The sequence below is a fragment of the Triticum urartu genome, chromosome 3A (genome assembly GCF_056163025.1).
Source record: "Triticum urartu cultivar PI428250 chromosome 3A, HENAU_Tu73, whole genome shotgun sequence".
Lineage (NCBI taxonomy): Eukaryota > Viridiplantae > Streptophyta > Magnoliopsida > Poales > Poaceae > Triticum > Triticum urartu.
The window spans coordinates 339,221,589-339,293,677 of record NC_141875.1 but is presented as its reverse complement, the minus strand read 5'-3'; the positions used below and the strand labels follow the sequence as shown (position 1 = coordinate 339,293,677).

Genomic DNA, 72,089 nt, shown 5'->3' with positions numbered 1-72,089 from the left:
GCTTTTATCTCTAAGTATTTTCCTCCCGCTAAGATCATCTCTCTTAGAAACGATATTATGAATTTTAAGCAACTTGATCATGAGCATGTTGCACAAGCTTGGGAGAGGATGAAATTAATGATACGTAATTGCCCTACACATGGTTTGAATTTATGGATGATTATTAAAAAAATTATGCCGGATTGAATTTTGCTTCTAGAAATCTTTGAGATTCGGCCACGGGAGGCACTTTTATGGAAATCACTTTAGGAGAAGCTACTAAACTTGTAGATAATATTATGGTTAATTATTCTCAATGGCACACCGAAAGATCCACTAGTAAAAAGGTTCATGCGATTGAAGAGATTAATGTTTTGAGTGGAAAGATAGATGAACTTATGATTTTTTTTGCTAATAAGAGTGTTTCTTCTGATCCTAATGTTATGCCTTTTTCCACTTTGATTGAGAATAATAATGAATCTATGGATGTGAATTTTGTTGGTAGGAACAATTTTGGTAACAATGCGTATGGAGGAAATTTTAATTCTAGGCCATTTCCAAATAATTGCTCTAGTAATTATGGTAATTCCAACAACAACTCCTATGGAAATTCTAATAAGATGCCCTCTGATTTTGAGACTAGTGTTAAAGAATTTATGATTTCGCAAAAGAATTTCAATGCTTTGGTTGAAGAAAAATTGCTTAGATTGATGAGTTGGCTAGGAACGTGGATAGAATTTCTCTTGATGTTGATTCTTTGAAACTTAGATCTATTCCACCTAAGCATGATATCAATGAGTCTCTCAAAGCCATGAGAATTTCCATTGATGAGTGCAAAGAAAGAACAGCTAGGATGCGTGCTAAAAAAGATTGCTTTGTGAAAGCGTGTTCTTCTAGTTTTCATGATAATAATGATGAAGATCTAAAAGTGATTGATGTGTCTCCTATTAAATCTTTGCTTTCCAATATGAATCTTGATAAATATGGGACTGGAGATGAGTCAACTTTAGTTAAAAGGCATCCCAATGATTCGGAGTTTTTAGATCTTGATAATAAAAGTGGGAGTGGAGAGGTCAAAACATTACATAGCAATGAACCCACTATTTTGGATTTCAAGGAATTTAATTATGATAATTTATCTTTGATAGATTGTATTTCCTTGTTGCAATCCGTGTTCAATTCTCCTCATGCTTATAATCAAAATAAAGCTTTTACTAAACATATCGTTGATGCTTTAATGCAATCCTATGAAGAAAAGCTTGAACTAGAAGTTTCTATCCCTAGAAAATTTTATGATGAGTGGGAACCTACTATTAAAATTAAGATTAAAGATTATGAATGCTATGCTTTGTGTGATTTGGGTGCTAGTGTTTCCATGATTCCAAAAACTCTGTGTGATGTGTTAGGTTTTCGTGAATTTGATGATTGTTCTTTAAATTTGCACATTGCGGATTCCACCATTAAGAAACCTATGGGAAGGATTAATGATGTTCTTATTGTTGCAAATAGGAGTTATGTGCCCGTATATTTCATTTTTCTTGATATAGATTGCAATCCTACATGTCCTATTATTCTTGGTAGACCTTTCCTTAGAACGATTGGTGCAATTATTGACATGAAAGAAGGAAACATTAGATTTCAATTTCCGTTAAGGAAAGGCATGGAACACTTTCATAGAAAGAAAATTAAATTACCTTATGAATCAATTATGAGAGCCACTTATGGATTGCATACCAAAGATGACAATACCTAGATCTATTCTTGCTTTTATGCCTAGCTAGGGGCATTAAACGATAGTGATTGTTGGGAGGCAACCCAATTTTATTTTATTTTTCTTTACTTTTTGTTACTGTTTAGTAATAAATAATTTATCTAGCCTCTATTATGATTGTGTTTTTTATGTTTTAATTAGTGTTTGTGCCAAGTAAATCATTTAGGATCTTCTTGGGTGATTGTTGTTTGATCTTGTTGATAAAAACAGAAAGTATGCACTCACTAGAATAATTTTCATTTTTTACCAGAGAGCAATAAAATACCAATTCCAACTGCAGTAGATCAATATACAAATTATTTAGGTCGTCCTATTTTTTTAGAATTGTTGGAGTTACAGTAGTATTCAAAACCTCCAGATTGCTACGGACTATTCTGTTTTGACAGATTCTGTTTTTCGTGTGTTGTTTGCTTATTTTGATGAAACTATGGCTAGTATCGCGGGGTATGAACCATAGAGAAGTTGGAATAAAGTAGGTTTAACACCAATATAAATAAAGAATGAGTTAATTACAGTACATTAAAGTGGTGGTTTGTTTTCTTATACTAACGGAGCTCGTGAGATTTTCTGTTGTGTTTTGTGTTGTGAAGTTTTGAAGTTTTTTGGTAAAGATTTGATGGATTTTGGAACAAGGAGTGGAAAGAGCCTAAGCTTGGGGATTCCGAAGGCACCTCAAGGTAAAATTCAAGGACAACCAAAAGTTTATGCTTGGGGATGCCCCGGAAGGCATCCCCTCTTTCGTCTTCGTCTATCGGTAACATTACTTGAGGCTATATTTTTATTCACCACATGATATGTGTTTTGCTTGGAGCGTCTTGTATGATTTGAGTCTTTGATTTTTAGTTTACCACAATAATCCTTTCTATACACACCTTTTGAGAGAGACACACATGAATCGGAATTTATTAGAATACTCTATGTGCTTCACTTATATCTTTTGAGCTAGATAATTTTGCTCAGTGCTTCACTTATATCTTTTTAGAGCACAGTGGTGGTTTTATTTTATAGAAATTATTGATCTCTCATGCTTCACTTATATTATTTTGAGAGTCTTTTAGAACAGCATGGTAAGTTGCTTTAGTTATGAAATTAGTCCTAATATGATGGGCATCCAAGATGGGTATAATAAAAACTTTCATATAGAGTGCATTCAATAGTTTAATACTCGATAATTGTTTTGAGATATAAAGATGCTGATATTAGAGTTTTTCTAGTTGAGTAATTGTGAAATTGAGAAATACTTGTGTTGAGTTTGGCAAGTCCCGTAGCATGCACGTATGGTAACCGTTGTGTGACAAATTTGAAGCATGAGGTGTTCTTTGAGTGCCTTCGTTATGAGTGGCGGGTCGGGGACGAGCGATGGTCTTTTCCTACCAATCTATCCCTCTAGGATCATGCTCGTAGTGCTTGGTTTGGATGACTTGTGGATTTTTGCAATAAGTATGTGAGTCCTTTATGACTAATGTTGAGTCCATGGATTATACGCACTCTCACCCTTCCACCATTGCAAGCCTCTCTTGTGCCGCGCAACTTTCGCCAGTACCATAAATCCATCATTTACCTTCCTCAAAACAGCCACCATACCTACCTATTATGGCATCTCCATAGCCATTCCGAGATATATTGCCATGCAACTTTCCACTGTTCTATTTATTATGACACGCTTCATCATAGTCATATTGCTTTGCATGATCATGTAGTTGACATCGTATTTGTGGCATGGCCACCTTTCATAATTTTTTATACATTTCACTCTTGATTCATTGCACATCCCGGTACACTACCGAAGGCATTCCCATAGAGTCATATTTTGTTCTAAGTATTGAGTTGTAATTCTTGAGTTGTAAGTAAATAAAAGTGTGATGATTTTCATTATTAGAGCATTGTCCCATGTGAGGAAAGAATGATGGAGACTATGATTCCCCCACAAGTCGGGATGAGACTACGGACGAAAAAAAGAGGCCATAAAAAGGACAAAAAATGAGAAAAAAGAGAGAAGGGGCAATGTTACTATCCTTTTTCCACACTTGTGCTTCAAAGTAGCACCATGTCTTCATGATAGAGAGTCTCTTATGTTGTCACTTTCATATACTAGTGGGAATTTTACATTATAGAACTTGTCTTGTATATTCCAATGATGGGCTTCCTCAAATTGCCTTAGGTGTTTGTGAGCAAGCAAGTTGGATGCACACCCACTTAGTTACTTTTGTTGATCTTTCATACACTTATAGCTCTAGTGCATCCGTTGCATGGCAATCCCTACTCACTCACATTGATATCTATCGATGGACATCTCCATAGCCCATTGATACGCCTAGTTGATGTGAGACTATGTTCCTCCCCTTTGTCTTCTCCACAACCACCATTCTATTCCACCCATAGTGCTATGTCCATTGCTCGCGCTCATATATTGCGTAAAAGTTGAAAAAGTTTGAAAAGGCTAAGTATGAAACAATTGCTTGCCTTGTCATCAGGGTTATGCATGATGGGAGCATTTTGTGTGACGGAGATGAAGCATGGCCAAACTATATGATTTTGTAGGGATGAACTTTCTTTGGCTATGTTATTTTGAGAAGACATAATTGCTTGGTTAGTATGCTTGAAGTATTATTATTTTTATGTCAATACTAAACTTTTGTCTTGAATCTTTTGGATCTGAACATTCATGCCACAATAAAGAAAATTACATTGAAAAATATGCTAGGTTGCATTCCACATCAAAAATTCTGTTTTATCATTTACCTACTCGAGGACGAGCAGGAATTAAGCTTGGGGATGCTTGATACGTCTCCAACGTATCTATAATTTTTGATTGTTCCATGCTCTTATATTATCTATTTTGGATGTTTAATGGGCTTTAATATGCACTTTTATATTATTTTTGGGACTAACCTATTAACTGGAGGCCTAGTGCGAGTTTCTATTTTTTTGCCTATTTTAGTGTTTCGCAGAAAAGGAATATCAAATGGAATCCAAACAGAACGAAACCTTCGCGAGGATCTTTCTTGGAACAAACGCAAACCAGCAGACTTGGAGTGGACGTCTGGAACTCCGCGAAGCTTCCACAAGGCAGGAGGGCACACCCAGGGGGGTAGGTGCGCCCCCACCCTCGTGGGCCCCACGGAGCTCCACCAATGAACTTCTTTCACCTATATATACTCTTATACCCTAAAAACATCAAGGGTAGCCACGAAACCACTTTTCCACCGCCTCAACCTTCTGTACCCGTGAGATCCCATCTAGGGCCTTTTCCGGTGATCTGCTGGAGGGGGATTCGATCATGGAGGGCTTCTACATCAACACCATAGCCTCTACGATGATGTGTGAGTAGTTTACCACAGGACTTCGGGTAGTTATTAGCTAGATGGCTTCTTCTCTCTCTTTGGTTCTCAATACAAAGTTCTCCTCGATATTCTTGGAGATCTATTCGATGTAATACTTTTTGGGGTGTGTTTGCCGAGATCCGATGAATTGTGGATTTATGATCAAGTTTATCTATGAACAATATTTGGTTCTTCTCTGAATTCTTATATGCATGATTTGATATCTTTGCAAGTCTCTTCGAATTATCGGTTTGGTTTGGCCTACTAGATTGATCTTTCTTGCAATGGGAGAAGTGCTTAGCTTTGGGTTCAATCTTGCGGTGTCATTTCCCAGTGAAAGTAGGGGCAGTAAGGCACATATTGTATTGTTGCCATCGAGGATAAAAAGATGGGGTTTATATCATATAGCTTGAGTTTATCCCTCTACATCATGTCATCTTGCCTAAAGTATTACTCTGTTCTTATGAACTTAATACTCTAGATGCATGCCGGATAGCGGTTGACGTGTGGAGTAATAGTAGTAGATGCAGAATCATTTCGGTCTACTTAACCCAGACGTGATGCCTATATTTCATAATCATTTCCTAGATATTCTCATAACATGCGCTCTTCTATCAATTGATTGGCAGTAATTTGTTCACCCACCGTAACACTTGCTATCTTGAGAGAAGCCAGTAGTGAAACCTATGGCCCCCGGGTCTCTTCCTTATTATATTGCATCTCTTTTTATTATCGCATTTCGTTTACTATTTTGCAATCTATACAACAAAAATACCAAAAATATTTATCTTATTATCTTTATCAGATCTCACTTTCGTAAGTGACCGTGAAGGGATTGACAACCCCTTTATCGCATTGGTTGCGAGGTTCTTGATTGTTTGTGCAGGTACTAGGTGACTTGCGTGTTATATCCTACTGGATTGATACCTTGGTTCTCAAAAATTGAGGGAAGTACTTACGCTACTTTGCTGCATCACCCTTTCCTCTTCATGGGAAAACAATCACATGCTCGAGAGGTAGCACAACCCTACCTAGACCCAATACCTTGGTTTTGCCTTTGTCAGCGTAGGTGATATGCTTCAGATGCGATGGAGATAAAGTAGTATCCATCAATAAGTTCTTGTCACCAGTCATGTGATTCGTACATCCACTGTCGAGGACCCACTCAGTAGCTTTAGGTTGATCATCCCGTAGATGAATTAGTGCATCTTATGAACTCATATACTTCATCAATGGAGAATCTGACATCAAATTCATCAGATCAATTTCATCAAGCAATAGAACAGATATAGCAGTATGAGGACGTGAGAAATGAAAATTCATTTCTTCATGATTAGCTTGCTTCCTTTCAAGCGAATTCAGGTCTCCAGCAAATTCTTCACACATTTAAGTTCGTCTGGAGACCTGACCCCGCATAAGATATTAGTTCTTTTTCTTCACCACCCACATCTGGAGGGGTGGCAAAGAGTTCATCATTCTGCGAGCTCTATATGAGAAAGGTGGTATAGAAGCCAGTTCACTTCGTTTCACAGAAGAAGGGTTAGAGTAAGCATATGAATAAGCAGAGAAATTCTTAGAGGACTTATGAACATAATGATTTGAAGAATAATGCACATATTCGCAACCCTTAGATCTTCCCTGCGAAACAGAAGTGTTAGCACGATGATGTTCATATGAGGATTTTGATCCACATGACGACTTTGGTCCGTATGAAGAATTTGATCTGGGGTTCCTATTCTTCACAGGTGGTGTCATGATGACATTCACATGAAGACTTTCAAGACACCTTTTGGGAACCCAGATTTTCTTCGTAGAGTGACCATTCCTGCAGTTAGTGCCAACATATCTAGCAAATACTTCACCATTCTGATTTTTGAACAGCTTATAGTTGGAGTCAAATGACTCATCAGAAGAATATGAAGATTCACATGTAAAGCCAGATAAAGTGGATGGATCTATGGGAGGTCCCTTTGCAGCAACCCATGAGGTTTTGAGATACTGCTTAGGTTTCCAGTAGGTCCCATCAGCATTGAGTTTCCTCTCAAAGGCAATACCCTCTTTCCTAGGGTTCCTGTTGAGGATCTGCTTTTTAAGCACATCACAAAGATCCTGATGCCCTTTGAGGCTTTTGTACATGCCTGTCACATACAATTCCTCCAGCCCTGCATTGTCAGTGATACTAGTAGCATCCTCAGATGACGAATTTATGATAGCAGAGACAGTTGAAGAATTTGCAGCAATATAAGCATTTGAACTTTTAGGTGAGGAATTAGCTGATTCACATTCAATGCATTTCAAACATGGTGGAATGAATTCATCCTGAGCAGCACTGATCTGTTGAGAAAGCAATGAATCATGCTCCTTTTGAAGATCTTCATAACTCACCCTTAGATTTTCAAGATCTTGCTTTCTTTGAAGAAATTCATAAGAAAGCTTTTCATGATTAGATAAGAGAGTGTTATGATGATTTTGAAGGTTGTCAAACTTAGACTGAAGTCTCTGAAGATTATCAGTCAGAGTTTGAGTTCGATCCATTTCTTCACCCAACATATCATCGCTTTCATCTAGCATGTTTTGAACTATTTCCAAAGCTCTTTGTTGTTTAGTGGCAAGGGAAGCAAGTTTGGTATAGCTGGGTCTAAATTCATCACCAGATTCATCATCACTAGACTCAGATAGGTAGAATTCAGTTACCTTGGCACCTTTTTCCATAAGGCATGGTGCAGAGGATGATGATTCAGGATCGAAAGTCATCGTTTTGAGCAATTCCTTGAATTCCTCAAACCAAGGTTCATGACAAGTTCAATGACCTTCATAGACATCAGAGAGTTGGTCCCAGATAAGCTTTGCATGGCAGAGATGCTTAATGTTGCTGAACTGGTTTCGGGATAAGCAGGAGCAGATGACATCCTTCGCTACGATGTCAAGTCGAGTGTACTTGCGAATATCATCAGCTTCGTGCATCTTACAAAGATCAGTAAAACCAATATATCTCAGTGACGGTCCACAACTCGATGTCCATCGCCATGAGACGCTTCTTCATCATGGCCTTTCACTTGGGATAATCATGACCGTCAAAGATGGGGCATGTCACTTTCTTCATTCCTGCGGTCGACATAACTAAAACTCCAGGTGGTTAAACCAAAATCACACAGAACAAGGGAGTACCTTGCTCTGGTACCAATAGAAAGTGTGTTATATCGACTAGAGGGGGGTGAATAGGCGATTTTTACAAATTCTTCACTGAGGATCAAGGTGAGGAAATTCCTAATCAACAAACTACTTAGCAGCGTAACAAGTACTAAGATGCAAGCATAACAGACCAGTAGCACAGTCATCATGATGAAATGAAAACATGCACAGAGTACAGGTAGCGTGTAAACAGGATAAGCAGGCTAAAGACAAACTGACTGAAGAAATAGGAATGAGGAAATTGTGAAAGTCTTCAGTCAAAGTCTTCAAATAGTAACGATCAAGTACTTCAACACAGAAATGAGGAAATGAAACGGTTGAGGAAATAAAACCAGTAGCTTGGTGAAGATGATGATTTGGTAGACCAGTTCCAACTACAGTGACAGTCGTATGTCTGGTTGGAGTGGCTAGGTATTTAAACCTGATGAAACACATTCCTCACTATATTCTCCTTGAGCTAAGGTCACACAGACCTCGCCCAATCACTCATGGTATGTCTTCAGGTGACTTCCAAACCTTCACAGACTAGGTCACTCGGCGATCCACAATTTCCTCTTGGATGCTCTAGACCATGACGCCTAACCGTCCGGAGGATGCACAGTCCTCAAAGGTAACAAGCGTCGATTCCACACAGGAACAATCTCTTCAGTGATGCTCAATCACTTTGGGTTTGTTGGTGTTTGGGTTTGGGTTTTCCTCACTTGATGATTTTCGCTCAAAGTCCTCAGAGGGTGGGATGATCTCAATTGACAAGTGTCAGTTTCTCTCGGAGCAACCAACCAGCTAGTGGTTGTAGGGGGGCAGCTATTTATAGCCTAGGGACAAGCCCGGCATGATAAGACATAAATGCCCTTCAATGATATGATAGTTAGGTGGGAAGATATTTTGGGACAGCTGACGCATAGCACAACAACGGTCAGATATTTGAGTATCAAATTCCTCAGGTCTATCATGTTCCTCACTTGTAGGCAATCTGCACTGGTAAATTCCTAACTCCTCAGTCAGAACAAATTCCTCAAACACCAGAATATCTTCGTCTCTGCCACTCAAGGATTTGACTGAACTGTATGAGATTTCCAAGGGCTTCACTCGAAAGAATTGGGTAGGTGTAGGATTTTGAGATGAGCATCACTTGGAAACTTTTCCTTAGTTTTACCTCGAGCCCCTTTAACAGTATGGAGTTTTCTATGACTCAAGAAAGAGAAAAATGAAACTACAAAAACAAAAGTCTTCATGCTTCATATTCCTCGTATGAATACCAAGTCTTCAAGGTCACACCAATTTCTTCAATTTCAAAGTCTTTAGAAAGCCAAATTCTTCAGTTGAAGACATTCATTTTTAGGGTTCGACTTTCATGGTAAATATCGAACTCCTCATAGACTTATAGACCTGTGTACACTCACAAACACATTAGTCCCTTAACCTATAAGTCTTCAATACACCAAAATCACTAAGGGGCACTAGATGCACTTACAAAAAGGACAAAGGATATGTTTCTCGTTTATGGAGGTGACGAAGAGCTCGTCGTAAATGGTTACGTTGATGCTAGCTTTGACACTGATCTGGGTGACTCTAGTCACAAACCGGATACGTATTTATATTGAATGGTGGAGCTGTCAGTTGGTGCAGTTCCAAGCAGAGCATCGTGGCGGGATCTACGTGTGAAGCAGGGTACATAGCTGCTTCGAAAGCAGCACATGAAGGAGTATGGATGAAGGATTTCATATTCGATCTGGGTGTAATACCCAGTGCATCGGGTCCAATCAAAATCTTTTGTGACAACATTGGAGCACTTGCCTTAGCGAAGGAATCCAGGTTTCACAAGAGAACCAAACACATCAAGAGACGCTTCAACTCCATTGATGAAAAGGTCAAGGATGGAGGCATAGAGATTTGCAAAATACATACGGATCTGAATGCAGCAGACCCATTGACTAAGCATCTTCCACGAGCAAAACATGATCAACACCAAGACTCGATGGGTGTTAGATTGGTTACAATGTAATCTGGATTATTGACTCTAGTGCAAGTGGGAGACTAATGGAAATATGCCCTAGACGCAATAATAAAGTTGTCATTATATTTGCTTATTCATGGTAAAGGTTTATTACTCATTCTAGACTGTATTGATTGGAAACTTAGATACTTGTGTGGATACATAAACAAATATCGTGTCCCTATTAAAGCCTCTACTGGACTAGCTCATTGATCAACGATGGTTAAGGTTTCCTAACCTTAGACATGTGCTGTCACTTGATAACAGGATCACATCATTAGGAGAATGATGTGATGGACAAGACCCATACGTTAGCTTAGCATTCGATCGTTCAGTTTATTGCTTTTGCTTTCTTAATGTCAAATACATATTCCTTCGACTATGAGATCATGCAACTCCCCGATACCGCTGGAATACCTTGTGTGCTATAAAATATCACAACGTAACTTGGTGATCATAAAGATGCTCTATAGGTATCTCCAAAGGTGTCTGTTGAGTTGGCATGGATCGAGATTAAGATTTTTCACTCTGTGTACCGGAGAGGTATCTCTGGGCCCTCTCGGTAATACACATCACAAGAAGCTTGCAAGCAAAGTGACTGTCGTGGAATTGTCATGGCAGATGTCCTAGTGTGAGGACTTAGTCATGGAGCCATCACAACTAGGTTAGCTTAAAGGGGTTAAATGGGACAAAGGACAGAAGGAGTTTATACTGGTTCGGCCCCTTGCGGTGAAGGTAAATGCCTAATACAGTTTGAGGTGGTATTGCTTATGTTTCGATTACCAGGGAGCGAATACGCTTGACCTGGCTTTCGATCTATGGTTTCTTTCCCTAAATCGTCGTCGGGTCGTCCCTTTATATACACAGGTTGATGCCCGGTGCCTCACCGAGTCCCGGTCGGCTCATAAACAATGTGTCCAGCTCGGTGACTAACTGTACATGCCTTATAATACAAGTTATACTTATATGGCGGTTTACACTTGTTGGGCCTTAAGTCACCCTTGGGCTTTGGGCCCTCAATGAGTCTGCGTAGTGAACCACCATCTTCAGCATCTTCATGGGCTTTGTCTTGATAAACCGCCATGAGTTTAACCCGGCCCCTCCTGGGCGGGTTAAACTCAATAGTTATATCCGCAACATTAGGCCCAGGTTGATTTGAACTTGTTCACATCAATCTTCAACACTTCGAAAAATATTCCTTCTTCATTACCCTTGTGAAACCTTGTAACTCGTCGTGACGTCATCTTCTAGGATCGTGGTAACCCGCCGTGACATCACCAGACATTTATATTATACAAAACCAGAATCTTTAATGTATCTCCTCTCTTTTAATGCATCTCCGAAAATTAAGGCGTCTGCGTTGTCACATATCCATTTTTGACCTCCTCGATTCCCGTGCACGTCACTTATCCTTTCGTCTTATAAATAGGGCCAGGGGTCCCTTTCACTTCCACCCTTGCCTCTTCGTCTGTCTTCCACCTCGCGACGCCCCAGCACTCGAGCTCTGCCGCCGCCGTCGACCTTCGCCTCTGCCTCAACAACGGCCGCTGCATCAGCCTGTTTTGACCAGATTCCGTCCGTGCGCCTCCGCTGTCCAACAGCCTTGGTACGCTTTCCTTCTTCCTCTTCCTATAGATCCATTAGGGTTTCCGTGAGCTCGTCAGACTTCATCTTCGCTTTCCACTGCAGTTTGCGATTTTTTGATTCAAACTTGGTACTCCTCCTATGCCGTTGTAGCCGTAGCACTCCTTTTTACTATTTAGAACACCTCCTCTGCATAAGAAAACCGATCTGGACCCATGAACTGCTCGAGTACTGATATTTAGGTCTGAATATTTTTCCATTAACTGAAGTGTCGTAGATCTGAAATCATAGCATCAATCTATGAAACTTGTTTTTCTCAATACTGAGCAACTTGTTCATCCTCAGATCTGTAATTTCAATATCTGTATGGGCGGCTTAACTCAGAAATAGTAACCTGACAGGTATCATTAGTCCCCTCTTAAGCCGCCAATGGTTCTTTATAACTTTTTAATACCAATCTCCGACTGAACACCTATGCATGCTTCATTATTGTTTGTCTTTTAATAGTAAGCCGGCTTAGCCATGTAATCTTGAACCGGCATAATCATTTTTTCGTATCATTGAGAAAATGGCTAAGACATATACTTCTTGCAACTGGGTCCAATCCCGGGTTACCGAAGAAGAACTGAACAACTTTGTCGCCACTGGCGCCTTAGCAAAGAAAGAGGACATCCACTAGAGGGCCCCTGGTGAAGAAATCCCTCCTCAACCAAAAGATGGAGAAGTGATTGTTTTTGCTGATCATTTGAATCGGGGGTTCAGCCCACCCGGCTCAAAGTTTTTTTGCGATGTGCTTCATTTCTTCCAACTGCACCCTCAAGACATCGGACCCAACTCTGTGTCCAACATCTGCAATTTCCAAGTATTTTGTGAAGCTTATCTTCAAGAGGAACCCACGGTTGATCTATTCAGGGAGTTCTATTACTTAAACCGCCAAACAGAGTTTGTCGACGGGCCATGCCAAGAGCTCGGTGGAGTCTCAATTCAGAAAAGGAAAGAGGTCAGCTTTCCCAATGCCAAGCTGCACAGTCACCCCAAAGACTGGAACCAAACTTGGTTCTATTGCCAAGATACATCTCCAGCCGGTGAGAATCCTCTTCCGGGTTACCGTGACCGCCGACTTAGCAACATCCACTGCCCCAACGGCTTAATTCCAAGGAGCAGGCCCAATACTCGCCAGCCTTTTCAAAGCTCAGAGCCTTTATGGCCAATGGCTTAACCGGTGTCGACTTTTTCCGGTGCTGGCTATCTTGGAGTATCTTGCCATTAAGCCGTCGCCCCGGCTTAACATGCGAATACACTGGTGACGTAAAGGATCCTCAGCGCCATTGTGACATTCAACTGTATGATGCTGAAATCACTGAAGCCACCAAAAAATTGCTGAATGAATCTTTAAAGGAATGCAACAAAACCAGACTTCGCCTTTTCTGCACTTTCAACAAGCCGCCAGCTGTAAGAGTTGCACACCCTCTGCTCAATCCACATTTTTGGTACCTACTTATGTTCTTTTCAATCTTAACAGGATGATGATCCATTTTGGAAGAGGAAGACGCAGGATAAGCCGGCCAAACCAGCTCGTACCAAAACCAAAGCGACCAAGAAATCTACCAAGAAAACCACCGAGCCCGCCGACTTAAGCATTGATGATGACAATGATAATGAGTCAGAGGTAGAACTCAACTCTCTTGGCTCCTTTTTATACATCTCATTGACAATGATTGCTATTAGGACAACGCAGAGGCTAGCCATGCAGGTGATGCAGAGGTAATTATTCTTTCTTCCGGCTCAGAACCTCAGCCAACACAGAAAACTCGACAAGCAAGCCGAAAAGTAAGATTTTTCTCACCCTCTAGCTACCTTGGATCCCAACTTTCTTTTGAAGAAACAGCAACACGAAGCTCGCCGAGTCACCCGACATAGTGGTGGACAAATCACCTCCTCTGGCTTACCAAATACACCGGTCTTTCCTGCTTCTGATATACTTTATCCTAAGGCGGGTCATTTTCGACAACCTCTTAACCCATCCGATTCAAACTATCACGGGACTCCTCATTCCTCTTCTGGCGAGTCAACAGGCACTCAAATACCGACTTTCAAGACTGTACCTGGGTAAGAATATATTCAATCATCCAAACCTTATGTCTGATCATTATACTGACCTCTTTATGTTTCTTATTCTCAGGGGCCAAGCAAAACCCAGCAAGAAGGCTAAGCTGAACAAGCCGGTCAGAACCTGCTCATCCAAACCTTCATGATTCTGACCTGTTTGAACCAAAAAAAACAGTCAGAACCTGCTAGCCCAAAAGTTGATGCCACCCCTAATGATCCTCCACCACAAGATCATGAAGTTTCTCCACATGATATAGATGTTGAACTGACTCTCTCTCTCTAAGCCACCAAGCCTAATTAAACCCGCTGAGGAGAAGGCTGACGATGTTCTTGTCACTGGATTTGGATTCACAGCTCCGGGTCAACCCTCCATCTTATGTAAGCACAACGCAAAAGAAGAGATTTCTGCTGAAGATAAAGGCAAGTGGAAGGTAGACTTGGAAAGCTACACCCATTTCAGTGCCCAAGACCTCCACTCTGGTTATCTGAATCGTCTGTACACCAGCCGTGACTTCGAAGCCGGCTTAGTAAATCTGATGAAGGACCACTATGAGGTAAACGCTGCCACTCTTTACGTAAATATAATTCCCTTAGCCTCCAAGTTTATTGTACATGATAGAATAGAATGGGTTGTAAACTTTCAAATAGCAGCATAGATCAACTCCAGTAGCCCCCAAGGGCCAATTTATACTTTCAACTGGGACTTTATAATACCAGCACTTGAACTTTGCATCTGTAGCCCCCAAGGGTCGGCTTAACAAATATGTTAAGTCGAGACTTTAACTTGGCAAAAATCAACATTGCATCCATAGCCCCCAAGGGTCAGCTTAACAAATATGTTAAGTCGATACTTTAACTTGGCAAAAATCAACATTGCATCCATAGCCCCCAATGGTTGGCTTAACAAATATGTTAAGTCGAGACTACTCATCTTGCAGGAAATCCATAATCCCATGCATAGCCTTCGTAGGCCAGATCACCACTATTTGTCCGGGTTAGCAAATAAATTCGTCTTTGACAAGAGCAATATGCATTAGCTCCCAAGTGCCAAGTATAATACTTGTATTGTGCTTGGGACTTCACAGTATTTTAAGGAGCAATAGACATTAGCCCCCAAGTGCCAAGTATAATACTTGTATTGTGCTTGGGACTTCAAAATAAATTCATTGCCATCTCCTTAATTGTTTATCTCTTGTAGGCTGAACTAAGCAGGAAAGAATCCCAAGTCGCCGACCTTCAAGAAAACATCAAGTCTCAACAAGAAGAAACCTCCAAAGCCAAGAATGAATTGATCAGTGCTTTAGCAGCGATGGAGAAATTGAAGGAAAACTTCAAAGTTGAACAAGCGGGTTGGGATACAGAGAAGTCAGCCCTGCTGAAGAGGGCTGAAGCGGCCCTTAAGCCGGTAACTACAAAGCTTGTTGGCTTAAAATAGCAAATAAATGCCATGACTGCTACAGTCTTTGGTAAATAGCTTCCTCTTAATCTTTTGAACATATGTTAACCAATGTGCTCCCGGCTTACAAACATCCTTGATGATACAGGATCCTGAGTTACCCACCTTGGCTCAGATATGCGGAAAAAACTGAAAGCCTACATGCTTAGAGAGCAGTTATATACTGGGGCACAACGGGTCATCTGCACAGCTTCTCACAACAAACCAACTCCAACCCTTATCAAGGATACGTTGGAGAGACTATCCATGTTGTGTGCACGGATCGAAGAGTTAAAGAAATCAGCTGCGGGAGCCGGTGCACTTACCGCGCTAACCCGGGCCAAAGCATGGCTAGCTGATCTTGAACCGGCAGACTTGGCAAATGGCTGTCCGAGCATAAAAGAAGATGGGGCACCCTTCATCGCAGATGACTTCGCCACCATTATGAGGGAAATGCGTCCTCTGGCTAGTAAACTGGCTGCAGACACTGATCTTACACATTACCAGCCAGTTTACGATGCCAACAATAAGAAGATCAAGGAACCGACTCATGATGCTTCGGACCTGACTCCTCCGATCCGTAAGCACACTTATGCCCCTGATGTTGATCCATCGACACTTATAAGTGATGAGGGTTGTATTCAGAGCTTTAACTGGGATCGACCGGACAACCACTGACTTCCAGCCATTGGGTGAAGAGAAGGAAGATGAGCCGGCGTTGGACGATCCACAATGTTCAACTCAGCAAGGCCAAGAGTCATAAGCCATAGGATGGATTAACATCTGCGTTTCTGTGGAACTACTAAGACAATTATTCCTTTGGGGCATCAGATGCCTTTGTAATAGGCTAGTTAAACTTTTCATCTGACATGCCATCGTGCATGTTTTGTTGTGCAAACACTATTGATCCGCCAAAGGAAAATCCGCTACTTATGCTTATAATACCATCACTTTGAGTCTGGTCCTGCATACAAACAGATCACAAGTGCCCTGGTGGTTTACCGCAGGATGGGTCATAATACCCTATATAAAACCACTCATGACTAAAACGGTTCATAACTAGGGCCGGTTTAATCATAACAATATATAATCAAAAAATATCATACCTGTGATATTCGATCACACTGCCGGTTTATCATACCAGTGCAGTAAGGGTGACAACCCAAAAAGATTGGACACATAATGCCCTGTTTAATTGTCATATATTGCTGTCTTACAACGCCGGTTGCAGCAAGGGGTAATATCCTAGAACTTAGAACATAATTCTTCCAAGTATTTAATATCATCATATACTGGCGACTTATAGTCTGCCATCATGGGGGGTTATAAAAAACCCAAAGATGCTCAAATATGAGATAGACACGGCTGCTTGGCCCGATTTGTGAAAACCATATGGTGAGAAAAAGGAGTGATATAAATCCAAGATAAATAAAATCCATAAAAGATGACGCTGTTATAAATCTCCAAAACCAAATCTCAACATAAAACTTCAATGAAACTAGCATGATAGCCACTGGAGTATCCTCTCTTTCCGTAAGCCGGCTCTCACATGACCCAATCAATGTTTTAACCTGGATAATTTCAGGGTCTTGTTTAAAGATTGACTTATCGAGAGTACATGAGGTCAGAGTAGCATCATGCAAACAGGCAGGTTTAACCAAGTTTCAATGAAGGCGGCTTAATAGCCTGGATTCATCCTCGCTATCCATAAGCCGTGCCCTCACGTGACAAACCGGCATTTTAACCTTAACGAGTTCAGGGTCTTGTTTAAAAGATTGACTGTTAAGAGTTCGGCAGGTCAATCAGGATTACCTGATGGAGAAGCATCTGGCATACAGGAAGGATAACCCGGAAGGGTTATGTCCTCTTTGGTGAACACACCTATGTTTGAACAATATAACCAAGCCAACATGGTAGTAACGCTATGTTCTCTTTGCTGAATACACCTATGTTTGAACAGGAAGCCCCCAAGTGACATATTCGTGAGCTGTGCTCGTTGGGTACCTATGTTTTAGTTGTGTTGTGAAAGAAAACTCTCTTTGGTCCCGGTAAACCGGGCGTCAAGCCGCGGAAGTAATCATATGACATGATAATAAAGAGTCAGATTCTGAGATTTGAAAACAACAAAGGCCCTGAATTACCAGGGGTGCTGATTTTATTATATTTCTCACAGTATACACTGATATAAATATGTACATCTCAAGAGCCAGTAGCTCAGGTGTCATAAGGCCAAAGATGAGCAATATTCCATGGCCTGCGGGTCTCCTCCTCCGACGTGCGTGAGTCCTTGTGGTCTCAAACATCAATAAGATAGTATGACCCATTGTTCAGATTTTTGCTGACCACGAAGGGCCCTTCCCAAGGTGGGGATAGCCTGTGCATATCAGTCTGATCCTGGATAAGCCGGAGCACCAAGTCACCTTCTTTAAAGGTTCTGGTCTTAACTTGGCGGCTATGATAATGGCGCAGATTTTGTTGGTAAATCGCTGAAAGAGCCACCGGAAGATCACGCTCCTCATCTAACAGGTCAAGTGCATCCTGTCGTGCCTTTTCATTGTCAGCTTCAACATAGGCCGCCATACGGGGCAAGTTGTGATGGATGTCACTAGGGAGAACCGCCTCCACTCCGTAAACCATGAAGAAAGGCCTGTAACCCGTAGATCTGTTGGGGGTAGTATTGATACTCCATAACACTGAGGGTAACTCCTCTACCCAACAACCCGGCGTCCTCTGCAAAGGAACCATAAGCCAGGGCTTGATGCCCCTCAGTATCTCTTGATTGGCTCTCTCAGCTTGACCATTAGACTGGGGGTGAGCCACTGATGATACGTCAAGCCAGACATGCTCACGTTACCAAAATTCTTTCATGGCACCTTTGGATAAATTAGTGCCATTATCAGTGATAATGCTATGGGGAAAGCTAAAACAGAAAATCACCTTTTTGATGAATTGAATCGCCGCCACCGCGTCACACTTACTGACCGGCTCTGCTTCCACCCATTTTGTAAATTTGTCAACCGCCACCAAAAGGATAGTATTTTTATCTTTGGACCTTTTGAAAGGCCCAACCATATCAAGCCCCCAGACTGCAAATGGCCAAGCAATTGGAATCATCCTCAATTCTTGAGCCGGCACATGAGCTCATCGTGAAAACTTCTGAAAACCATCACATATACTGACTAGATCCTCAGCATCAGCATGAGCTGTCAGCCAATAAAAACCATGATGGAAAGCTTTGGCTACGAGGGACTTAGAACCGGCGTGATGACCACAATCTCCTTCATAAATCTCTCACAAAATCTCACAACCTTCTTGAGGAGAAACACAACGTTGAAATGCCCCTGTGACACTGCGATGATGCAACTCTCCATTGACAATAGTCATTGACTTAGACCACCGGGTTATCTGCCTGGCCAAAGTTTCATCCTCAGGTAACTCGCCCCAGGTCATATAAGCCAAATATGGAACTGTCCAATCAGGAATAGCATGAAGAGCGGCCACCAACTGTGCTTCCGGGTCAAGAATAGCGAGATCCTCTTCTGTAGGCAATTTACCAGAAGGGTTATGCAGAATATCCAGGAAAGTATTAGGTGGCACTGGCTTACACTGAGACCCAAGCCGACTTAAAGCATCAGCCGCCTCATTTTTCTTGCGATCAACATGCTCAACCTGATAACCCTTGAGATGCCCAACAATAGCATCAACCTCTCGATGATAAGCCGCCATGAGTGGATCCTTAGAATCCCAAGTGCCAGAAACCTACTGAGCTACCAGATCTAAGTCGCCGAAGTACCTCACCCGACTTAAGTTCTTCTCCTTAGCCATCCGAAGACCGTGGAGCAAGGCCTCATACTCAACTGCATTGTTAGTACAAGGGAACATCAACCTGAGAACATAAGGAAACTTATCACCTCGCGGGGAAGTGAAGACAACTCCAGCCCCCGAGCCTTCTAACTGTCTGGATCCATCAAAGTGAATAGTCCAATATGTGTTATCCGGCTTTTCCTCAGGCATCTGCAACTCTGACCAATCATTGATAAAATCCACAAGTGCTTGTGACTTGATTGCCGTGCGAGGCACATACTTCAAACCATGGGGTCCGAGCTCAATGGCCCACTTGGCTACCCAACCTGTGGCTTCTCTATTTTGAATAATATCCCCTAAAGGGGCAGAACTAACCACAGTGATGGGATGACCCAGAAAATATTGCTTGAGCTTTCAACTAGCCATGAATACCCCATATACGAGCTTCTGCCAATGTGGATACCTCTGTTTGGACTCAATAAGTACCTCACCGATGTAGTAAACCGGCTGTTGAACCGGATACTCCTTGCCTGGTTCCTTCCTTTCCACCACAATGGCTACACTAATAGCTCGGCTGTTGGCAGCCACATATAACAACAAAGGCTCTTTATCAATGGGAGCAGCAAGAATGGGCGACTCAGCCAACTGTTCCTTCAAGTCCTCAAACGCTTGATTAGCAGCATCACTCCAAACAAAGTGACATGTCTTCTTCATCATCTGGTAAAGAGGGATAGCCTTCTCACCCAACTGGCTTATGAACCGGCTTAAGGCCGCAATACGACCCTCCAAACGCTGGACATCATTGATACACACCGGTTTAGCCAGAGAGGTGATAGCCTTTATCTTCTCCGGGTTAGCTTCTATACCTCGTTTCGAAACCAGAAAACCCAAAAGCTTGCCTGCTGGCACACGAAAAACACACTTGGCCGGGTTAAGCATCATCTTATAAACCCAGAGATTGTCAAACGTCTCCTTCAAGTCATCAATCAGGGTCTCCTTTTTCCTGGACTTCACCACAATGTCATCCACATAAGCATGAACATTACACCCGATCTGATTATGAAGGCAATTTTGCACACAGCGCTGGTAAGTCGCCTGGGCGCTCTTGAGCCCAAAGGCATAGAGACATAATAGAAGGCTCCAAAAGGAGTGATGAAAGACGTATTCTCCTGGTCCTTAACTGCCATCTTGATCTGATGATAACCAGAATAAGCATCCAAAAAACTCAAACGCTCACAACTCGCTGTAGCATCAATAATCTAATCAATACGGGGGAGAGCAAAAGGATCATCCGGACAAGCCTTGTTTAAATCTGTGTAATCCACACACATACGCCAAGTGCCATTCTTCTTAAGTACTAACACCGGGTTAGCCAACCACTCAGGATGAAAAACTTCAACAATGAACCCAGCCGCCAAGAGCCGGGCCACTTCTTCACCAATGTCCTTACGCCTATCTTCATTAAAACGACAAAGGAATTGCTTGACCGGCTTAAACTTCGGATCAATATTAAGAGTGTGCTCAGTGAGTTCCCTCGGTACACCTGGCATGTCAGAAGGTTTCCATGCAAAGTTGTCCCAGTTCTCACGGATGAACTCGATGAGCGCGCTTTCCTATTTCAGATCCAGATTAGCACTGATGCTGAACTGCTTGGATGAATCGCCAGGAACGAAATCAACTAGCTTAGTGTCATCTACCGACTTAAACTTCAAGACCGGATCATGCTCCGTAGTTGGCTTTTTCAAAGTTGTCATATCTGCTGGGTCAACATTGTCTTTATAAAACTTCAATTCCTCTATCGCACAGATAGACTTAGCATAAGCAGCGCCACCTTCTTCACACTCCAAAGCTATCTTCAGGCTTCCATGCACCGTGATGGTCCCCTTGTAACCCGGCATCTTGAGCTACAGATAAACATAACAACGCCGTGCCATGAACTTGGAATAAGCCGGTCGTCCAAATAGAGCGTGATACGGGCTTTGAATCTTGACCACTTCAAAGGTTAGCGTCTGGGCCCTGGAGTCGTGTTCATCCCCAAAAGCCACTTCCAAAGCAATCTTACCTACAGGATACGCCGACTTACCAGGCACCACTCCATGGAAAACAGTAGTGGACGGCTTAAGATTTTTATCAGTCAACCCCGTACGACGGAAAGTATCATAGTAGAGGATATTAATGCTACTACCTCCATCCATGAGTACTTTAGTGAATTTGTATCCTCCAACCTAAGGCGCCACCACCAAAGTCAAGTGACCCGGATTATCAACCCGGGGTAGGTGATCTTCACGACTCCACATGATGGGCTATTCAGACCATCACAAGTGACGGGGAACCGCCGGCTCCACGGCGTTCACAACCCTTTTACGAAGCTTTTTGATCCCGCTTGCATAAAGCTGTGGTGAAGACATGGTATTGCCCACTATTCAGTTGCTTCGGATTACTTTGATAACCAGATTGCTGCTGATGAGTCTCCTGACCAGATTGTTGATGAAAACCACATTGATTGCCTTGATTACCCTGATTCCCCTGGCCCTAGAAACCGGAATTTGAACCACCACCACCGTAACCCGGACCATGAGAGCCGGAACCTAAGCCGCCGCCCGGCCCATGATTATCCTGGAGAAGATGCGAATTCCTGAATTCTTTCATGATGTAGCAATCCTTCCATAGATGAGAGGATGGCTTCTCACGTGACCCGTGCTTCGGACACGGCTGATTCAACAATGCTTAGAGGTTGATTTTCGACCCTTCAGCCTGAGTCGGCCTTCCCTTATGCCGCTGGTTATAATTTCGCGCGCCAGTGTTAGCCACGAATTCCAAATTCCCATCAGCTCTGCGCTTACCATTGCCACCCTGCTGCCCTTTCACACCGCTACTCTTCTTTCCCTTACCCGGCTTTTCCTCATCAGACTCGGGGTCCTTGGTACTATCAGAGTCAGGATATTTGACAAGAGCCGCCATGAGCTCCCCCATATCATTACAGTGGCGCTTAAGCCGCCCAAGTTTCTGTTTAAGGGGCATAAAGCGACAATTCTTCTCTAACATTAAGACTGCTGAGCCGGCGTTGATGTGATCCGATGAGTTTAGGATAGCTGAGACCCGGCGCACCCAATGGGTTGTTGACTCGCCCTCTTCTTGGACACAGGCGTCCAAATCCACAATTGACATAGGCTGCTTGCACGTATCTTTAAAATTCTGGATAAACCGGGCTTTTAACTCAGCCCATGATCCAATGGAGTTGGCTGGCAGCCCTTTCAACCAAGTATGGGTCGTTCCGTCCAACATCAAGGTGAAGTACTTAGCACATGCAGCATTGTCAACATCCAATAGCTCCATCGCCATCTCATAACTCTCAACCCATGCTTCAGGGGGTAAGTCACCTATGTAGTTGGGCATCTTATGAAGACCCTTGAAGTCCTTGGGAAAACGTACATTATGTAAAGCCGACACTAAACATGACACTCCCAAGGTTCTGGAGGTTACACCTATCTCCACCAAAGTTGCCAGATAAACCGGAGGATGCTGATGAGCCGCTTGCTGAGCTGCCAGCTCAGCCTCTCGACGTGCTCTGCCCTGGTCCACCAAATCCCGAGCACCATCACGCGTCAGGTCATGACGACGAGGCTGGTTATGGCGCATGTCACTGCTTGAAATGGCTGGTGAGTCAATGTGCCTGCTATAACTTCGGCTCAGGTGAGGGGTTGAGTGAATCCTCTCACGGCTGTAAGAATAAGCCTCCTGCTGTACCAGTGCTGTCTGAAGAAGCTCTCTAGCCCTCTATGTTTCGATCACAGCTGGAGACTCACCTTCAACTGGGAGAGCCGCCAATCGTGTCGCCGCATCGATCATATTATCCAAAGGGTTAGAATAATGACCCGGTGGCGTCGGCACATACTGTGGTGGGGTATTATTCAAATGAGGTGGATCTGTTGTGCGTGGCTGAGCCGGCGCTCCAGTCCTAGACGTGGCTACCACCTGGTTTGCCTCTGGCGGGTCACTGGTCCCTGCACCAGGTGTGTTAAAGAGGATCCTCTCCTCGTAAACCGGGGGCAGATGACTCGGATGCCTCCTCATGACTTCGTTTGACACGTTTTGATCCAACGTGAGCCGGAAGGAATCAGCCTGGATCCGTTGTGCCTGAGCGTCCAGAGCAACTCACTCCGTTGTCATCCTCGCGTTCTCAGCCGCCAAATCTTCCTTGGCTTGAGCTATCTCATCTCGCAGTTTTGCAACTTCCGCATTATGCTGAGCTTGATTTGCCGGGTTAACCTCTGTTGTTAACAATATTGTCAAAGTGTCCAATAAGTCGGACAAGACCTGAGCCAGCGGGCACACAGGGCCTCCTGCCCCAGCCGCCGTCACCGTTGCTGATCCGGAATCATTGTCGTTGCAGTTGTAGAATTCTGCCCTAGCTACGTACCGGCCATGAAAATCGTGACCCGGTTCGGCGGCTCATAAGGGTCCGGAATACTATCGCCATCGGAACATCCCCCAAGCTCGCCGTCTTCCAGTTGATACAATGAAGTAGTCTCACCCGTGGATGACTCACCATCAGAATAGATGGCTGTCTCACCGCTAGACACAGATCCATCCTCAAATTCCGCCCCATGGATGACTCCCACGAAGGCACGTTTCACGGCGGGCTGAACTCGGGCGGGTCATGCATGCTGAGCCATCTCGATGATGTTGGTGCAGATGTCCGGCTCAGGGCCCGGTTTGCCGATCTTGCCGATGAAGACGTGAATTCCGCCGAAGGGGGCCCGGTACCCGTACTCAATTGAGCCGGCCTCAGGGCCCCAGCCTGCATCGTCGATGTAGAGCTTGCCGCAACGGCTCTTAGTCATCCCGACCACAGCGTATCCCTTGATCTCTTCGAGGTTTCCCTTCAAGAACTCGAAACCACTGTGCGCAGGCCCCACGGTGGGCGCCAACTATTGTGGAATTGTCACGGCAGATGTCCTAGTGTGAGGACTTAGTCGTGGAGCCATCGCAACTAGGTTAGCTTAAAGGGGTTAAACGGGACAAAGTACACAAGGAGTTTATACTGGTTTGGCCCCTTGCGGTGAAGGTAAAGGCCTAATCCAGTTTGAGGTGGTATTTCTTATGTTTCGATTACCAGGGAGCAACTATTCTTGACCTGGCTTTCGATCTCTGGTTTCTTGCCCTAAGTCGCCGCCGGGTCGTCCCTTTATATACACAGGTTGACGCCCGGTGGCTCACGGAGTCCCTACCGGCTCATAAACAACGTGTCCGGCTCGGTGACTAACTGTACATGCCTTATAATACAAGTTGTAATTATATGGCGGTTTACACTTGTTGGGCCTTAATTCGCCCTTGGGCTTCGGCCCTCAACGAGTCTGCGTAGTGAACCGCCATCTTCAGCATCTTCATGGGCTTTGTCTTGATAAACCGCCATGAGTTTAACCCAGCCCCTCCTGGGCAGGTTAAACTCAATAGTTATATCCCCAACATTGACTAAGGGATTAGTTCCAACATGTATTACAGAACGAGTAAAGAGACTTTCCGATAACGAGATTGAACTAGGTATGAAGATACCGATGATCGAATCTCGGGCAAGTAACATACCGACAGACAAAGGGAATTACGTATGTTGTCATAAGTTTCGACCAATAACGATCTTCGCAGAATATGTACGAACCAATATGGGCATCCAGGTTCCACTATTGGTTATTGACTGGAGAGGTGTCTCGGTCATGTTTACATAGTTCTCGAACATGTGGGGTCTGCACGCTTAACGTTCGTTGACGATATAGTATTATATGAGTTATGTGATTTGGTGACCAAATGCTGCTTGGAGTCCCGGAGATCACGAAGATGACGAGGAGCGCCAGAATGGTTTGGAGGTAAAGATTGATATATAGGATGATGCTATTTGGGACACTGGGAAAGTTTCGGAGTGTATCAGGTAGTCATCGGATCTCCAAAAGGGGTTTCAAGAGGCCCCAGGAGGTCTATGGGCCTAATGGGCCAAGGGGAGGCACACACAAGCCCACAAGGGGGCTAGCGCACCCTCTCCCTAGCCGCCGGCCCAAGAGAAGGAAAGGGGGAGGGCTAGCCCCTCCTGCCTTCCCCTCCTCATGGGAGAAAGGAAAGGGGGACACCACCCCCTCTTGCCTTCTCCCTGGTGCCAAACAAGGAAGGGGGCGCCAAAGGGCAGGCGCCCAAGGGGACCAGCCGACCACTTTGGGGTGCACCTAAGGCTACCTTCACTCCCCAACCTATATATATGAGAGGGAGGGGCACCACACAAACCAAGACAATCTCTTAGCCTTGTGCGGCGCCCCTCTCCACAGTTTAGTCCTCCGCCTAGTTTTTCGCAGTGCCCGGCGAATCCCTCCGGGAACAAGTTCACCATCACCGTCACCATGCCAACGTGCTGCCAGAACTCTTCTACTACTTCACCCATCTTGCTGCATCAAGAAGGCGAGGACATCATCGAGCTGAACGTGTGCTGAACTCGGAGGTGTCGTACGTTCGGTACTTGATCGGTTGGATCGCGAAGAAGTTCGACTACATAAACCACGTTAATAAATTCTTCTACATTACGGTCTACAAGGGTACGTAGACATACTCTCCCCTCTCTTTGATATGCATCTCCATGGATAGATCTTGTGTGTGCATAGATTTTGTTTTGTTTTCCATGCAACGTTCCCCAACACCAAGAGGTTGGCGCTATAGATTGCATGCGTGAGCCTCTAATAAGCAAAAAAATGCTTAGAATCGATGCTTAGTATAGAGGTTGCCTCCGATGTTTTGGTTTAAATAGAATAATCTGATTGGCCTACTTGTCACTGGAGGAAATAGTGCTTGCCATGCAAAGCATATGTGAAGGATTTGGCTAGGGAAATAGTTGTTTATTAAACATGGGTCCACCTTAGAGGCTTGAAGCCATTTGCTAATGATCTTAGAGGCTGGATGTGAGTCCTAGCTTGGAGGCAAGCCCGCCTCCAAGCAGTGTGGATTCCCTTATGCACCTCGATGGAGGAAGTAACTTCTTCAAATTTGGCACTTTTCCGGGCTCATTATGTGCATTCTATAGAAATTTATTAGCCCAAATGCATACATCAAAACCCAACTAGAGCTACACGGGTGTGATGAGAGGAACGTGGATTGCCGTTCGATCATGGTGCATCCTACGACGCACATGCGTGATCTGTGTGCCTGGGGTTTCGGCCAATTACAACACAACTCAGTCGGGTGAGCGCACATAGTTTCCGCAGGCGATGGAAATGAAGCATGTGCGATAGTAAATGACCAGATTGTAGGGGAATCCGAATTTCCTGCATTTTTGTCTAAAAAACCACCGCACGGTACGGTTTTCTGGCCACTCCGCCCCAGACAACACTGCTAAGGAAGCGACGGCGTCCCGCCGCGCTGAGTACATCGCCGCCCGCGGCCGCACACCCAAGTGAGCGGGCCAAGAAGCTTTAGATGTACATTGGTGATTTTTATCTTCATTCTTGCAAGCAGAGATTTAATGCACCTTGAAATCTAAACATGTCATGGGAATTAATAAAAATGTGACTTATAAAATGGAAAACCGGAAATTTTGGTAACTAGTACTACAATATTTATAGTCTTACAGTCCGCCTACGTCATTCCTATTGTACTTGCTGTAAACGCTCACCATCTAGTATGATGTGGAGCATCCTATGGTCATCCCCATGGACCTACCATTGTTTCACCAAGTGCCAAGAGGACCTATGACACGAGCACGAGCTAGAGCTCTCGAGACCAAGGTAACTTCTTTCCTTAGTGATATCACATATGATCCACTCAAGACATGGCTACTACCTAAGTCCGAAATGTTGTGCATGATTAGGTACCAAGAGGACCCTCCTGAAGATGCATGTGAAGACGGTCAAGTCCCCAAGTTCACAGATGAAGAGAACCAATGGAAGGAGTCAAGAACAGCTCCCAGGACCCAGACATCCGGCCATGACCCCGGACATCCGGCCCCTAGAGCATCCACCACAACAGCCACCAAGTACCTATAGGCCCCGGACATCCGACCTAAGCCCGGACATCCGGCCAAGCCCGAAAATCTGATTCAAGCCCCGAAATCAGGCGTCCTCCATCCCAAATGCATCGAGACCGACCCCGCCAGCCTGGACATCCGGCCCAACGCCCTGATGTGCGCACAGTAAAGGGCCGAGGCCCGTGTACCCCTTCGCCCACCTAGACTACATGTACTCCTCGTTTACCCTCTTTCTAGGGTTAACATTGTGATAGCTCACATGTGAGATAGAGCCTCGCTCATCCATCCAGATCTACTCCATCGAGAGAGACCGTCGCCTCCTTGGAGAAGATCCACTTGGATTCAAGACCCCTAACGGGAAGACCTCACGACCTCCTCATGGAGAAGAACTCGTTACCTATGTATCATCCTTTGTTGGATTTGGATCATGTATCTCTTTGTGTTTCGAGGATCTAGCGTATGTGTGATAGAATCTTGTTGGTTTGAGTGATTCTCTCGTGTTTCCCCTCGTGATTTCTCCTCGTGTTCTTCGTGTTCATTGCGTGATCCGCTCCTTTCGTGAAAGATCGGCCATCACGAAAGGAGTGGATCACGTGATGAACACGAAGAACACGAGGAGAAATCACAAGAGGAAACATAAGAGAATCACTCAAACCAACAAGATTCGGTCACACATACACTAGATCCTCAAAACACAAAGAGATACATGATCCGAATCCAACAAATGATGATATGTAGGTAACGAGTTCTTCTCCGTGAGGAGGTCTTGAGGCCTTCCTGTTAGGCGTCTTGAATTCAAGTGGATCTTCTCTGAGGAGGCGACGGTCTCTCTCGGTGGAGTAGATCCGGATGGATGAGCGAGGCTCTATCTCACATATGAGCTATCACAACGCTAACCCTAGAAAGAGGGTGGAGGAGGAGTATATATAGTCTAGGTGGGTGAAGGGGTACACGGGCCTCGGCCCTTTACTATGCGCAGACAGATGGGGCCGGACGTTCGGGCATCGGGCCGGATGTCCGGGCCTTCTCGAGGGGCTTGACGTCCGGGCTGGCGGGGTCGGTATCGATGCATTTGGGATGGAGGACATAGGATCTCCGGGCTTGGGCCGGATGTCTGGGGCCTATAGGTACTTGACGGCTGTCATGGTGGATGCTCCAGGGACCGGATGTCCGGGTCCTGGGAGCCGTTCTTGACTCCTTCCTTTGGTTCTCTTCGTCTGTGAACTTGGGGCTTGTCCATCTTCACGTGCATCTTCTGGAGGGTCCTCTTGGTACATAATCATGCACAACATTTTGGACTTGGGTAGTAGCCATGTCTTGAGTGAACATATGTGATATCACTGAAGAAAGAAGTCACCTCGGTCTCGAGAGCTCTAGCTTGTACTCGTGTCATAGGTCCTCTTGGCACATGGTGAGACGATGGTAGGTCCATGGGGATGACCATAGGATGCTCCGCATCATAGTACTTCATTGGTTGGTTTCAATTTTTGAATTGAGCCCCGTAAACCCACACGCTTGATGTTGTGTCGCTACCGTCCAATATTCGCTTGTACATATGTTTGCTTTGTCCGAGCAACTTTACTATTTGAGTACGAGGGCATTCAACGAAGAGTGAAATGATGGTTGCTTCACCTAAGTAACTTTTACTAGTACTGTGAGAAAGGTGGGACTATGTGATTAGACTGCTCATTAGTTATTATTACTATGGCGCAACGGGTGGGGTGAATCTCGCCAACGGTACATGGCACATGGACCCGGATTCTGGATGTCCCACATGTGGGCAAAAGGAAGTTTGAATGATTTCTGGCATTGCTATCAAGCTTCCGGGATATGTTTATATGTACACATAATTTTCCAGCATAATGAAATTGTGTTGTGATCCTATGAAGCCTCCAAAGTTGTCTCATTACAACATTCCATCAAAAACTCCCTTCCTCCAGTGAAAAGTGTACGTTTGGCCTTAAAATTTATCCATAAAAGAGTGCACTTCTATCTTTCCAATGCACTTTAAAGTAGACTAGTAAAATGCCCGTGCGTTGCCACGGGCAATAATACATGTACAAATTTTAGACGTGTCCATCTAATTGAATGACAAAAATTAGTTGAGGATTATCTAACTCAATGTTGAGATGAAGTAGCGTACATCTGTACTGAGTTGAATTTAAGAAGAGCGCACACATTTCTTTTCATTTAGCATATAACTATCCACTTCACATGAAATATTTGAAGTAAGCTTGCAAAAATAGCATTCTTCATATTTAAATTAAAAGTATATACATCAACTACATTGAAAGTATTATTTTGATTTTACATATGAGAAAAGAGTGAAGAGAATAAAATCTCGAATTAGTGAGATGTCAAGAAGCTTGCAGGTAGGTGATTTGCTTGGACATGAACCATCTTCCTCTACTCGAGAGAAAACATATCAAAAGACAAGCAGAATTTTCACTTTAGTTCTGGTATTCATGCACTCAAGAATTTGCACTTCGGTTCACTGGTCCGGCTTCTCTCAGTAACACATGATAACAAGATGCAAGTTAAACACAAATGACTCCATATGACGGAGGTGACCTGCACAAAATAAATATCAGATAATTTAAATAAAAACTATTTCATTATCTAATTTTATCATGAAATAAAATATAGCCATATAGATAATAAAAAATAGAGTGGAAATATAACTGCCAAATTTCCCACCTATGATGTAAGGATCTCTTTATAGATGATGTTCTTCGTGTACGTACCAACAGGACTATCAGAGCTCTTGTTTTTGTTGCAAGTTGAACTCTTCTTTTTGCTGTCATCTGAGTTATTTTTCTTATTACCAGCATCAGGAATGGCAAGAATCTTGACGTTCTTTCTAGCGGTGGATCTAGATAGTGCAACATACAACTGCCCGTGAGAGAACACCGGCTCGGGCAAGTAAATACCGACATTCGGGATAGTTTGTCCCTATGCCTTGTTCACCGTCATGGCGAAGCTGAGCCTTATTGGAAATTGCTTCCTCTTGAACTGAAAAGGAAACATCTCATCATTAGAGGGGCAAAGGGGGATCCTTGGCAAGAAGATCCTTTTTCCAGCATGTTAGCCAAGGACAATTTCTGCATCGATGACATTCCTTTGGAACCCTCGAACCACCAACCTCGTGCCATTGCAAAGTCCGTTTGCAGGGTCAATGTTCCTGAGCAATATGACAGGGCAGTTAATCTTGAGCTTCAACACATGCGGGGGCAGGCCATTAGGGGTCAACGTGTTAAGGAATTTAGAAGGATAGTAGTTATGAGGGTCATCCACCGCACAATCAAAACTATGGTACACCATCTCATCTCTCTGGAATCGACTGATCATCTTCAAATTAATCCTATCCACGCAATCATTCCGTGTCGAGAAGATTGCTCTGGAGGTGATGTAGTCTGGGTCTGACGTGTTAGCACCGAGGCTTGGAAAAGTATTGTCTATTAGTGAATCAATGTTAGTGTCCTTCCCAGTTGACGACACACATATCTCGTCTGGAAGACGGACGTCGCCATCTCCGTTGGTCTCCTCCTTACGATCACCAATGCGCAATAGATACTCTTCAAACCATGGGTCACTATGTGCCCTCATATTGCGTACCAACTTAAGGTGGCGCATGGAATCCCAATGGTAAGACCTACGTAGCGATGAATTAATTATCTGAGCCCTAGACCCCTTACGGACAACAGGAATGACCTGTCTGAAATCTCCGCTGAACACAACTGTCTTCCCACCGAACGACGGGTCTAGTCGGCTCATCACATAGCGCATACTATTGTCCAACGCCTCGACTGCATGTCTCTTTGCCATGGAATCCTCATCCCAAATAATGAGAGAAGTTGACTGTAGGAGCTTGGCGGTCCCGCTCTATTTAGTGAAGCTACAAAACCCACCATCATCGATGCCTAGCGGTATCTTGAACCGTGAATGAGCTGTTCTCCCTCCGGGCATTATGGAAGCAGCAACACCAAACGTAGCTGTCGCTATAGCAATCTTGTTCTGCCCACGTACCGTAGCAAGCAGTGCTTTGTACAAAAAAGTCTTTCCGGTGCCTCCAGGTCCATCCACAAAGAACACAACACCCTCATCACGATCAACAACACACATAATTTCATCGTATGCGGCCCTCTGATCTGAATTAAGTGAATCTGATAGATATGTGTCCTCAATGTTGAGCTCTATGGCGGATTCCTCGAAGATCTCCCTTGTCACACCACTAGAAGTGTCATATTCTTCCTGGATATCGGGAAGAGGGAATGACTCTATCTCCTTGCCCATTGATTGTAGCATATTCCTGATATCTATTAGAACCATTTTCTCAACTGCAACTTTGGATGGATTGCTACGACGATAGACTTTTGACGTTGCATCTAGGTGCTTCTCCCAGAGTCTGTGCACATCACTTGGCTCACAGAATACCAGTATCATTGCAAAGAGCCTCCTTAGAGATGATGGCATCTTATATAATGTGGATTCAGTGAGGGACTCATCCAGTGTGTTGTCTCCTTCAATCAATCCCCTTCTCTCGGCATCTTCACGAAAGGTTGGTAGGATCTCACCATTAATCGTCCTTAGGTCCTCATAAGAGGTGGCGCCAGTGACATGGTTTAGGAGGACCCGCAGGTAATAGCGTTCCCCCTCGGCGGGATGATCTGACACAATTCTTCCAATTTGTCCACCTGTATCTCATACCCTTCTTCTCCAATATTTTTTGTTCTTACTTGTCTGCCAGGTGTACCACTCGGGGAAGTCCCTGTACAAGATAGAACGAGCATCCTCATGTAACCTATTTTCCTCAAAGTACTCTGTAATCATCGACTTCTCAACACCTTCACGGTTCAATATTTTGGGCCGCTTGGAATGACACCATGTGCATGTTTGGTAGATGGAGTTGTAGCTGCTTCACGGGTGGTGAGTTCTTACTCAATTCAAATCCATATATCCTCCACAATGCTTCTGGAGGAGTGACCCACCTAGCGTCTCTATACTGTTTGATCTCATCTATGTCTCCATTTTTGTCAGCCTCACTTACAGCAATAGACGCTCGATCATGGCCCTTGTATATGTACTTGAATAGGTATTTAACGGCCTTTATGCTTTTGCATGCCGCAACATTGATGTGACAATTGAAGTAGCGCAAGAGGTGCGGGTTGTATGGGACGACCCACCTATTATCTAGCCATTCCTTTCGAACCATTGCTTTACATCCATCTTCACATCGTTTGTATAGCGGGTAGGAGTCCTTGCCTTGTAAGGTAGTCGCATTGAAAGGTCACAGATAGTGATTCTTGCAAGAAGGATGACCCTTTGTGCAAGGGCATTCATGATTCAAAGCACCACAAGGTCCATGCATCATATGTTTCACGACCAACTTGTACAGTTCTGGGTACTTCTTCTTGTTGGGGAGCTCGGCTGAGATAAGGCGAACATACTGCTCAGGGCAAGTGAGCTTTTATCGGCCCCCCATGATGAGCAGGAAGTGCGCATGAGGCAGGCCCCTCTTCTAGAACTCCACCACATACACATAAGCCCTCACCTTGCCCAAGATATCCTTTTTAAATAGCTTATTCTTGAGTTCCTCCAACTTCGCCCTGAAAACACGGACGATGAGATCTGGACGATCTTGAGGTATCTGGCCAGGGTACAGTTCCTTCCTAATCTCATCCCGGTTTGGGTTGCATTTCATTGTGAGGAAGATGTCTGGCTTGCCATACCGCCTAACTAAGGCCATAACATCCATGTAGTGACGCCTCATGTCTCGTGGACCACCAATAAATGACGTAGCTAGAACTGTGCGTTTTCCAATGGAATCTTCCCTACCCTCACCGGCATGTAAGCTATCCACCAAGCCTTGGTACAGGTCTGCCCTTATTTTATCTTGATGACCCCATATACAGTCCAACCGGGAGTTCTCAATCTTGATGTATGTGTCGACCGCGAACTGTTGGAAAAGACGCTTACCAAAGAGGATCGGGTTGAATATCCCAGGACGCATCTGGAATTTGTAGCAGTAGTAGTCCCTCACAGACACACATAGCCTACCTCCAGAAGCTGTGTAGAAAATTGAAAACAATGGTCATGTTGATTGAAAGCACACCTTAAATGGACGGTGATGTAACAACTTATTGCAACACTAACCTGCATCATCAGCAGCAGCAGCATTCTCACTGATTGTGGGATTGGAGGACCTATTGTTAAGGCCACGAGCTAGACGAGCTGCACGAGCTGCCATCACGGTTTCATAGGGCACACCTTCCTTCGGGATATCAGTATGCCACCCAAGTTCACCTCTAGGGAAGAAAAGAGGGTACGGCAACGCATCATAGCATCCATGGTAGGACTTGATGCCGTATATATCTCTATTCTTCCCTTGCAGGATGACGCTATTATCGAATTGTCTTCGACGTTCACTACCCTCCACCCACATAGTGGCTACTTCTGAAGTGGTTGGCGCATTATATGTTCTTTGATCCATCCGCTGGTCAAGGTTAAGTGGTATGCGATAGTCATCAACATCATCAACATGGCCCATACTCCGAGGTGTTCAGAGTATGGGTTGCCACGAAGTATGTTGACCAATTGTGTGATTACTTCTTTGTCTTTCTGGCACTTCTCTTTACGGCAACTGCGATATCTGTGTTCTAAACTGGGGTCATCATCATAGAAGTAGAGCTCCAAGTGACTACGATCCAATCCATCTTGTTTGCCGAATGACTGTATGTCGTGGTACATTTGGCCATGGGCACGAAATGTATAGATAGGATGCTTTGATATGTTAGTGGTATCACTATCAAGGTGACAATATAGTGAGGTGAATGAGAAGTGGCCGTTGAAAAACCTGATATTGCCACGGAAATGCCTGGCATCAGAGTCTGCACTTGTCCATAGCCTCATGAGCTCGGGTGGCGTATCTGGGTTGGCCAGTTTGATCTTCCCCTTACGGCAACAAAAACTCTTGGACTCACGCTCAAACTTCTTTGCACAGCAGTGTTTGCAGTCCTCCACCGACTTCAGCTTGTGTGTTTCTGTTGGGAGTTTTCTATAAACCATATCATACGGATCTGGAATGTTTGAAATAGAAGCAGAGTCGTCATCATCGTCAACCTCCTCCATTTCAACATCCTCGTCGTTGTCCTCATCTGAAATGTTCAACGCACTTTCAATATGAGTACAAAAAACATGCACATGATATACACGCGACATCATGGAACATGATTAAAATACCCATCCCGGCAAACATGTAGCCTTCCTCGTCTTCCGAGTCTTCCTCCAATATGACACCCTCTTCATCACCTATCGGATAGTTATTTATGAGGCTCATGTATCCAATAGGTCGTGCACGAATATAATAAAAAAAGTTTACCATCATCATTGACTTGCGGGTGTGTTGTATGTTCTTGGATAGTATCAAGAATTAGAGATGTATTTTCTATGAATACAACATAAACGTATAATCAATATGATTATCAACGACTTATCTTAGAATGTCAGAACAATTAAGAGAAAACATTACCATTAGTGACAAGGACAGATTGTGAAGGAAGTTCAAAATCATTGACACCTTCCACAGTCATCGCTGGATTTTGATCTAATGATTCATTCACGCCATCATTGGGTGCTAGATGTATTTCGCCTGGATCGCACATTCTCAATGTACTTTCTGTTCATACAACATAAAAATTTCAGTGACTAAATCTAGAGAATCGGAATACGAAGTTAAAAAGATTACCATTGTTAATGATGACCGATTGTGGTGGATGTTCAAACCCATTTATGCTGTCTGGGGCAATCGACGAGTTTTCATCCATCGACGTGGGTCTATTCTTCCTAGCATTTGCATGGAAAGCTTGGTTTCGACGATCCATCAAAGCTTGCCTTTCTCTGGGTGTCACATGTTTTCTCCATGGTTCCGTACTGACACCCATATCTGGCGTCTCCGCACATGATATATCCTCAGAAGTGGGTTGGATATAAATAGGGGAACCAATGAGCTCGGGAATAGACCAATCACGTCTGACTACGGAGCCATTGGGACCAAATAAACTTGCATTTTCACGAACTATCTTCGAGGTGTAAAATGGGTTCTCCATGGCCAAGGAATCTTGGCTGAGAGTGTTGCGCCTTGACGTGCGTTGAGCGCTCTTTGCATGCTTTTGCTCATGAGTCATACCGGCATACCACTCCTTATCATTAGCACGTTTAATTTCCATCTTCTCTGTTGAAATCACATGATAAGTGCACAAACAACATAAGAGTACTGATTGTGTGATCTCGGCTAATGAATAATTCCGATTGGTGCCGAGTAATTATTACATGTCGATGATTCTGTCTGCTGATAGGCTTCACGCTTACTTTCTAGTAGTGCATCCTTATTGTTATTCATGTGAGCATATCGTTCAATATCATTAGCATGTGTACTGTTGATTTTCTCTGTTGAATCACACGAAAGTGGCAACATTGTCAGAGTGCTTGTTTGTTACATGTAAAGAATGAACATTTTTGACTGTTTTGATGCAAATTTTACCTATCGATGATTTCATTTTTTGATAGGCTTCACGTTGTCTTTTTAATAGCGCTTCTATGACGCCCCCGATTTGACCGTACACTAATCATACACGCAAACGTCTACGATCAAGATCGGGAACTCACGGGAAGATATCACAACACAACTCTACAAATAAAACAAGTCATGCAAGCATCATATTACAAGCCAGGGGCCTCGAGGGCTCGAATACAAGAGCTCGATCATAGACGAGTCAGCGGAAGCAACAATATCTGAGTACAGACATAAGTTAAACAAGTTTGCCTTAAGAAGGCTAGCACAAACTGGGATACAGATCAAAAGAGGCGCATGCCTCCTTGGGATCCTCCTAAACTACTCCTGGTCGTCGTCAGCGGGCTGCACGTAGTAATAGGCACCTCCCGAGTAGTAGTAGTCGTCATCGACAGTGGCGTCTGGCTCCTGGGCTCCATCGTCTAGTCGCAGCAACCGGGTATAGGAAGGGGGAAAAGGGGGAGCAAAGCAACCGTGAGTACTCATCCAAAGTACTCGCAAGCAAGGAGCTACACTACATATGTATGCATTGGTATCAAATGAAAAAGGCTATCATATGTGGACTGAACTGCAGAATGTCAGAATAAGAGGGGGATAGCTAGTCCTATCGAAGACTACGCTTCTGGTAACCTCCATCTTGCAGCAAGTAGAAGAGAGCAGAAGGTAAGTCCATCAAGTAGCATCGTGTAGCATAATCCTAACCGATGATTCTCCCCTCGTCGCCCTGTGAGAGAGCGATCACCGGTTATATCTGGCACTTGGAAGGGTGTGTTTTATTAAGTATCCGGTTCTAGTTGTCATAAGGTCAAGGTACAACTCCAGGTCATCCTTTTACCGAGGGACACAGCTATTCGAATAGATCAACTTTCCTGTGGGGGTGCACCACATTTCCCAACACGCTCGATCCCCTTTGTCCGGACACACTTTTCTGGGTCATGCCCGGCCTCGGAAGATCAACACATCGTAGCCCTACCTAGGCACAACAGAGAGGTCAGCACGCCGGTCTAAATCCTATGGCGCAGGGGTCTGGGCCCATCGCCCATTGCACACCTGCACGTTGCGTACGCGGCCGATGAGCAGACCTAGCCTCCCTTATACAAGAGTAGGCGTTCCAGTCCAACCCGATGTGCGCCGCTCAGTCACTGACGTCACGAAGGCTTCGGCTGATACCACGACGTCGAGTGCCCATAACTCTCCCCGCGTAGATGGTTAGTGCGTATAGGCCAGTAGCCAGACTCAGATCAAATACCAAGACCTCGTTAAGCGTGTTATTTTGAAATAACCACGGACGCCGACCAGGGTCAGGTCCACCTCTCTCCTAGGTGGTCTCGACCTGCCCTGTCGCTCCGCCACAAAGTAACAGTCAGGGGCCGTCGGGAACCCAGGCCCACCTCTACCGGGATGGAGCCACCTGCCCCTTCGGCCCCCATCTCCGAACAGTATCATAAGTAATGTAACGGTATAAAGTATATAGCATATGGCCGTGATCACCTCCCGAAGTGATCACGGCCCAGTAGTATAGCATGGCAGACGGACAAGAGTGTAGGGCCACTGATGATAATCTAGCATCCTATACTAAGCATTTAGGATTGCAGGTAAGGTATCAACAGTTGTAGCAACAATGACAGGCTATGCATCAGAATAGGATTAACGGAAAGCGATAACATGCTACTCTACTCTAATGCAAGCAGTATAGAGGAGAGTAGGCGATATCTGGTGATCAAAGGGGGGAGGGGGCTTGCCTGGTTGCTCTGGCAAGAAGGACGTGTCGTCAACATCATAGTCGAACTGGGGGGTTGCCGGTAGTCTCGGGGTCTACCGGAAAGAAGTAACGGAAGGGGAACACAATAAATAACCGAGCAATCAAAGTAACACAAAACGTAAGGTGGCAATGCACGGTGCTAGAGGTGGCCTAACACAGTACTAGGTGATACCGGTGAAGGGGGAAACATCCGGGAAAGTATTTCCCTGTGTTTCACGTTTTTGGACAGATGAACCGGAGGGGGAAAGTTGCATGTTTGCTATGCTAGGGATGCGTGGCGGATGAACGGAGAGTGTATCCGAAATCGTCTCATCGTTCGTAGCAACTTTCATGTACAAAGTTTTTTCATTCGAGTTACGGTTAATTTTCTATGATTTTCTAAAGTTTTAAGTATTTTCTGAAATTTCTGAATTTATTATATTTAGTTTAATCCGAATTGACCAAGTCAATCTGACTAGTCAAAAGGGCATGTGTGGCCCACATGTCATAGACTATTTATCTAAACAATTAAATAAATCTAATTTATTTAATGAAGACCTACATGTCATCTACTACTAGACTAACTTAGCACTAATTAAGACCTACTAGTAGTATTAATCTAAGTAAGGGCCGGCCATTACTGGGCATACCCCAGCCGGCCACACGCATGGCGCACACGCACCACGCTGCACAAGGCACACACAACACACGGACACACACGCACATCACACACACACGCACACACAACTCATAGCTAGGAGTTAATTCTGTTATCTGAACATAGCATTTTGCGATTTTTATATGATTTAATCCATGCATCGAAGGGATTTGGTCCAATGGAATAAAATGGGTTCGTCATGCAAACTTTCTACTCATATTTTTGTTAGCCTTGTTAACCGTTGTTTAGCTGCGGTTTAGGGGCTGCCCAGGGGTTTACTCAATGTAAAAACTGGAAAGCTAGCTAGTAGCTACAGTAACTACAAGTAGTAATATAGCAAAGCAACAGCGGCACTAGCAGCAGGCAACGCAACAGAGCAGGGGAGCGCGCTGAACGCCGGCTGTAGGCGGGCGCGATGGCCGCACTCGCGGGCGACGGCGGCGGGTGAGCACGGTCGTCCGCACGCGGGCGTGGTGCAGGGCTTGGCCGGGGCCTGGCAGGCGCGTCGCGCAGCTGGGGACGCGCACGGGGCGGCCAGGGAGCAAGCAGAACGAGGCGGGGAGCGGGCGGGCGCGTGCTCGGGAGCGAACTCCGGCCACGACAACAGAAGCGTGAGCAGCGGCAGGAGCTAAGTAGCAGCAGCAGCGCAGCAAGCAACACAGCATAAGGCAACAACGGCTGAGCAGGGCACGGCCCAGGCGGGTGCTGGCGCGCGAGGGCGCGCTGCCTGGAGCGGCCAGGGCACGAGGTAGGGGAGCCCGGTGCGCGGGTTCGATGCAGTGAGCGCGAGCTCGGGCGGAGGCGGTGCACAACGTCTACGGCTATGGAATCAAAGGGGAAACGGGGGGTGAATCGATGTGGTGCTCACCGGGGAGCACAAGGCGGGCTCGACGATGGCTTAGGAGTAGCAGAGGCGGCGGATCGACGGCGGAGGCGGTGGTGCCCGAGGAAGAAGAAGGCCTCGATCCCGTCGATGCAGGGGTTCCCGGTTTGAGCTCATGGCGGTAGTCGAGGCAACGGAGGACGGCGGACCTCCTGGACGTCCCCAGGTGGCGCGGGGAGCATCAGTGGCCACAACAATGGGGCGGCCATGGCTATGGTTGTGGTCGGGCGATGGAGAAAAGGAAAGAGAGAGCGGGCGAGGGAGATGGGGGCGAGTGAGGGAAAGGGAAAAATGACGCTAGGGTTTCCGGGGGGCACCGGCGTAGTTATGTAGGCAAGGGGAGGCCATGGATGCTCGGCACGTGCCCACGGCCATGGGATGGCCTCCACGAGCCCCTGCCTGTCTCCTGTAGCGCGAGGAGAGAGACAAGTGGGGGATGTGGGCTGGGCCTTGTACATGGAAAAGGAAAGAAAGAAAATGGACCAAAGTGTACAAGGGTTTTCTTGCCTCTTTTTTTGTCAAACATTTGTCTCAGATTTGCATTTAAATAAAATAGAAAATGATTTTTATTTGAGTTAAAACTTGGTACATAGTTATAGTACAACATTCCAAGACCACATAGAAGGTTTCTCGTCATTTGGAAACGTAAAGATATTTGCTTATTTTGAAAAGGCCAAAATAATTGTTGCAGGACCATTTATTAATTTCCTAGGAATTACTTGGTGATTCAAATGAGGTTGGTTACAACATGGCAATGATCAGGTGAATTTTTACAATAATGCGAATATTTTTGTTTTTTTGTTTTGAAGAAATAATTTATTTGACTTTATTTTAAAATTGAATTTGAATTGGTTCTGAATCAAAGTGAGATTAGCAACAGTAATAGTGATTACTTGGCATCATTAGTAGGGGATTACTGTAGCTTAACTACCGGGGTGTTACAAATCTCCTCCACTACAAGAAATCTCGTGCCGAGATTCAAGAGGGGGACTCATGGGGAAGAGATTTTGTTACGAAATTCTAACAAGTCTTCTCGGTCTTGGTTGCTCTTCTCGAAGAGGTCGATCCATTACGTAGATGTCTTCATTTCTATGCTTCAGGTCATCATGATGAAGTCGACATCCTTTCTTCAGGAACTCCATCGTACTTACGAATAGGTAAGGGGCAGCTCGGCTACGACAAAATGTTTAGGAGAGAAACAATCTGGGGTTAACCCATGAATGAGCATAAGATTATCTCTCGATTTGAACACATAAAATACATCAAGAGTAAGGTACGAAGGTACAATAAGAGGTTCCAAGCGGATAGATAGTTGCTCAAAGTCTAAACCAGAGTGAGAAAGGGGTTCAGAGCAGCGAGAGTAAGTATTTCGTCTGATACCAGAATAAAGCACTAGGAAGGTGGCACGTGAATTAAATACAAAGCCAAGCGTGAGGAATAACCATTAGAAACAGGGTTGAACAGGAGAGTCAGGTTTCGATCATGTGGAACTGTGGGTTATGGGCCCACTGTAACATCCCAAAATTTTAAATTTTGGAATGTTATAAACAAATAGATAGATTTGGTTGATTGTTTGATTGATTGTGTGAAATTGAGTAAAATTCGAAACCTTTTTGAAAGTTAAATGAGAGGGAATAAAAGGACTTTCCCAAACTTTCATTTTTGCATTTTATGATCTCCATGAATTCAAATTCTTTTCACCACAAAACCCTGGAGAGAAGATGACATGACTTCTTCCATTTATTTAAATGACAAGGGGTGTTGAAAATATTTGAATTTCATCTGGAAAATATTTTCAACTTTGAAACTTTATGCAACTCAATGATTTTCACGAGAGAAGATAAAATGACTTCTTCAAATTATATGAAATATGAGTTGGGAGTTTCAAAGAATTAAATTCAAAGTTCTTTTGAATTTATTTTCACTTTGGAGTTATTTGAGTTTTATTCAAATTATTTTTCTCCAAAAATAAAATATATGGAAAATAGGGTAACATGATTCCCTACAACAGAAAATTGGAGAAAAATTAATTTGAAATCATTTTGGTATTTTTAAAATGATTTTAGTTGGATTTTAATAGACCAGTAGCACTCTTTGAATTATTAGAATTCGTGTGTATTTTATTTAATGCTAGGAAAATGTTCACCGTGTAGAAAATCTTTTTTTGAAAATTTTGATATATTATATGCCTATATAATATATATATTTTTTTCTATTTGTTTTATCCCTTTTGTTTGTCTGGAAAAAAAAAAGAGCTCCCCTCCGCTGAACTGGCCGGCCCAACAGGCCAAGCCCAGCCCAGCGCGCCGCTCCTCTCCTTCCCGAGCGGGAGTCCCGCTCGGGCACGCCGCCGCACCGCCATGGCCGTCGTGCTTCGCCCGGCCTCCTCCTCGCCCCCTTCTCCAAGTTCTCCTCCCCTCCCCTCCTATAAAGGGCGCCGCCCCGGCCCCGTTTCCCTCTCTCTCCTCTCGTCGCGCCCCGCCGCATCTGCGCCGCCGCCTGCTAGTGCCGCTACCCGCGCCGCCCTCTGCCGCATCCGCCGCTCGCCGCCTCCCGTCGCCGCTTGCCTGCGCCGCCGCCCGCTCCTCGCCGGAGCCGCTTCGCGCCGCTACTGCCACGCTAGAGCTCGCCGGAGCTGCCTCGCCTCGCCTCGCCGGAAACCGCCGCCGTCGCCGTTGCCGTTGACCCACCATGGACCGGTAAAAAACCGCCCGGTCCGATCCGGTTTTCTTCGGTTTTTCTTTTAGATCGTTTTTTTTGTTAGTCCTATACAGAGAACGTTCGCTGTCTATCCCTTCGGAGCGAACGAATCCATCCGTTAGCGTTCGGTAACGAACGTTTGCAATTTAGTCTTTTTCTTTTTCTGTTTTAATTCCGGCCAGGGACTTATCTGTGAGGTTTTTCTTTACAGTTTAGTCCCTGAACTTCAAACAAGCATAACTTTTTGCTCGTTAGTCCAAATCCAACGAAACCAACGCCCACTTCTTCGTTACGAACCCCTCTATCCATTAATCCAACTCAAACATGTTTTTGAAAAGTTTAAAATTTGAATTAGATCAGATTTGAATTCAAACTTCATTTGATCATAACTTGAGTTTCGTAGCTCCGTTTGAGTTGATTCTTTTTGCAAATCGAAGCTCTTGACCTAAACATTCTAATAAGGCCAAATTCATATGATTTTGGTACTGTTAGAAATTGTTTTATGTTGCAAGAGCTATTTGCTTGGTTTTGATGTTTTCCGAATCGACTTCTTCGATCTTTTTGATCTTTTGAGTGATTGCTTATGTGTGGTTGCTATTGCTTGCTTACGATAGATTGACCGGAGTGTGACGAGTAGAGCTATCAAGAGTTTTGAGTGCGAATCATCTTCATTAACATTGCAGGCAAGTTCACACTTTGATCATACCTTTTCTACAACCCATGTTTTATTGCATTAGATCAATCCTCTCACATTGCATGATTAGGATCTAATTAAATTGTGGGATGGGAAGTAGATGAGGTAGTACCTATCACCTGTATTATTATTATGAAACCTTTGGGAGTTACTTCTACGTTTGCTTATTATGCCATGCTATGCCAGTAGACGTGGATTGGGTGAGTGATATCCATGACAGATGTGAGTTGATAATTTTAATGGTTTATCTAAGGTGGCAACTTAAACACACATCTGGGTGGATTGAGGCACCTGATGTCTATCAGGACTTGCCTGTTTTTATTTCGGACCGCCACCCAGGCTCAAAGGGATCATAAGATCTTTCATGCTAGAAACTTCCGTGTGCAGCCACAAGCCATTATGGGCTCTGGCATGGTTGACTAAGTTGTGCGAACTCTTACGGGGTGGACTAGCAGATGTAGGGGTTGTAGGTGGTACGGTCTACCCCACATGTAAGGTGCTAGCGCTTCTGAAAGACTGTGTCTCGGTCATCCGTCTTCTCAAACACCCTGTAGTGCGAGAAACCAAACGGAGGCGATCGAGTCTTGTGGGGAAAAGTGCGCAAACCTCTGCAGAGTGTATAAAGTAATCATGATTAGCCGTGTCCCCGGCTATGGACATCTTGAGTATCTAGTTCTTGGATTATCCTGTTGATGTCATCACGTTACTTTAAATGAATATTGTTGGGTTTAACGATGTTACTTAATTGGGATTGAGAATGCTGTCAACCATTCTCAATGTTCAACAACCACCATGATAGTAATTAAATTTATTCCTTTGCAGTAGGGAAAAATTGGCTTTACGCAAAAACCTTATAACCATAGAGCTTTTCCACCAGCCATATATGCATATAGTGATAGCCATTGTTCATCCCTTTCTCTATGGTGTGAATTTGCCAGTACATTCAATGTACTGACCCGTTTCGGGCTGCAACGTCTCATGTTGCAGGTTTCTTACGATGAGTAAGTGATACGTTAGGGTTACGGTTTCTACACTCAACTTTGCCATTGGTGTTGATGGGAATCCACAACCTTGTTGCTTCCGCTATATGGATTGAGGTAATAGTATTTACGTTACTTTATACATGTGATTTACCTCTGTTATAAATCCTTCAAGTACTGTGTGTGTCAGCATACCGATCCAGGGATGACACTTAAGCACAGAGACTTGATCCATTCGGGTCGGGTCGCTACACCCACCATGTGGGTTAAAAGTAGGAGCGGTGACATCTTGCATGGTCATGATGGCAAGGCATGTCAGAGGGTAGCCTGTCAGTTATGTAGGCAACAACGTTGGTACCAAGGGCGAGGGACGAAGAGAACCATTTTCCTGCTCGTTGAACGAGGCGGACCAATAGGCAAAGTTCTCGTCCATCGGCGGCTATCAGAATGTCATCATCAATAGTAACAGGGTCTTGCTGACAGAATTGTACAACGAGGTGTTTACATAAGCAGGAGAATATTACTGCTTAGATCATATAGATCACAAGAAAGGTTAAACCAAACAATGGAAAGGAAATTATGATTATCAAATTAAACAAAACAATGGAAAGGAAAAATGTGTTAAAACACATATTTCAGGGGCATTTCCTTCCCAATGACAAACAAAGTATGATATCCGTGACAGGATATAATGTAGAAAACCCTCTAGGTAGGGGGAGAGAAGTTTTCATGACATTACCGATACAATGGTGTTTGGATAATTGAGCAAGAAACAATTAGCATTGGGATAAGTGTTCTTGTTGAAAATTGGAGTACCACAGACATGCTTCCAGATAGCATTGACATGGTCTTTAAGCAAAGGTCGGACTTTGGAAACACAAAGGATCCATCAGGAATAAATTGTAGAAAAAGTCTTACAATTTCCTCATGGAAGAATGGATAGCCTTGCGAAAAATGAAACGGTAACAATAGGTCCTCCGGCCAGGTGTGCTAGGCACGATATCACCTTACCGGGTCATATAAAGTCCAGTGTTATGACTCTTGGAAAAGGTTCCAACCATCATATCTGACCGAGATTCAGATCTCATTAATGTCAGGATACCTCAGACTCAGGACGCCTGAGAAGAAAAGGTGCAACACATATAGACGAGATGACAATGTAAGATTCTCGGAAAATGAAATATGGGAGCGAGTTCCGACACAAGAGTTCATTTTGTAAGTGCATCTAGTGCCACCCCTAGTTGGTTTTGGAGTATTGACGACAAACCTAGTTGAGGGACTAATGTGTTTGTGAGAATTGCAGGATAACACAGGTAGAAGTCCCTCATTGATTCAGTTTTCCTACCAGAGATGACCCCTAAAAATGTATGAAGACATTGATGTCAAAGTGGTATATGAAGATATTCACATTGAAGACTATGACAAGCGAAGACATCGCATGAAGCCTATGGAGCTCGAAGACTTAGATCTTTCGTAGTTCTTTTTCTTCTTTGTTGAGTCATAGGAACCACCGTACTGTTAAGTGGGGTCCAAGAGAACCAGTCAGAATGACTGAAGTGATGCTTAACCAAAACATATGTCTTCGAGTGAAGACTATAAGAGCAAATCTTGTCCAGAGTCGGACAAGTCAGCTTTGCTTGTAGCCCAAGTAAAGTTGCCGTGTGAGTTTGAAATCTGACCGTTGGAACACGTGTCAGTTCCTTAGTGACCCAGGGTCATTTCGGACAAATCAGGTCGGGTTGCCTAGTGGCTATAAATAGCCTACCCCCTACAACCATAAACGGTTGGCTGCTCAGAGTTAGAGTACGGCTTTTGTCGTTTGAGAGCAACCCACCTTGAAGCCTTTGAGAGAGAATTCCTTGCGAGGATAAAGCCCTAACCATCCAGAGCCAAAGAGAATTAGGCATCACTTAAGTCTTCTTGTCTGTGTGATCTGAAGACTTATTACACTTGAGGACTGTAAACCCTCCAGTCGGTTAGGCGTCGTGTTCTGAGCATCCAAGAGACATTGTGGATCGCCGGTGAACGAAGTCTGTGAAGGTTTGGGAGTCTACCTTGAAGACTTACCAGAGTGATTGGGCGAGGTCTGTGTGACCTTAGCTCAAGGGGAATACGGTGAGGACTGGGTGTCCTGAGTTGCGTGTTCAGGACTGGGTGTCTGGGACTGTGTGTCCTCAGGTTTAAATACCTAGCCGCCCTAACCAGACGTACAGTTGTCACAGCAACTGGAACTGGTCCAACAAATCATTGTCTTCAACGAGTCACTGGTTTCATCCTTCTCTTCCCTTTACTTACTGTTACTCCTTGTGAAGTCATTGTATGTTTGCACTATCTTTTGTCTTCACTGAGTGACTGCGTGTTCTGTTGGCTTCATAACATCTTCCTACCTGATCCTTACTACATTGCTGCCATTAGTCATTGTGCTCTCACTCCATTGAATACTTGACTATGGTTTACCTAGTGTAGTCTACTTTCCGCTGCATGGTAATAGGTTTATTTCTATCGTTTGTCTTCGAAACTTCCACGTTTTGAAGACTTCCATAAAAATCGTCTATTCACCCCCCCTCTAGTCGATATAACGCACTTTCAATTGGTATCAGAGCAAGGTACTCCCTTGTTCTGTGTGATTCGGTTTAACCACCTTGAGTTTTAGCTATGTCGACTGCAGGGATAATTAAAGTCTCCGCTGCGTGCCCCGTCTTCAATGGGACTGAATATCCCTACTGGAAGAATAAGATGCGCATGCATCTTGAAGCCATTGACGTCGACCTATGGTATGTCGTCAAGAATGGCGTTCCCAAGGCTGGAGAAGGTGTCACTGCTGCTGACGTCAAGAAGTTCATTCAACTGGACTCTACTGCCAAGAATATCATCTGTGGTCATCTGACCAAAGGACAGTATGGCCGCATGAGTGCTTTGGAAACATCTAAACTAGTCTGGGACTGGCTCTCCAAAGTCAACGAAGGCGTCTCAACCCAGAGAGATCAGAGAATCAGTGTCCTTCGCAACCTCTTCAACCGCTTCAAGAGAAATGACAATGAGAATGTCCAGCTCACGTTTGATCGACTCACTAACATCAGAAATGAGCTTCAAGCCCTTGGCGCTACTGAGATCACCAAGCATGAAGTCGTCAAGACATTACTGAGATCACTTGACAGTTCGTTTGACACCCTAGCCCTGATGATTCAAGAACGTCCTGATTTCAACACACTCGATCCGTCTGACATACTTGAGAGGCTCAACACACATGAGTTTCAGCTTTCTGAGAAAAGAGATATCTACGGTCCAAACTATGGGCGAACTCGTGCCTTGAAGGCAAAAGCTGTCTCCTCATATAAAGAAGAATCTGACAGCAGTTCTGATGATCCTGAAGACATTGGAAGGGAACTTGCTATGCTTGTGAAGAAGTTCCAAAAATTCACCAAGAAGAAAGGCTTCAGAAAGTCTTCCCGATCAAGCTCAAGGAATGATGAAGTTTCTGCTCATGACTACAAGAAGAAAACATGTCACAAGTGCAAGAAACCTGGCCACTTCATCTCTGAGTGTCCGCAGTGGGACAATGAGAACAAAAAGAAGAAGAAGAGCAAGGAATATGACTCTGACAACAACAAGAAGAAGAAATACTCAAAGTCTTCTTCCAAGTCTTCCTCAAAGTCTTCATCACACAAGAAGAGCTCATCTGGCAAGGCACATGCGTTTGTTGGCAAGGAAATGGATTCAGAGGAGGAGTCCGCTTCTGAGGAGGCGGAGGTGGAGTCTGAGGAGGAGTCCGATTCTGGCGTCGCAAGTCTGGCTACAGCATACGTTGCCAAGTCCATCTTCAACACTGAAGACAATGACTTCATCACCGACATCGATGCAAATGACAAGGACTACTCCGCTCCTACCTACTGCTTCATGGCACGCGGTGCCAAGGTAAACACATGCACTACTCACTATCAAACATCTAGTGACGATGACTCTGATTGTGGTTCAAAACCTAGCTACAAAACACTTGCTAAAATTGCAACTGAACAACAGAAAGCCATGGAACATATTCAAAAACTGTTAGACAAAAGCGATGATCTGTTAGGCGCTGAAATGACACGATCTGAGTCCTTAGTTGAAGACATAAAAAATCTTCACGTTAAGTATGAGGAGCTTGAAAGTCGTCATGAAACGCTCTCAACAACTCATGAAAAGCTTTCCTATGATTATCTTCAAAGGAAGCAAGATCTTGAGAAATTGAGAGCGGCTCATGAAGATCTTCAAAAGGAAAATGAGTCACTTCGCGCCAAACAGATCAGTTTCGCTTAGGAAGGATTTGAACCACCGTGTCTTAAATGCATTGAGCGTGATAATACTACTTCTGTTGCTGAATGTTCTACTGCTACTACTGTTGCAATATCTTCAACTGTTGATGTGAAAACTAACCCCTCTGCTGAGGATACCACTGCTATTGCTGATGAGAATGCTAGGTTGAAGACATTGCTTGAAACAGGGATGTACAAAAGTCTTAAAGGGCATCAGACACTATGTGATGTCCTCAAAAAGCAGATCTTGAATAGAAACCCGAGGAAAGAGGGTGTTGGGTTCGTAAGAAAAATGAATGCTGATGGCTCTTACTGGAAACCTGAGCAGTACCCCAAAACCATATGGGTTGCTGCAAAGGAATCTTTAGCAGATCCATCCACTCTATCTGGCTTCACTTGTGCAAACCCCATTGTCATTGATGAATCCTTTGATGCAAATTATAAACTGTTTAAGAATCAGAATGGTGAAGTGTTTGCCAGGTACATTGGTACTAACTGCAGGAATGGACCACCTATGAAGAAGATCTGGGTTCCGAAAAGGTGTCTGGAGAATCTTCCTGTGAGTGTCATCATGACACCACACATGAAGAAGACAAACCCCAGACCACAGGCTTCATACGGTCCAAAGGCTTCATACAGACAGAGGACTCACCTGAGTCGCACTAACGCAAATGTTTTGCAAGGAAACCATACTCATGCCTATGAATATGAGCACGGTTCATCAAACCGCCATGTTCATAAGACCAAGAACTATTCTACTTATTCTTATGAGTACTATTGTCCGCCTACAAGACTGTTTGCTAGGGCTCCAAAGCCAAAGTTCTCTGATGCTACACTTAGACTTATTGCTTCTAAACCATCCTTGAAGATGTGGGTGGTTAAGAAAGCTTAACTCTCTTTTGCAGGGAAAGGTCTCCAGCAAAAAACCAAAATCGCCTGACGCTATTGCTGGGGATCTTAAACATCTTGTAGGGCGCAAGATCAAATGCCCGAATGGTCTTACTATGTACTTCGTTCCTGAATCGCTTGCTACTCTCCCTATTAGTCCTAATCTAGATCTAAGCTTTCATAACCCACTGGTTCGTCAAATGTTTTTGCTTCACAATTCTCTTCGTGAAGCCTATCCCCCTAACTGCACTGTAGGGTACGACACCAGCGTCTTCAGAATGGATTATTGATAGTGGGTGTACCAATCACATGACTGGCAAAAGAAGCCTTCTTATGGACTCAACCCTACGTCCATCCGACAAGAGTCACATCACATTTGCTGACACTGGTAAAAGTAAGGTACTGGGTCTAGGTAGAGTTGCAATCTCAAAGGATCAACACATGGATAAAGTCATGCTTGTTGAATCCCTTGGCTTCAACTTAATGTCTGTCTCAATGCTTTGCGACTTAAACATGATCGTAATATTTGGAAAATATCGCTGCCTTGTTCTAATGGAATCTGACAAGTCTCTAGTGTTTGAAGGGTATCGGAAAGATGATTTGTATGTGGTAGATTTCTCAGCAGGACCACAGCTTGCCGTATGTCTTCTAGCAAAAGCTTCAAAATGCTGGCTCTGGCATCGGAGGCTAGGGCATGCTGGCATGAGGAACCTCCACACCCTTGCAAAGAAGAAGCATGTCATAGGCATCGAGGGCGTCAAGTTCAAGAAAGATCACTTATGCGGTGCCTGTGAAGCAGGAAAGATGACGAGGGCCAAACTTCCCTGGAAGACAATCATGACAACTACTCGACCCTTCGAACTGGTCCACATGGATCTTTTCGGTCCCACTCATTACTCAACTCTTACTACTACTGCTTGTCTTTATGGATTTGTCATTGTTGATGATTATTCTAGATATAGTTGGGTGCACATAATCCTCTATAAGACTGAAGTGCAGGATGTCTTCAGACGCTTCGCCAATCGAGCAATGAACAACTATGGTGCCAAGATAAAGCACATCAGAAGTGACAATGGCACTGAATTCAAGAACACCGGCCTTGATACATATCTTGATACTTTGGGCATCACACATGAATTCTCAGCCCCGTACACGCCACAGCAGAATGGCATCGTCGAACGCAAGAACAGAACACTCATTGAGATGGCCCGAACGATGCTTGATGAATACAAGACTCCAAGAAAATTTTGGCCTGAAGCCAGTGATACTGCATGCCATACAATCAATCGTGTTTATCTTCACAAGCTTCTGAACAAGACATCTTATGAGCTCCTTACTGGCAAGAAGCCAAATGTCAGTTACTTCAGAGTATTTGGCGCCAGGTGCTGGATCAAGGATCCACATCACACTTCAAAATTTGCACCAAAAGCACATGAGGGTTTTATGCTTGGATATGGAAAGGATTCGCACTCCTACAGAGTCTTCAATCTTTTTCATTATAAAGTGGTTGAAACAGTGGATGTGCGGTTTGATGAGACTAACGGTTCACAAAGAGAGCACCTCCCAAATGTGCTAGATGAAGTTCCATCCAGCAAATCAATCAAGCTAATGGGAACTAGAGAAATCATACCCTCTGAAGCTCAACTTGAAGAGGAACTTATCATCTCCGCACCTGATCAACCTGAAGACAATGCTCAGCCTAAAGACAATCCCACTAACAATGACAATGATCAGCAAGAGCAAAACCTTCACCCTATACATCCTCGTGTTGCCAATGAAGTGCAAATTGAGAGAATAATTGATAGCATCAATGCACCCGGTCCGCTCACTCATTCAAGGGCAACTCAGCTAGCAAATTTCTGTGGGCACTTCGCATTCATCTCAATAACAGAACCCAAGAAAGTTGAAGAAGCCTTCATGGAACCTGAATGGATTCAAGCTATGCAAGAAGAGCTTCAACAATTTTAGCTGAATAATGTATGGGAACTGGTTAAGCGTCCTGATCCTCAGAAGCACAACATAATAGGCACCAAATGGATATACCGCAAGAAGCAAGATGAGCATGGTCAAGTTGTCAGAAACAAAGCTCGTCTCGTTGCTCAAGGATATACTCAAGTGGAAGGCATTGACTTCGATGAAACATTTGCTCCTGTGGCTAGACTTGAAGCCATACGCATACTACTGGCCTATGCAAATCATCATAACATACTTCTATATCAAATGGATGTGAAGAGCGCCTTTCTCAATGGCAAGATTGAAGAAGAAGTGTATGTTGCACAACCGCCTGGCTTTGAAGATCCAAAACATCCTGACATGGTATACAAGCTCAACAAGGCACTGTATGGCCTCAAACAAGCCCCTCGGGCCTGGTATGACACACTCAAATACTTCCTGAAGAGAAAAGGCTTCATACCTGGTTCCCTCGATCCCACTCTCTTCACGAAGACATATGATGGTGAACTGTTTGTGTGCCAAATATATGTGGATGACATTATCTTCGGCTGCACCAATCAGAAGTACAGTGAAGAGTTTGGATGTATGATGCAAGAGCAATATCAGATGTCCATGATGGGAGAGCTGAAGTTCTTCCTCGGTCTTCAAATACGACAGCAACGCAACGGCATCTTCATATCTCAAGAGAAGTATCTCAAAGATTGCCTGAAGAAGTTTGGTATGCAAGACTGCAAAGGCTTCACGACGCCAATGCCAGCCAAGCATCAGCTGGGTCCTGACGACAATGGTAAAGAGTTCGACCAAAAGGTATACCGCTCCATGATTGGTTCTTTGCTTTATCTATGTGCATCTAGGCCAGATATTATGCTTAGTGTTTGCATGTGTGCTCGATTTCAAGTGGCACCAAAGGAGTCGCATCACTTAGCTGTGAAGCGAATTCTTCGATATTTGGCTCACACCCCAACTCTAGGATTATGGTATCCAAAGGGCTCAGAGTTCGATCGGATTGGATTCTCGGATGCTGATTATGCTGGTGACAAAGTGGATCGCAAGTCTACATCAGGCATATGTCATTTTCTGGGACGATCACTTGTATGTTGGTCTTCAAAGAAGTAGAACTGTGTATCTTTTTCCACTGCTGAATCTGAATACATTGCTGCTAGATCTTGCTGCGCTCAGCTTCTGTGGATGAAGCAAACACTCAAGGACTATGGCATTCATCTGAAGCAAGTGCCACTCTACTGCGACAACAAAAGCGCCATCAAGATTGCCAACAACCCAGTTCAGCACTCGAAGACAAAACACATTGAAATTCTTCATCACTTTCTCAAAGATCATGTTGTGAAGGAAGATATTGATATCATACACATCAACACTGAAGAGCAATTGGCAGACATCTTCACCAAGCCCTTGGATGAAAAGAGATTTTGCAAGTTATGGTGTAAGCTAAATATCTTGGAATCCTCAAATGTCCTGTGATCAAGCACACATCCTAACACTTATGCATATTGATGACTTAGATGTGCAACACACAAAGTAAAGTATATCTTCAATCAATGAAGACATACATTCTAAGTGTGAATACATTAATGTGGAATTTGACTTTGGAGCGCCACGATAATTGTGCGTCGTGTCTGGGTCTAATACTTCCTATACGGTGGGTAATGCCACCACCAAATGTTCTGTTTGAAGTGTTTCACACATGGCGTTACATTTGCTATGTCTTCACATTTGGTTTGGCTTCAACCTCAACATGTCTTCATGATTATCTTCACTATGTTGATTATATATATATACTAGTGTTCTGTCCTCTACGTCATTCACTTATAGCTATGTCTTCTTGTTGAATCTTTTGAACTAAGTAAATGTGATCGGACCCTAACCTCTCTATTCTTTCTATCTCAAACTCTATCTCTCCAAATCATATGCATTCTATTGAAACTGTCGAATGTCTTCTCTGCATCCTTGTCAGCAGAAGATACAGAGACAAACATTAAGTCCGTTTTCAATGCTCATTCCTTCACCTGAAACCCGGAGAAGTGGGAACGACCACCCGACAATCCAGGCGTGCGTGGGACGTGGAACAACCCCTGATATGCTGCATGATGGCCACGTGTTCCTCAGATGTGAATCGCCAGGGGCACCTGTGTAATAACGCAGTGCCGCCCCTGTACCTATAAATACACACCTCACAGCAGTCATTATCTCTTCTTCCACTCTCGCACGAACCCTAGCGCCACCGCTAGCCCTCGACGACGCCGGCGACGAAGCGCTTCGCTGCCGCAACCTCTCCGACGCTGTCTTCATGCCGACCGCGGACATCGTCTTCTCCGCCGTCGCCGTAGGTGTCCTCCGTCGCCAAGTTAGGGCACGGACGATCGAACTGCTCGGCCTCCTCTTCCACTCCGTCTAGCAGTTCTTCGTGTGGTAAATAAAACTTCCTTTTTACAGCCCCTTTGATCCTATAGCTTTATCACTTTCTACCACAAGCAGTTTCTATTCACACAAGTTGGATCTCTTTCATACTGCATCTCATAACATGCCTAGTATATTCACTTATGCTTCATAAAGTAGTTAGATTCCTCACTTGTACTGATCCGTGGATTCATAAAAATCTGGAACCAACTCCTTATCTATGAGTGAATGTCTTCGCATGATGAGGTCAATGTCTTCTAAACTGATTTATCTTCAAAATCTTCTGAGAATCCATATGACCTCTTCCCCTTCCCTCGCACCTTAATGCTGTCACAGGTACATGTCCGTGGGAGAATCCCTTGTTTCTCATAGTCTGCATTCATTTGCAGAATTCTTACAATATCACATAAATTCTCCCGAAGCCAGTTCCTGTCTGTCCAGCAAGCGAAAGCCTTTGAAGCCTTTGAACGTATTGAAGCCTTTCAGTTTAAAGTTCATGGCTTCAAAGAAATCAGCAAGGAAGGGTGGCAGAAAGCGTCGAGGAGAAACATCAAGAGATCTGCCCGATGACCTCTCAGAGCTGTACAAGACAGATCCTGAAGAGGATTACAATCAGCGCAAGACACGAATCCAATGGATTTGATGCTATTGGGCAGAACAGTGGTTCAAGTACAGATTTGTGACAAAGGAATATGCTGAAAAGAATGCCATCAAGTGACCATGGGGAGACATCCTCTACAAAAATCTTCAACCCAGGACCAGAGATGAAGCCATTGAACAAGGCTTCTATCCCTGCATGGTCCGTGGACCACAGCCTGCGGATGCTGACCCATCGTCACTGCTATGGTGTCGTGACGACAATCTGTTTAAGCGCAACTTCCAGTTTGCCCAGAACTCAGCGAAGCAGAATAAGAAGTCTTTGGGATTAGATTTCAACCCTGGTCCCTCTGCTCCCCGTGCCGATGGAACTCGCGAAACTGAACCCAATCTTCTTGGGCGCTTCTACAACCTTGAAGGTCTCATCACCCACATAGTGGTTCAAGGGACTGCCGTAAATGAGCCTGCAGATGACGCTGACTCAGATGAAGCGCCTGCAGCGCCGAAGCCAAAGAAACTGAAGCAGCCAAAAGCTTCCAAGCTTGCCTCTGCACCAAAAATCTCACGAGCGAAGCCATTGGCAACTGCACCTCCTGAAGACAGTGTGCAGTCTGAAGATTTGTCACGCATCTCCAAGCCCCAGAAGGTCAAGATGCCTCTGCCACACACTGGCCAAGAGCTGACAGCTGCTGCCATTCTGCGCAACGATGCCATTGATTTGTCCAGTGATGAAGATCTTGAAGATGACGCTCTTGAGCAACTCATCAAGAGCAAAGAAGAAGTAGAAATCTTCAATGATCTGCCTCTCTTTGACGTGAAAATCATCCACAACTTCATTGATGAGTGGTTTTACACACCAAACATCAGCTTCGAAGATCTGCAACTACCCATTGGCCTCAGTGTCGCCTTCCATGGCGCCATTGCTTCAGAGCTAGCTCTCGCTCAGCGCATCGTCGAACTAAAGCAAAAGATTGACTATGAAAAGGCTCAGTTCAAGAAGCATATGGCCAAGCTCAGCGTGCAAGAGGTGAAAAACTTCAAGATTATGCTGCACGAGCTCAAAGAAGCCTTTCTCAAGAAACGCGCAGAAGCTCAGGGTTCTCGGGAGCACGTGAAGAGTCTGGCTGACAAGTGTGTGCAAGGCTACAACGAAGCTGAGAAGCACAAGGCCCTTGGGCGTCCGGGCATTGATCCCAGGATGGCTGCTAAGCAGAAGAAGAAGCCCATTGTGGCTGAACCTCTCGCACCAAGGCAGGAAGCAGATCCCATTGTCTTCCCAACTAGCATGACTGGCTCGAAGCCAAAGGCCCGGTCAACCGCTTCAGAGCTGAAGAAGACGAGGACTGCTGAGGCTGAAGCTAGGAAGAGGAAACATCCTGAAGCCTCTCCTACTGCCCCCTCCAAGAAGAAGAGGAAGACCAAGAAGGAACGGGCTGCTCCCACAGAGCCCTTGATTGTTGAACCCATCTCCATGGTTCACCCTAACGCTGAACCACAAGAACGTCAACTGACTGTCCATGTGCCTGCTTTCACAGAGGCTCATGAAGCTGAAGACTTTCCAGCAGCTGATCCCATCACTGCTGAAGACATTGGTCACCTTGACCATGTTGAAGATAATGCAGTCCTTCCTCAGCTCGAGCACCAACAAGTATCATCGCCTGTGCTAACACACAACGAACTCATCAGCATTGGTCGTCCTCTGACGCCAATTGCTTAAGATGCTTCATGGGCTGATCGCCCACAAGAGGAAAAAGACTTTGAGGCCCAGCCAACACCAACTCCACAGGCGTCGCCAGCGTTGCGCAGGCTTCGCAAAGGACCAAGGCCTCCAGTCTCTGCGTCTAAAGCTAAAGCTGCTGAAGACATTCCGGCTGCATCAGCCGATGAAGAAGAAGCCCCACACGCTGCTACTCCCCTGTCCCACCAAGAAGCGGTTCTGGAGAAGAACGTGACTGTGGCCGACCCTCCAGCTCGTCAAGTGGAGGTTGAAAATCTTGAGGCTGCCACCACCAACACCAATGAAGCCACTGACGGTGTCATGGCTGAAGCTAATGTGGAGCCCTCACCAACAAAAGCACCAGAAGTCAGCGAAGCCATTGATCCCACTGCTTCTGTTCCTGCGCCTGCTGCCGGTCCTCAGTTCGACTATCATGTTGAGCACAGGCCTCAGGTACAGAAGCCAATCCCAAGATTTCCCAGGTTCCCAGGTCCTGCATCAACACATGGATCCTTCAATATCAATGGCTTCAAAGCAGACAACACTTTTTTCAATAGCTCCAGGAACCCCTACTCAAGGGAAAGAATATCATCTGATCGGTTCTAGAGCTATTCGCAGCGAAGCTATTACTCCAGCATTCTTTACAATCAAGGTCGCATCTTCCCACACAAGCGTCTTGACATTGAAGCAATAGTTGGTCTGCCCTGTCTGGAAGAAGCTCTGGATTGCTTCAAAGAGGTTGGATTGCTGCCATTCGTCACCGATCAAGAGCATTGGAATGAAGAGCTGCTGCTCCAATTCTATGCCACACTTCACATCCGCGGGTATAACAGAGATCCGAAGACTTGGGTCCTGGAGTGGATGACAGGAAATGTTCATCACGAAGCCAAAGCCTTTGACATCATTGAGCTCACTGGTCTACCCACTCCTGGCAATCTCTACGAATCTGGTTGTCAACTTCACAGTGAAGCTGTGGAGAGCATCTTTCAGAAGCCTAAACCTAACATGAGTCAGATGCTCAGTATGATGAAGCCATTGCCCCAAGATGCTGCATATCCCAAAGAGTTCTTTGTTGAAGACCTTGAGTATCTGCCAAGGACTATTTATCACCATAAGGCGAACTCTCTGGCCCATCAAAGGACACTCTCCACATGCCAAGCTGGAAGGTGCAATGAAGACTTTGGTCTTCTACATTCTTCATGGCAAATGCTTCAATGCACAGGACTTCTTCATTCGCCAACTTGCTGCATCAGGCTCTGATCTTTTTGGCTTGAAGTTCTATGCCCCATGGGTAATGCGGCTGATCAAACTTCACTCCGCTATCTCATATCAGCCATCTGCTCGCAATCATCGGATCTTTCTGCCTGATGTGGACATGTCTATTGAAGCCATCTATCCTGAGCCTGCGAAGGAACCTCTAAGTCTTCAGAATGCAGAGCATCAAAGTTTTTCTCAGAACATTGAAGGAGTTGAAGCAGTCACTCGTGTGTATCCTTTGGCTGGCACTACACGTGCATCGCATCCTGCTCTCACTGAAGCCACTGATAGCACAATTGCCCAACGACCCAAGAAGCACACTGGTGTTCTCAATGACCGAGAGCTTCTTGTGGCTCTTCATCAGAAACAGGATAGGCATCATGACTGGCTGAAGCGTCAAATGCAAAGCCTCTTGGTGGATGTTAATCGCATTCGCAATCTTGCCACCAAGAATGCCTTTGTTGCCCATGAAACCTCTCGACGCACATGGAAAGGGCTGACGCTAATGTGTTCTGAAGATGATCTTCAAGAGGATGGCTTCTCTGAATGCTTCAAGTTTGACTCCACACCTCCTCGAAGGGCAGTGCTGCGACGAACTCCATCTCTTGAAGACTCTGAGTTTTCTTCCTCTGCTGCAACTGTGAATGCCAGAGTGATCGAGGATGAAGACGATGCTACTTCACCGCCACCTCCTTCAGCACGCTTCGACACTGCTCCAAGTTCTTCTGCACCGCCGAACACCACCGACGACCCTGCTGCTTCACCTACTCTTCATGGGAACGAGTAGATGCTCTATGTCTTCAAACCTTTTTGGTCCTTACTAACAAAAGGGGGAGAAGCATATGAGTTCGATAGTCTTCAAGCGGTTCCATATGGGCGGGTGCTTTATACTTTTTGCTTCGTATTTACAACTCTCGTTTGCTTTGATATAGTTGGTTCTTTGAGTTGTAACACTTAAACTCGATGGTCGTCTGCTACTTATTTGCCACCTCGTGATGCGATGATAAATTCCGCATGTGCGACGATAAATTCCGCACTTAGATCATTTTGCAGACGTCCATTTTCCATGATGCATGTCATTATCTTCACATACCTTCACATGCATAGTGGATTGTCATCATAAGTTGAAGAGGATCTCCACAAGCACAACCTGCCATGTGCATTTGCATTCCAAAAGCAAATTACTTATATGCACATCTTCAGGGGAAGCCCTTGCAACTTATGAAGACAATTCCTTATCCTTTACAATTTCACATATTATATTCCCCGTTGAAAACTTCAACTAGTTTGTCATCAATCACCAAAAAGGGGAAGATTGTAAGCGCATCTAGTGCCACCCCTAGTTGGTTTTGGAGTATTGACAACAAACCTAGTTGAGGGACTAATGTGTTTGTGAGAATTGCAGGATAACACAGGTAGAAGTCCCTCATTGATTCGGTTTTCCTACCAGAGATGACCCCTAAAAATGTATGAAGACATTGATGTCAAAGGTGGTATATGAATATATTCACATTGAAGACTATGACAAGCGAAGACATCGCATGAAGCCTATGGAGCTCGAAGACTTAGATCTTTCGTAATTCTTTTTCTTCTTTGTTGAGTCATAGGAACCACCGTACTGTTAAGTGGGGTCCAAGAGAACTAGTCAGAATGACTGAAGTGATGCTTAACCAAAACCTATGTCTTTGAGTGAAGACTATGAGAGCGAATCTTGTCCAGAGTCAGACAAGTCAGCTTTGCTTGTAGCCCAAGTAAAGTTGTCGTGTGAGTTTGAAATCTGACCATTGGAACACGTGTCAGTTCCTTAGTGACCCAGGGTCATTTCGGACAAATCAGGTCGGGTTGCCTAGTGGCTATAAATAGCCCACCCCCTACAACCATGTAACGCCCTCGATGCGGTTATAGCTCCCACGTGTCGAGGCACGACTTAGAGACATAACCGCATTGAAAGCAATGTCGCAAGTCAGGCAATCATTACAACATCCCATGTAAAACATAATAAAAGGGGGAGATACATAGTTGGCTTACACTCGCCACGTCACATCAGAGTACATAAATAACAATCATCAAACAATCACTCATGGCCCGACTACGGCGCCAAAATGGAAAAGAACCCAACATGCGACAAGGTCCGAATCGATCCCCAACTAGGCACCACTACTGATCATCGGGAAAGGAAACATAATAACGCTGAGAGTCCTCGTCGAACTCCCACTTGAGCTCGTACTCGTCACCTGGAGCGGAATCACCTGGACCTGCATCTGGAATTATAGTATCTGTGAGCCACAGGGACTCAGCAATCTCGCACCCTCGCGATCAAAACTATTTAAGCTTAGGAAGGATAAGGCAAGTATGTGGAGCTACAGCAAGCGACTAGCATATGTGGTGGCTAACTTATACGCAAAAGAGAGCGAGAAGAGGAGGCAAGGCGCGAGCGAGAATCTAGAGGAACAACCTGCGCAAGCATTACTCCAACACCGTGTCCACTTCCCGGACTCCGCCGAGAAGAGGCCTTCACGGCAACACACTCAGTTGATTCATTTTAATTAATTAAGGTTCAAGTTATCTACAACCGGACATTAACAAATTCCCATCTGCCCATAACCGCGGGCACGACTTTCGAAAGTTCAATCCCTGCAGGGGAGTTCCAACTTAGCCCATGACAAGCTCTCACGGTCAACGAAGGAAAAGACCTCCTCCCAAGACGTTCCGATCAGACTCGGTATCTCGGTAACTCAAGACACTTCGACAGGTTAAAACAAGACCAGCAACACCGCCCGAATATGCCGACAAATCCCGATAGGAGCTGCACATATCTCTTTCTCAGGGCACACTCAGATTGTCTTAGGTACGGGTAGGCCAGCCCAGAGTTGCCCCTGGTGACCACCGGTAGCTGACAGGTGGACCAACACTCAGAGGAGCACTGGCCCGGGGGGGTTAAAAATAAGATGACCCTTGAGTCTGCAGAACCCAAGGGAAAGAAAAGGCTAGGTGGCAAATGGTAAAACCAAGGTTGGGCATTGCTGGAAAAGCTTTAATCAAGGCGAAATATCAAGGGGTTCCCATTATAACCCAACCGCGTAAGGAACGCAAAAATCTGGGAACATAACACCGATATGACGGAAACTAGGGCGGTAAGAGTGGAACAAAACACTAGGCGAGAGGCCGAGCCTTCCACCCTTTACCAAGTATATAGATGCATTAAGATAACATAGCAATATAATGATATCCCAACAAGCAAATAAAAGATATTCCAATAGGAACGGCTCCAATCTTCACCTGCAACTAGCAACGCTATAAGAGGGGCTGAGCAAAGCGGTAACATAGCCAATCAACGGTTTGCTAGGACAATGGTAGGTTAGAGGTTCAATCATGCAATTGGGAGGCTGACAAGCAAGTGGTAGGCATCGTAGCAGTGGCAAAGCAAAAGAGCGAGCAAACTAGCATAGCAAAGATAGTAGTGATTTCGAGGGTATGATCATCTTGCCTGCACAGTTGTCAAAGCTGACTGGATCCTCACAAGCAAACTCAACGGGCTCCTCGGTAGCGAACTCGTCTCCCGGCTCTACCCAAACAAGACAAACAAGCAACAAGGATACAATCAACCACGTGCAAGACCAAGCAATATGATGAAATGATGATATGCTATGCGGGATGCGATGCGGGATGCAAAATGCAAGATATGACAGGAAATGCATGAACCTGGCCTCAACCTGGAATTCCAAGTGTGCCATTGGATAGAGGGGATGAAATCTCTTGAAAACGATATAAAGATCATTGGAATCGGAGGTACGGTTTGGAAATGGCAAGCGTTTTAAGATATGACACCGGTCTGCGATTTACAGCAAGTAGGCATCTAAATGCAACGAAATGAACATGCTACAGCCACCAAACATGAATACAAAATACATAGCAGTGATGTACACAAGATGCAAAAATGAATATGCAAAACAGATTCCAGACTTAGTGAAATTAACACTATCCTGAAATTTCAGATCACGAAGCTCTCTTTGGAGCAGCAAAACAACATGATAAATGACCTGAACATGACAAGTAAGAACATGTCATGGAGCTACTCAACAAGCTTAACAAAACACCCAAAGTGACGTGGGGTCAAAAGGGTTCACAAAATACTCTACCGAGCTCATGAACATAGCTCGAACACAATCAGTTTTCAGACTTAGTGAAAACTGGGACATGCTGAAATTATAACTCACGAAGGCATGTAAACGAGCTCGATGCACTCACTACGGTGCAAGTCATAGCAAGGAAAGCATATAACCAGCAAGAAGGCACAATATGCTAGCTACACATGGCAAGAACAAAGGCATAGCATGCATGGAACACTAACGGTAGCATCGGCAAAATCGCAAACAAGTTGACGATCTGCCCAGATTAACAACGAAGCAAAAGTTAAGCTCGATTGAGTCAACCCAGAGCACTCCACATATGCAAACAAAGACATGGATGGATAGAGCATAACATAAATATAAAAACTCCCTTACTGATCATCCTCAAAAGAGGCACGGATCACTAGGAAACAAGCTGGACATATAGCATCACGAACTAAAATATCCCAGACTTAGTGAAAATCACTAAGTCCCTGAAATCAGCAATCTCAGGTACCTCTCTTCGCAAGCTTGCACAAGACAACACACACATCCTAAAAATGCATGGGTGGCACCTCTGGAAAGAAGACAAAATGCTTAACAATTCATCCCAAAGGGGCACAGGCATATCATGCACGGATTAAACATGGCAAAAATGACAAAAGTGCATGATGAACTAACGGATCTGCAATTTAACTCACGAAGCCTCCTTCTAACAGCATTTTGGGCAACAAGATGACCTCAAATGCAAATGATGCAATGGAATGAAATGATGTACATGTCGAGACGAAGATTTTGATATATCATATGCCCAAAACGGAGTTACGGTTGCGGAGATATCATCAGCCAAAGATTGCTCGAAAATTAAGGTTTCGGGAGGAGAAAGTCAACCGAAATATCCCAGATCCAGATCTAGATCGGGCACGGATACCGAGGCGGCGGCGGTACTGTTCACCGGCGACGACGGGGAAGGAGGCAGCGGCCGGCGACGAGGGGACCGGAGGGCGGCGCGGCGGCGGTCGGCGGCGCCGGCGGCGGCGACGTCCCGCGGCGGCGCGGCGAGGAGGCAGCGGGGCCGGCGGTGCGGGGGCAAGGAGAGGCGGCGGCGTCCGGCGCCGATGCGGGCGGCGGCGGGGCGGCGGCGGCCTCGGGCTCCGCGCAGGCCCGTCGGTGCGGCGGCGGCGGGCCACGTGGCGGACGCTGGTTGGGCGAGACGGATCGGGCGGACGTTGTCCGGTCGGGTCCGGACACGTCCGTCGATGGGGGGGGTTTGATCTGTTTTTTTTAGGAGGAGGACGGGGAGAATCCGAGATCCGAAAAATGGGGGCCTTTAAATAGGCATAGAGGGAGCTAGGAGAGTCCAAATGAGGTGCGGTTTTCGCCCACGCGATCGTGATCGAACGCTCTAGGACATGGAGCAAAGTTTGGTGGGTTTTGGGACAAATTTGGGGGGTGTTGGGCTGCAACACACACGAGGCCTTTTCGGTCCCTCGGTTCACCGTAGGAGTATCAAACGAAGTCCAAATGACACGAAACTTGACAGGCGGTCTACCGGTAGTAAACCAAGGCCGCATGGAAAGTCTCGGTCCAATCCGGAAATGTTTAATCCCCACACACGAAAGAACGCTAGAAAAGGCCATCGGAGGAGAACGAAGCGCCGGAATGCAAGACGGACAACGGGGAAAATGCTCGAATGCATGAGATGAACATGTATGCAAATGCAATGCACGTGATGACATGGTAAGAGATGCACGGAAAAGAAAAACAACACACGGAGACAAAGACCCGAACCCGAGAAATAAATATAACTTAACGCCGGAAACGGCAAGAGTTGGAGTACAAATATGGAAAGTATATCTGGGGCGTTACAAACCATAAACGGTTGGCTGCTCAGAGTTAGAGTACGGCTTTTGTCGTTTGAGAGCAACCCACCTCGAAGCCTTTGAGAGAGAATTCCTTGCGAGGATAAAGCCCTAACCACCCAGAGCCAAAGAGAATTAGGCATCACTTAAGTCTTCTTGTCTGTGTGATCTGAAGACTTATTACACTTGAGGACTGTGAATCCTTCAGCCGGTTAGGCGTCGCGTTCTGAGCATCCAAGAGACATTGTGGATCGCCGGTGAACGAAGTCTGTGAAGGTTTGGGAGTCTACCTTGAAGACTTACCAGAGTGATTGGGCGAGGTCTGTGTGACCTTAGCTTAAGGGGAATACGGTGAGGACTGGGTGTCCGGGACTGTATGTCCTCAGGTTTAAATACCTAGCCGCCCTAACCAGACGTACAGTTGTCACAGCAACTGGAACTGGTCCAACAAATCATTGTCTTCAACGAGTCACTGGTTTCATCCTTCCCTTCCCTTTACTTAATGTTACTCCTTGTGAAGTCATTGTATGTTTGCACTATCTTTTGTCTTCACTGAGTGACTGCGTGTTCTGTTGGCTTCATAACATCTTCCTACCTGATCCTTACTACATTGCTGCCATTAGTCATTGTGCTCTCACTCCATTGAATACTTGACTATGGTTTGCCTAGTGTAGTCTACCTTCCGCTGCATGGTAATAGGTTTATTTCTATCGTTTGTCTTCGAAACTTCCACGTTTTGAAGACTTTCATAAAAATCGCCTATTCACCCCCCCTCTAGTCGATATAACGCACTTTCACATTTAAACCAAGGAGAGGATGAGGTGGCTGATGGGCTCAGGGACAATCCATCAAGATTTCCAAAAAGATGAATTTCCACAACCATGTGAACAACGAGATAACATTTGTCAAGTCAAATAATATACTGATGTATGCTCGAGGAAAACATACACAATTTGGTTGAAAGGTGCACCCGAAATATGGACTTGCGTAGCATGATCAATGCTAGAATGGTGGTTCGATAACCAATGATCTAAGAATGAAATGTTGACCATTAACTCCAAAGCAGTAAGGTTGCTAGAAGTTTTGGATTCGCACATCATAGTTCAGTTGTCGGTTTTCCGGTTAGAAACAACACAAGGACCAAGGAATGAATGGAGATGGCAAGAAGTAGCACTTGTATGGAGAATTCTTAAGAGGTGGTGAAATTCTCACGACATTCTTGACATATAAGATAGTAATACTCCAAGGTAAAGAAGAATAATTGCTGGATAGCAAGGATCTCAAGGTATAACACAAAACACGAATAAGTTTGTGCTGGAGGGAAGTCAATAAAGTGGTCAATGATAACACAGATCATCGAGGGCAAGGATGGTATTTCTCATAATGAACTCAATTGACCTCCTGGAAGAGCTCAGAATGCCGATGATGAACACGACACAATTGTTGAGAGATTTCATGAAGATGTAATCGGTCGGCGATGACATCAAGCCAAGGAATGATGAAACGAAAGGTTATTGAACCCAAGGGTATGACATAAACTCGAAACCAAGCTCATTGTTTACGGCAAAATGGTATGATGAGGAAGATCGACGTAAGCTTAGCTCATCGTCGAAAGTTGTGCTCCGGGAATAAGGAGCAGGTAGCACAGTTAAAATCATCACAGTAATGATATAGCTAAATAGGGTAGGAAGGACGTGATCGGGTACAAACTCGTAAGCAAAGAAGATTTATAATAGTTGTTGAACCGTAGTGTGAACTCGATCCAGTTATCGGTCCTTGAGTGTTTAATAACTCAGAGCCCGTGAAAAATTGGAATCAGTGAGAATGTAGTACTTGATGAAGAACTCATAAGAGGTTATGTAGTACTTGATATTATCGAGGTACCATGGTGTAATGCTCGACGAAATATCAAAGTAAAGGTTGGACTGGTGTATTGATCCAGAGAAGACAAGTGCTTAAACTTGCCCGTGAAATGGGGTCAAAGAAGAACATATGGTCGAAACCACGATTGAAAAAGGTCGGATCCCAGATATAAGAACTTATACCAAGGGGAAAATTTAATTTAAGAGAAGATTTAATGATAAGATCTACATCGTGTCCATGGGCATGAACACAAAGTTCAAGGTCGACTCCCACTTCTTCAATGCATAACCTTTCATTCACTGCTCTAGATAAAAAATGATTTCAGTGTCAAAACCTACCTGGTGAATTACCAGAGGAGTATGACCCGTGAAAACTTTCGGGTTCACACAGATTAAGAAAAGCATAGGTTCAACCCATCAGGGTATTGTGGAAACATATACCACAAGCTTCAATCGTAAATACCACTAGCTCGAAAACAGAGCATGGTTGAGAAAACAGAGGATACAATTTACCACAAGCATTATGTATCCGAGGAAAGGCTCACAAGGTTATTGAATAAGGAGGACACTTTCGAATAATAATCCAATAAAGGACCTGACGGTCCATAGCGGAGCTGATGTGAGTATCGGCACACAATCAGTTGAAGAAAGGATGCAAGGGCATCAGATTACAGAATACCTGAACGATTCGATGCTTAGATATCAAAGGAGTTATGTTTTCCAAATAGAAGGATCAGAAGCAGACGCTCTGATCAAGGGTGGATAACTTCAATAGACCTAAGGGTATAATTGACAGCAAACAGATTGGTCGAGAACAAACTCGTGTTCAAAAATGACGTCTGAGCCAGAAAGATAATTTAAAAGGATCAACTGATGATTTTGTGCATTCGCACTCATGTTGAATCAATAGGATCAAAATGACGGTGTCTAAGGATACCAACGAATATTGCCAGACATATGGAAAGCATCCATAATGCAAGCAGACAAGTATTGCAGAGCCATAAGCTACTAAGGATTTTTGGAGGATCGAATAGTATTTCGAAGACCATTGTGAAACACATGAACAACTGGGGGATGAGCGGAGACTGGATAAGTGCGAGAATTGTCCATAGGGGTATTCAGGTGACAAAGAACAGCAAGGCAGTAAGCTCAATGGATTATCGAAACAACGACGAGTATTTCGGGGTATCTTGTAATAACAAGACCAACTGGGGATGAATGTAAGAATGACAACTGCATGTAGTTATCCATAAGGGGTGACGGTAGAAGGGGAATTGCAACGCGATGAACACAAATTCTCGGGTTAACAGCGGAGAGTATCTTTAGGGTCTCCTGGTGTAGCAGACGATCATCGGTAATAAGGTGCTTTCCGGGTGGAAGCGATCACGAGATCCTAGAGTTAGAGTTAGTAAAATCATTTAACCCGATTAGAAGAGAGATTAGAGTCCCAGAGTATAGGTCGAGGAATAAAAGATCCTAATACCACCCAATGGCGACGTGATCCCGTAAGGCACACAGCCATGTTAGTAAAAGTTTAGCAATGACTAGACTCGACTTTGGCCAAGGAGTATGGAAGGGAGATTCCTACAGGCAGTCGGCTCTGATACCAACTTGTGATGCCCCCGATTTAACCGTACACTAATCATACACGCAAACGTGTACGATCAAGATCAGGGACTCACGGAAAGATATCACAACACAACTCTACAAATAAAACAAGTCATACAAGCATCATATTACAAGCCAGGGGCCTCGAGGGCTCGAATACAAGAGCTCGATCATAGACGAGTCAACGGAAGCAACAATATCTGAGTACAAACATAAGTTAAACAAGTTTGCCTTAAGAAGGCTAGCACAAACTAGGATACAGATCGAAAGAGGCGCAGGCCTCCTGCCTGGGATCCTCCTAAACTACTCCTGGTCGTCGTCAGCGGGCTGCACGTAGTAGTAGGCACCTCCTGAGTAGTAGTACTCGTCATCGACAGTGGCGTCTGGCTCCTGGGCTCCATCGCCTAGTCGCAGCAATCGGGTATAGGAAGGGGGAAAAGGGGGAGCAAAGCAACCGTGAGTACTCATCCAAAGTACTCGCAAGCAAGGAGCTACACTACATATGTATGCATTGGTATAAAATGGAAAAGGATATCATATGTGGACTGAACTGCAGAATGCCGGAATAAGAGGAGGATAGCTAGTCCTATCGAAGACTACGCTTTTGGTAACCTCCATCTTGCAGCATGTAGAAGAGAGCAGAAGGTAAGTCCATCAAGTAGCATTGTGTAGCATAATCCTAATCGATGATTCTCCCCTCGTCGCCCTATGAGAGAGCGATCACCGGTTATATCTGGCACTTGGAAGGGTGTGTTTTATTAAGTATCCGGTTCTAGTTGTCATAAGGTCAAGGTACAACTCCGGATTGTCCTTTTACCGATGGACACGGCTATTCGAATAGATCAACTTCCCTGCAGGGGTGCACCACATTTCCCAACACGCTCGATCCCCTTTGTCCGGACACACTTTTCTGGGTCATGCCCGGCCTCGGAAGATCAACACGTCGCAGCCCGACCTAAGCACAACAGAGAGGTTAGCACGCCGGTCTAAATCCTATGGCGCAGGGGTCTGGGCCCATCGCCCATTGCACACTTGCATGTTGCGTACGCGGCCGATGAGCAGACCTAGACTCCCTTATACAAGAGTAGGCGTTCCAGTCCAACCCAGCGCGTACCGCTCAGTCGCTGACGTCACGAAGGCTTCGGCTGATACCACGACGTCGAGTGCCCATAACTGTCCCCGCGTAGATGGTTAGTACGTATAGGCCAGTAGCAAGACTCAAATCAAATACCAATATCTCGTTAAGCGTGTTATTTTGAAATAACCACGGACGCCGACCAGGGCCAGGTCCACCTCTCTCCTAGGTGGTCTCAACCTGCCCTGTCGCTCCGCCACGAAGTAACAGTTAGGGGCCATCGGGAACCAAGGCCCACCTCTACCGGGATGGAGGCACCTGCCCCTTCGGCCCCATCTCCGAACAGTATCATAAGTAATGTAACAGTATAAAGTATATAGCATATGCCTGTGATCACCTCCCGAAGTGATCACGGCCCAGTAGTATAGCATGGCAGACGGACAAGACTGTAGGGCCACTGATAATAATCTAGCATCCTATACTAACCATTTAGGATTGCAGGTAAGGTATCAACAGTTGTAGCAACAATGACAGGCTATGCATCAGAATAGGATTAACGGAAAGCAGTAACATGCTACACTACTCTAATGCAAGCAGTATAGAGGAGAGTAGGCGATATCTGGTGATCAAAGGGGGGGCTTGCCTGGTTGCTCTGGCAAGAAGGACGTGTCATCAACATCGTAGTCGAACTGGGGGGTTGCCGGCAGTCTCGGGGTCTACCAGAAAGAAGTAATGGAGGGGGAACACAATAAATAACCTAGCAATCAAAGTAACACAAAACGTAAGGTGGCAATGCGCGGTGCTAGAGGTGGCCTAACACAGTACTAGGTGATACCGGCGAAGGGGGAAACATCCGGGAAAGTATTTCATGGTGTTTCACGTTTTCGGACAGATGAATCCAAGGGGGAAAGTTGTGAGTTTGCTATGCTAGAGATGCGTGACGGACGAACGGAGAGTGTATCCGGACTCGTCTCGTCGTTCTGAGTAACTTTCATGTACAAAGTTTTTTCATCCGAGTTACGATTAATTTTCTTGATTTTCTAAAGTTTTAAGTATTTTCTGAAATTTCTAAATTTATTATAATTAGTTTAATCCGATTGACCAAGTCAATCTGACTAGTCAAAAGGGCATGTGTGGCTCACATGTCATATACTATTTATCTAAACAATTAAATAAATCTAATTTATTTAATGAGAGCCTACATGTCATCTACTACTAGACTAACTTAGCACTAATTAATACCTACTAGTAGTACTAATATAAGTAAGGGCCGGCCATTACTGGGCATAGCCCAGCGGGCCACACGCACGGCGCACACACACCACGCTGCACAAGGCACACACAACACACGGACACACACGCACATCACACACACTCACGCACACACAACCCATAGCTAGGAGTTAATTCTGTTATCTGAACATAGCATTTTGCGATTTTTATATGATTTAATCCAGGCATCGGAGGGATTTGGTTCAATGGGATAAAATGGGGTTCGTCATGCAAACTTTCTATTCATATTTTTGTTGACCTTGTTAACAGTTGTTTAACTGCTGTTTAGGGGCTGCCCAGGGTTTACTCAATGCAAAAACTGGAAAGCTAGCTAGTAGCTACAGTAACTACAAGTAGTATTACAGCAAAGCAGCAGCGGCACTAGCAGCAGGCAGCGTAACGGAGCAGGGGGAGCGCGCTGAACGTCGGCTGAAGGCGGGCGAGCACGGTCGTCCGCACGCGGGCGCGGTGCAGGGCTTGGCCGGGGCCTGGCAGGCGCGTCGCGCAGCTGGGGACGCGCACGGGGCGGCCAGGGAGCAAGAAGAACGAGGCAGGGAGCGGGCAGGCGCGTGCTCGGGAGCGAACCCCGGCCACGGCAACAGAAGCGTGAGAAGCGGCAAGAGCTAAGTAGCAGCAGCAGCGCAGCAAGCAACACAGCATAAGGCAACAACGGCCGAGCAGAGCACGGCCCAGGCGGGTGCTGGCGCGCGGGGGCGCGCTGCCTGGAGCAGCCAGGGCACGAGGCAGGGGAGCCCGGTGCGCGGGTTCGATGCGGTGAGCGCGAGCTCGGGCGGAGGCGGCGCACAACGTCTACGGCGATGGAATCAAAGGGGAAACAGGGGGGGATCGATGTGGTGCTCACCGGGGAGCACAAGGGTGGCTCGATGATGGCTTAGGAGTAGCAGAGGCGGCAGATCGACGGCAGAGGCGGTGGTGCCCGAGGAAGAAGAAGGCCTCGATCCCGTCGATGCAGGGGTTCCCGGTTTGAGCTCATGGCGGTAGTCGAGGAAACGGAGGACGGCGGACGTCCTGGACGTCCCCAGGTGGCGCGGGGAGCATCAGTGGCCACAACAATGGGGCGGCCATGGCTATGGTTGTGGTCGGGCGATGGAGAAAAGGAAAGAGAGAGCGGGCGAGGGAGATGGGGGCGAGTGAGGGAAAGGGGAAAATGACGCTAGGGTTTCCGGGGGGCGCCGGCGTAGTTATGTAGGCAAGGGGAGGCCATGGATGCTCGGCACGTGCCCACGGCCATGGGATGGCCTCCACGAGCCCCTGCCTGTCTCTTGTAGCGCGAGGAGAGAGACAAGTGGGGGATGTGGGCTGGACGTTGTACAGGGAAAAGGAAAGAAAGAAAATGGACTAAAGTGCACAAGGGTTTTCTTGCCTATTTTTTTTGTCAAACATTTGTCTCGGATTTGCATTTAAATAAAATAGAAAATGATTTTTATTTGAGTTAAAACTTGGTACATAGTTATAGTACAACATTCCAAGACCACACAGAAGGTTTCTCGTCATTTGGAAACGTAAAGATATTTGCTTATTTTGAGAAGGCCAAAATAATTGTTGCAGGACCATTTATTAATTTCCTAGAAATTACTTGGTGATTCAAATGAGGTTGGTTACAACATGGCAATGATCAGGTGAATTTTTACAATAATGCGAATATTTTTGTTTTTTTTGTTTTGAAGAAATAATTTATTTGACTTTATTTTAAAATTGAATTTGAATTGGTTTTGAATCAAAGTGAGATTAGCAACAGTAACAGTGATGACTTGGCATCATTAGTAGGGGATTACTGTAGGTTAAGTACCGGGGTGTTACAGCTTCTTTTTGATTGCTATCCATGCTCGCATATCGTTCCCTATCTTGTTGCCTCCTTCGCTCTTTGGGGTCTATGGGTTGTGGCTGAATATGGGATGATGTGGGACTAACAGTACTGCAAGTGTTGAAGTCAATAATATCTACAGAATGGAGAATGATCACATATGTAGAACAATGAGTAATGAATAATTAGCATAGTAAGATTTATTGGTTGTCTTTATACCATTCTGGTGGTTTTGTTTGTTTTGAACCGGCAAATCAATCAATTGCCTCCGATATGTGTCATTTCTGTTGAACCAGTCATTATCTTCAAGAGGAACCATATTTTCCTTGTTGCAAAAAGTGTCTTCTTGTTCTAACCATGGCACGTTAGGTATAGCAGCACACATGCGCACACACATGCAGCAGCAGCACACATGTGCGCGTGCACCCACACACGCAACAGCACACGCACGTGCACACACATACCACATGAGGGGCAAAATCGTCTTTTCAGGTGTCATTTAGACTCAAAATGAACGGAAGTGTCGTATAGGGAATAAAATTTAGGACAAGTGTCAAATAGGGAAGAAAAATTTTTCCAGTGTCAAATAAGGAACCAGATTTTAAGACAGTGTCAAATAAGGAATTTTCTCTACTATTAAGCACCTTTAACAACTGACGTATCTTGACTTGATTGTGTCTCTTGGGAATGAACCAATAGTCGAGCTTTCTTTTGTTGATTGGCTTCACGACGCTTTTTAAGTAGCTCATCTTTTTTCTCTACATCTATCTGTGCATATCGTTCCCTAGCACGTTGCCGCTTGCGCTCTTTCGCATCTATAGGTTCCCCTACATTATTAATATCAATGACACCTAAAAAATAGAATAATAATTTAGTTATTTCTTGTGCATCATATTGTACAATTACACATCATTAGATCATTAAATATTACTTTGGTTCGTAGAGTTCAACATGTCTTTGAAGCGAGTACGATCACTCAATCGCATCGGAGACTTCATCTGCAAGGAAGATAGTATAAAAAAAGTTTCTGTTACATGGCCACCGTGGTAAGATTGTTATTGTAGAGTCCACGCTTATTCTACCTCATTCCAATTCATATTCGACTTATGCATTCCTGTTTATTATACGATGAATTAAAATCACTAATGATGATAATTTAAAATTTGTTCATGCAAGTATGCTAGTTGTCCAATGTCTACAGTGAAATTCAGTCGACATTACCTCAAGAGCATAAATTATAATTTGTTGATGCAAATTAAAATGATACATATTGTATATCCATAAAATTAATAGCACATTGTACCACAAATATCTTGCATTCTCTGGAGTCACAACATTTCATCAGACTATTTTTTTAGGACCGTTTACCATACATTAGATATTGTCCACATGATAAAATATAAGAAATGGAGGCATCGTTGTACAAGAGAAAAACACAGTGTAGTAAAACATTTAGACCACCCGCGACAACTAATCTGGTCAACGGCCTATTACATCAAGTGCCACCATCCATCCATTCTAAATTGGCCCAACTTGGGCCTGCCAGCACCGCTGTGCCACTATGCGCACCGTCCGATCCTCTGGACGGCACATATCAACAACACGATCGCAAAATCATCACCGGTGGAAACCCTACCGAAAATATCCTCCAATTTTCGCCGTCATTCACGGAAAGGAAGGAGATAGCGGCTGCGTCGGCGCCGAATTCCTTGTCGGCGTGGCCGCGCCAGCAATTCGGGATGCTCGACGACAATGTCGTGTCCAGCGTCGATCTACCCCGCTGTGCTCATTGAGTATGTGGTGCCGCCGTCCTTGAAGGCAGACGTCCTGGCCATGGTGATGGGGGCTGCGTGGGCCATTGCCATTGATGGCAGGCATTGTGGCCGGGAAATGGCGGCTGCGCGTGATACAGTGACAGTGGGTCGGGAGACAGCCTCCGC

At 44.9% G+C, this 72,089-nt stretch overlaps 1 long non-coding RNA gene and 2 pseudogenes across 2 annotated transcripts; all 3 read right to left on the bottom strand.

Moving 5' to 3' along the window:
* Window positions 1-29,807: 29,807 nt before the first annotated feature.
* Window positions 29,808-39,506, bottom strand: LOC125543766 (uncharacterized; annotated as a pseudogene). Its single transcript, XR_015618877.1, has 4 exons — window positions 34,937-39,506; window positions 34,721-34,867; window positions 34,432-34,500; window positions 29,808-34,346 (listed from the first exon to the last, which is right to left on the bottom strand). The product of XR_015618877.1 is annotated as an uncharacterized LOC125543766 (transcript).
* On the bottom strand, window positions 29,890-31,017 carry LOC147979642 (uncharacterized; annotated as a pseudogene).
* A 26,574-nt stretch (window positions 39,507-66,080) lies between the features above and the next one.
* Window positions 66,081-69,683, bottom strand: LOC147979641 (uncharacterized). The gene is made up of 2 exons (XR_015618876.1): window positions 69,187-69,683; window positions 66,081-66,381 (listed from the first exon to the last, which is right to left on the bottom strand). It is a non-coding gene; the product is annotated as an uncharacterized LOC147979641 (long non-coding RNA).
* Between the last annotated feature and the right edge of the window lie 2,406 nt (window positions 69,684-72,089).